This window comes from Nelumbo nucifera, chromosome 5, assembly GCF_055504915.1.
Source record: "Nelumbo nucifera cultivar China Antique chromosome 5, China Antique-T2T, whole genome shotgun sequence".
NCBI classification, from domain to species: Eukaryota; Viridiplantae; Streptophyta; class Magnoliopsida; order Proteales; family Nelumbonaceae; genus Nelumbo; species Nelumbo nucifera.
Window position 1 is genome coordinate 14210880 of NC_142653.1, and position 71401 is coordinate 14282280.

At 38.2% G+C, this 71401-nt stretch overlaps 6 protein-coding genes and 1 long non-coding RNA gene across 12 annotated transcripts in view; 2 read left to right on the forward strand and 5 right to left on the reverse strand.

Annotated features, from left to right (window-relative positions):
* The first annotated feature begins 14103 nt into the window (after window positions 1-14103).
* Window positions 14104-17653, forward strand: LOC104604780 (uncharacterized). Its single transcript, XM_010269303.3, has 2 exons — window positions 14104-16958; window positions 17103-17653. Exons 1-2 carry the CDS (start codon window positions 14372-14374, stop codon window positions 17465-17467), a joined length of 2952 nt encoding a protein of 983 aa, XP_010267605.2. The 5' UTR covers window positions 14104-14371; the 3' UTR covers window positions 17468-17653.
* Window positions 17654-17804: 151 nt separating this feature from the next.
* Window positions 17805-30111, reverse strand: LOC104604757 (14-3-3 protein 7-like). 6 transcript variants are annotated; one of them, XM_010269282.3, is made up of 7 exons: window positions 29787-30101; window positions 25621-25927; window positions 25017-25104; window positions 24817-24926; window positions 24407-24555; window positions 19980-20017; window positions 17805-18014 (listed from the first exon to the last, which is right to left on the reverse strand). In XM_010269282.3, exons 1-7 carry the CDS (start codon window positions 29851-29853, stop codon window positions 17988-17990), a joined length of 786 nt encoding a protein of 261 aa, XP_010267584.1. In that variant the 5' UTR covers window positions 29854-30101; the 3' UTR covers window positions 17805-17987. The 6 variants fall into 6 exon arrangements, with proteins under 6 accessions (XP_010267584.1, XP_010267581.2, XP_088744009.1 ...); XM_010269279.3 differs by lacking the exon at window positions 17805-18014 and adding an exon at window positions 18334-18912 and having other exon boundaries at window positions 25621-25904; window positions 29787-30111; XM_088887883.1 differs by lacking the exon at window positions 17805-18014 and adding an exon at window positions 18334-18903 and having other exon boundaries at window positions 29787-30105.
* A 2456-nt stretch (window positions 30112-32567) lies between these two features.
* Window positions 32568-38045, reverse strand: LOC104604750 (metacaspase-1-like). Its single transcript, XM_010269261.2, has 5 exons — window positions 37431-38045; window positions 35107-35437; window positions 34832-34952; window positions 34067-34267; window positions 32568-32740 (listed from the first exon to the last, which is right to left on the reverse strand). The coding sequence occupies exons 1-5, from the start codon at window positions 37870-37872 to the stop codon at window positions 32681-32683; spliced, it is 1155 nt and encodes a 384-aa protein (XP_010267563.1). The 5' UTR covers window positions 37873-38045; the 3' UTR covers window positions 32568-32680.
* Window positions 38046-40994: 2949 nt separating this feature from the next.
* On the forward strand, window positions 40995-41588 carry LOC104589346 (uncharacterized). The gene has a single exon (XM_010247629.2). It carries the CDS (start codon window positions 40995-40997, stop codon window positions 41586-41588), a length of 594 nt encoding a protein of 197 aa, XP_010245931.2.
* A 4137-nt stretch (window positions 41589-45725) lies between these two features.
* On the reverse strand, window positions 45726-46983 carry LOC104604747 (uncharacterized). The gene is made up of 2 exons (XR_016075914.1): window positions 46055-46983; window positions 45726-45952 (listed from the first exon to the last, which is right to left on the reverse strand). It is a non-coding gene; the product is annotated as an uncharacterized LOC104604747 (long non-coding RNA).
* A 4745-nt stretch (window positions 46984-51728) lies between these two features.
* On the reverse strand, window positions 51729-58446 carry LOC104604741 (5'-adenylylsulfate reductase-like 4). The gene is made up of 4 exons (XM_010269237.3): window positions 57812-58446; window positions 53292-53479; window positions 53044-53168; window positions 51729-52450 (listed from the first exon to the last, which is right to left on the reverse strand). Exons 1-4 carry the CDS (start codon window positions 58016-58018, stop codon window positions 51996-51998), a joined length of 975 nt encoding a protein of 324 aa, XP_010267539.1. The 5' UTR covers window positions 58019-58446; the 3' UTR covers window positions 51729-51995.
* A 9276-nt stretch (window positions 58447-67722) lies between these two features.
* Window positions 67723-71401, reverse strand: part of LOC104604733 (uncharacterized) — an 8403-nt gene continuing 4724 nt past the window's right edge. Inside the window, exons 3-4 of the mRNA XM_010269226.3 lie at window positions 70819-71401; window positions 67723-68321 (exon numbers count right to left, since the gene is read on the reverse strand). The exon at window positions 70819-71401 is cut by the window's right edge and continues 1829 nt beyond it. Of these exons, the coding sequence (XP_010267528.1) occupies window positions 67932-68321; window positions 70819-71401 (973 nt within the window). The 3' untranslated portion in view covers window positions 67723-67931. The remainder of the gene's footprint in view (window positions 68322-70818) is intronic.

The following is a 71401-nucleotide window of genomic DNA, read 5'->3' on the forward strand; positions in this document are numbered from 1 at the left end:
AATTCGAATCAAATTAAATATTCAATATTTTAATCGATTTTGAATTCGATTAATAATTTTGAATAACTAACACGTATTTAATCAAATTCGAATTAACTTGTAATCAAATTCAAATTCAAATATAAACTAATTCGACTAATTCCATTCGAATTCACTCCATTTCCAGGCCTATTCTCTCTCTCTCTAGATAAACTAGTTACAAGCATAAATTTAGTATTAGACTATTAGTATGCAGCTCCACTTTGACAAGTGTGAATAGGTTTACATTTTGGTATTAACATAACATGCGGTGGGCATTATTGATTAGAGATAAAAGAATCCAGGGGTGTTAGGTGTATAAACACTAAACAACATATTAGGTATGGGATATAGGTTAATAGCCCTCATTAGTGGTCATCTATGAGGGGCCCCACCACTAACACGCGGAGCTACTTTAATTATTTAAATTCAAATTTTCATGTCGAGTCTAGTGAAATTTTTCTTCTTTACGGTCCCTAAGCTTGTGTTTGGTTTGAAAAAAAAAATATAGGTTTTTTGTATTTTCCTACCTTTTCTTTCAAATCAAATACAACCTAAGTAAGAGTGCAAATTTTTTGGGTTAGGATTGGGATTTTGTCAAAATTTCAATAGGCCCAACTCGAAAACCGAATCCGAAACAGTGTAAACTGTTAATTCGAGCCAATCCGACTTGCACCCCTAAACCTAAGTGTCTCAGGTTGGATTTAGATTTGATCTAAGTTTTCATGATTTTTAAAATAAAAAAATAGAGTTAATCACATTTTAACTTATAAAAAATAAATTTATATAATATAAAATATAAATTTATTTTATATATTATATACAATTATCCATGTACATGTGTATATATAGTTCAAACAAGATTGGATGTTAAGTGTATATCTAATTTAATTATTTTTAAAAATAAAACTTGGTTCTTCATTAATCTTAACAAATAATCTCAGAGGATACAATATCTCGTAAAAAGTCAAGACATGACAACCAAGTTTTGGTCGTGTTACAATGAATAGCCATTTGGGCTACTCTGTGTGTAGCCATGTTTGCTTGTTGTCCAATGTGAGAAATTGAGAATGAATATAGGCGATTTAAGAGACCTCTACAATCAATGATCAAGGAGTGAATGCACCATCGTGGATAAAAAGATTATAGGGATGCAAATAAGTTGGATCAAATCTGAATTCGATCTGATAAGAATTGGATTCACAGATGTCTCATTAAGATTGTTTTTACTACAATTCAAATCGAATCGGATATATCCTCTACCAAATATAATTCGATCCATTTATAGCCCTAAATGATTCCACCAACAGGAGATGCATAACCTGTATTGCAAAGCCACACTATCCAACTTAATTATGCAATGAATCTTTTAATTTAATTATGCAACCGTACTTTAATAATGTGGAAGATTCCACATTATCTAATTTAATTATGCAAATGGACCACCTATGTCCAAAATAATAAATTAGACCTCCGATCAGGTATGGGACTCCGACTTAGTTGACATGATGATTGGCATAGATATTATGAGTAGAACTGTAGATGAATAGATTGGTACATGTAGTTTGTATTGAAATTTTTGGGATCCTTGTATAATGTTTGCTTAGCATGATATCTTCCCCTCTGTCACTTTGATGATAAGAGAGAACAGGGATGAAGCCAGAATCGCTGTCACTAGGGTTAGGGAGGACAATTTTATATTTTCTACATTTGCTGCGACTGTGGTGCCAGCATTTCCTTACAACCCTTTCATAAAACACGTACGGGTACGGGTAATTTAAGAAGAGGGAGTTGCTTTTGCCTTGCTCTAAGAAATAAAAAAAAGACTACCTAATTTCGTAAGACATCATAAAAAGAGTATATTTTATATATAAATGAAATTGAATAAAAAAAGACTACCTAATTATTTTGGCAATATTCATCTGCGATTTTTGATTTTTGAGCACAAACAAACAAAAGTGATATTAAATATGACAAATAATGTAGCTGATAAGTCTATGGTCGTGGTCATCACAAACCTGGAATAGAAGTCACTCCTAATCCATCTCAAACGACAACTGAAATTCAATGTATATGGGATAAAGCACCATCCGTTGTGCTTTCAGCGAAATATGTAATTGTTTTCCTTCAAAGCATTTGATGAGATCGAATATGATACCCAAAAATATGACTATGATACCGGAAAGACATGAAATCGATAAAAAAAAAAAAAATTATAACCAAATAAATTGAATATCGCTAAAAGTGATAATTAATTAGGATAGATTTTCATCAAAATTTATAGGGGGTTTTGATTGGTTAAACCCTTTTTTCAATGTTATGTCTTTTTGCATCATAGATTTTTAATTTCATGAAAGTGATAAACCGGGGGAGGGGGTGTTCTGATTGGTTCTATTATCTTATCCTTCCGACATCATAAAAAATTGTCATACATATACAGCTAAGTTCCCTAATAAACCTTATTTAGAAGTGTTATTCGAATTAAAAAAAAAAAGGAAAAAGAAAAAAACGAAAAACAAAGTGTTATTTGAATTGAAGATTTTACAGTTCATCAGTCTTTCAGGCTGGGCCTATTGACAAAAAAGAAAACAACAATTGCACCCTTGACCTTAACAGAAAACCTTATAGATTATTACAGATGATGACAAAAAAAGGAGAGAGAGAGAGAGAGAGGAGCATGAGACTTAAGTTGATGTTGATGGTGATCTATTTAGACGTCTGAAGACTGAACAACTAAGGGATCATCCATGGGGCATGATTGGGGTTTAAAAGAATCATTTTACATGTAACTCATGTTTGATGAATAGAAAGGGAATGTCTCACAACAAGGTGAACCATTTTATTACCACTTTTTGGATTAAACTTCAAACACGAGTGGGGGAATCTTGAAATGTAAGTCTTGTGATCAACAAGTATAGTGTTCGGGTGATGGTTGAGTTGGCCAATGATGCCACGTGGCAATTTTACGGTTGCTCTTCTTTTCAGGTTACATTGATGTCACATGTAATGGAAGAGTATGACTAAGAATGAGTGTCATGTACGGACAAGGAAGCAAAATTTGTCAGGGAAGAGGAAATCTCCCAAAGACATCGGTGGACACCCTCATCTCGACAACCCCGATATCCCTGTCCATCTAGGACACGTACGCTCAACTATAAATAGGTATTCTCCTCTCAAGGTAAAGGACTTTTTGAGCGTCACTCTTTGATTACCTCTTTGCACTATCTCTTCGGTCGGACAAGCGCTATTTCAACTTGCTTAGCCCGGTCACATCCTTCTCAATCCTACTAACTTGAACGTTAGAGTACCTTCCTGGGGAACAACTCCTTGGGCCTCTGACCTTTCCATACACTAAAAGAAACCATGCCTAAGAACACATCTGATCGCTTTGGAGCTCATTCCCCATTTCGGGGATCCTGCTCACTCCACAGCTCCCCACCTCAAGAGCCCCAACATCAAGTAGCAATTGACCCCGCATAGTTCCAAGCCATGCAACAGAAGGTAGACCTTATCCTAACCATGATGGAGACACTGGAGCAACTGCCACACGCCCCTAAGCCACTCACCCTACCATGCAGGCACCTACTATATCTGATCCTCGCACTGAGGACCCCTAAAGGCGCCATGCTAATAGGCATAGAGACCAATCCAACCACGAACAGTTGCAACCATCCAAAAAGTTTGACTCCCCATCCCGGCCTCGTGCGCTCGACGCCCGTAGTAGATCCCATCACTCCGCTTGGGTACTAGCAAAAGAATGGCTTGGCCCACGTTTGCAGCAGCCGTTGATCTCGATAGCCGAATCTAACTCTGTCCGAGACTGGCCTACAATCCCGAAAGGGGAAAATCTGCAAACGTGATCTCAACCGACAAAGACCCTGAAATCAGAGAACTAAGAGAGCAACTAGATGAACTAGAACACAACCAAGCGGATAGAAGCACAGCTCCTCCGACGACCCAACCATCAAAGCAACACAACAACCAGCCCGCAAAGGAACCTGTCTTCGTCCAGGAGATTGTTGACGAGCTTTCCCCAGCTGGTTGGCGACCCCACAATTTGAGAAATACAATGGAGCCTTGGACCCCAATAATCACATTGAGGTGTTCAAGGCGATAATGATGCTACACGGCTTCTCCGAAGGTCTCATGTGCAAGGCTTTTGTCGCTAGGACATGGTACACCTCCCTTCTGTCGTGGTCCATGTCCTCATGGGGAGCAGTTGGAGATAGTTCCTGGTGTAGTTTACATCCAGCCAAAAGAACTAGAAGATGTTAGCAAACCTAATTCAAGTGCTTGACAAGGTTCAACGCCAAGGCCCTTTGGGTCCGAACTCTAGACCAGTTAGTAGCTGTGACAACCATCATGAGCAGGTTGTGCTCCTCAATGTTCAGCTTCTCACTGCAAAAGAACTCGCCGTCCAACCTGACTGTGATCATGAAACATGCATAAAAGTACATGAGCACCGAGGAAGCCCAAGCGCTATGAAGGAGCGAAGAGGACCAAAATGATCGAAAGTGGAAGGACCATGATGAGGGCAGATCAGACAGAGACAGCAAGAGACAGGACCGCCGACCTGATCGTAGGCTGAGGATCCCATCACCAACGTATAGAAACTTTACTCCCTTGAACGCGCTGTGAGCCAAAATATTGATGTAGGTCCACGACCGTAGCTTCGTCAGGTGGCCCAAAAAGATGAAGTCCCAGAACAATAAAAGGAATCGAGACAAGTACTGCGATTTTCATCAAGACCACGACCACGGGACTGAAAGTTGCCACGATCTACGCCACCACTTGGAGGACCTCGTCCGGTATGGATATCTTGACAGGTTCATAGACATCAAGGAGCACAAGCCAAAGGGAGAAGAGCGCCGCATTGACGCACTACCAGCCCGAGCTCCCCCAGCCAGAGTTATCATTGTCATCTCAGGCGGGATGGCCTCTGGAAAGAGCAGCTTGGCCTGCAAGGCCTATGCTAGATTGCATCAGGTAAAAGATAGGAAACCAAAGAGACATAACAGGATGCTCCCATCATATTCACCGACGATGATCTCGGGGGAGTTCAGACACCGCAGACGATGCCCTTGTGATAACCGTTGAGATCACTAACTTTGAGGTCCGATGCATACTGGTGGACATAGAGAGCTCGGTCGACATCCTCTTTGAAGAAGCCTTTAAATACCTCGACATTGGGAAGGACTGTCTGACGCCAATCAACATCCTCTGGTGGGATTCTCCGGGGACTCACTGATACCCCAAGGAAAAATCACTCTACCACTACTAATAGGTGACAACTTCATCACCAACACTACAATGGTAGATTTCATCGTCGTTCGTGTCTTGTCCCCCTACAACGCCATCCTCGGTTGACCTACGTTGAACGCTCTACGAGCCTCAATCTCCACATACCACTTGGCCGTGAAGTTCCCAATACCATACGGAGTAGGCATAGCCCATAGAAATCAAAGAATTGCGAGGCAGTGTTACTTGACGGCCTACGGAGGGAGACCACCACCACTGAAGTGCTACCACAAAAAAACATGGACCTAAGAGATGAGATGTGAACATAGTGCGGCTAGCCCATGGAAGACCTCATCCAGGTTACCCTCTTCGACGATAACCCCGATAAGACGGTCCAAGTAGGACCTCTCTTAAAAGGCCACCTTTGAGATGCCACTGTGCAACTCCTTAGAGACAACGTCGATGTGTTTGCCTAGTTAGTAACAGACATGCTGGGGATCAACCCCAAGGTCATCACCCATCGATTAAATACCGACCCGCACTACCGACTTGTGAGGCAGAAGAAGAAGAGCTTTTCCTAAAAAAGGTGGCAAGTGATCAGTGAAGAAGTGCAGAAACTGCTCGACACCGGCTTCATCCGAGAAGTGACATACACTGATTAGCTGATGAATGTGGTGATGGTAAAAAGGCCAACAGAAAGTGGAGGATCTGCATAGATTTCACTAACCTGAACAAGGCCTGCCTAAAAGACAGTTTCCCCCTATCGAGGATCAACCAACTCGTCAACACAATGGTAGGGCACAAACTCCTAAGTTTCATAGACGCCTTCTCCGATTATAATTAGATCCAGATGCATCCAAATGACTAGGAGAAGACCACCTTCATCACTGACCGAGGATTGTACTACTACAAGGTGATGCCCTTTGGCCTAAAGAATGCCAGCGCCACTTATCAGAGGCTGGTGAATCAAATCTTCAAGGAACAACTCGGCCGAAACATGGAAGCCTATGTAGATAACATGCTGGTGAAGAGCAAGAAAACCGAGCAACACTTGGCTGATCTAAAGGAAGTCTTTGGCACCCTCAGAAAATACTAGATGAAGCTAAACCTGATGAAATGCGTCTTTGGCATTGGCTCCAGCAAGTTCCTAGGCTTTATGGTCACATAGAGGAGAATTGAGGCAAATCTAGAAAAGATCCAAGCCATCCTAGACACGCAGTCACCACGGACATACAAAGAAGTACAACACCTCATTGGATGGGTAGTTGCATTGAGCAGATTCATGTCAAAATCTGTGGACCGGTGCCTGATGTTCTTCAAAGCACTAAAAAAGGTAAAGGACTTCTAGTGGATCGAGGAGTGCGAACGGTCCTTCCAAGAATTGAAGCGCTACCTAAGCTTGCCAAACCAAGCCCAGGAGATCAACTCCTGCTCTACCTGTCCGCCAGTGACAAAGTGGTAAGCTTGGTCCTAGTAAGGAGGAAGGTTAGATCCAAAGGCCGACCTACTACACCAATAAGGTCCTCATGGGCATAGAGACACAATACTCAAGAGAAGGTTGCCCTGGCCCTCGTCACCTCGATGAGGAAGATCAGGCCATACTTTCAAGCACATAGCATCCAAGTACTCACCAACCAACCTCAAGTATGTCTTGCACAGGCCGGAAACATCTGAATGCCTAATTAAATGGAGCGTAGAATTGAGCAAGTTCGACATTGACTACGCACCTCGGTTCGCCATCAAAGCCCAAGCCCTAGCTGACTTCCTAGCCGAGTGCATATTATCAGCACAAAATCCAGCCAAGGTCCCACTAACCTAGACTCTCCATGTAGATGGGTCGTTCAACCGATAAAGTAGTGACATCGGGTTCATCCTCCTCGGCCCAAATGACACCACCTTGAAGCATGCCCTGAGGTTCGAGTTCAAGGCGTCTAACAATGAAGTAGAGTACAAAGCCCTGATAGCTAGACTTCAACTTGCCCTAGACATCGGAGTGAGGCATGTGGAAGCCTTCAATGACTCCCAATTGGTGGTCAATCAGGTCATTGGTCAGTTCAAAGCAAGAGAGCCCACCATGGAAAGTTACTTGTAGAAAGTGCAACGACTCATCAGACAACTCAAGCACTTCACCATATAGCAAATCCTTAGAGTCGAGAACATCTGGGCTGATGCACTATCAAAGCTTGCCAGCTCACCTTCTACCGAACTTAGCACCATAGTTAGAATGGGCACTTTAGCACAACCCAACATTTCAGAAGCAGCCCTGATAATTCTCCCAATCCAACAAGAGCTATTGTGGATGGATCCCATCATGTAGTACCTCTAGGACACACCCTCTCGGCAGATTGAATTGAAGAGAGAAGGCTCGCCCACAGGTCGGCCCGATATTTCCTCATTCGGGGCTAGCTCTACCGCTGGTCACACACTCTCCCCTACCTGAGGTGTCTCCCTCCAACAGAGGATGACTAAGTCCTCAGGGAGATACACGAGGGTATTTGCGGAGACCACCCCGACGCACGAACCCTGGCGTACAAGGCACTCCGGCAGGGCTACTTCTGGTCCATCATGAAACAAGATGCAACCCAGCTCGTCTGAAGATGTGATCGCTGCTAGTGGCACTCAAATCTCCACCATCAGTCAGCGACTCCCCTCACTTCCATTCCTAGTTCGTGGCATTTTGCCCAATAGGGAATGGACATCCTTGGAGCATTCCCCACCGCCCACCACAGCTGGACAGAAGAAGTATCTCCTCGTCGCAGTGGATTACTTCACAAAATGGGTAGAGGCTGAGCCCTTGATGCGCATCACTACACAGAACGCCCAAGGCTTTGTATGGAGAAATATCATCTTCCATTTCGACATTCATCGAATCCCCATCATCGATAAGGGCTCCTAGTTCATCGATAGGAAATTTGAAGCCTTCTGTGCAGAACTCAAGATAGATCACCGGACCACGGCCATTCATCAACCACAGAGCAATGGACAAATCGAGGTGACCAACCTAACCTTGCTCCATGGTCTAAAGACTAGACTCGACAAGGCCAAGGGCAGATGGGTCAAGGAACTGCCAAGCATCCTCTAGGCCTACAGAACTACACTGCGCACACCTACCAGAGAAACCTCATTCAACCAATCATTCAGAGCCAAGACGATGATCCCTGTGGAGATCGGGTCCCTACTCTTCAGGCCGATCTCTACAATGACGAAGCTAACATTGAGGATCTCCGTGTAGAGCTCGACCTAGTAGAAGAAGAAGCCCGCAATCAAGCACACATTAGGACGGTAGCACAACAACAAAGGATGGCCAAGTACTATAACTCCAAAGTTCGGACAAGGGAATTCAAGACAGGAGACCTCGTCTTCCATAAAGTCATAGTGCATGAGCAAGGAGAAGGAAAGCTCGGACCCAACTGGGAGGGACCATATAGAGTGACTAGAGTCATCGGCCCGAGCACCTATAAACTAGAAGATCTCGGCGAGAAGCCAGTGTCGAGGAGCTAGAACACTAGGAATCTAAGGATGTACTACCAATAATTAAAGACAAGCACCAACTGTACACCAAGTTCAAGAAATAAAGTCCCCCTTTTTATGTTCAGTAGACTAGTATGCATTGCACACACTTGCCCAGCCGAACTCTAATAGCTAGGGACTTCGAAACACGTCACCGCACACACTAGCTCACACATACCAGCCATGCTGAGCCAATCTAGAATGACTAACAGACCTGGTCAACCTAAAATGGCCGAGGTCCAAAGCCAAATAGGCCCCACAGGCCATGGCAAGAACGACATCCTTGTTGACTATAGAAGAGGGTGGCATCCGAACTCTGCGGAACAGCCCAACCCAAAGCCTGGACAGAGCTGGTCGAGCACCATGACCACCCCCCTAAGGAGCGTAGGCTCCATCAAACCGAATGCCACCGAGCTCCCCCAACTACGACAAGGACTCAAAAGCACTCCGACCAAGCAAGACTCGAAGTGGGTCACTCCTAACAGAGATCCCTTAAAACTTGGCCGACGACACAGTCCGCCAAACTCCAAGGTAACAAAAAAAGGGAGAGTGAATAGTGCACAACAAGAAATCTGCTCAACAAAGAGAATCTCCATTAACGAAAAAGGTAGTACAATTATAAGCTCGGCATATCGAGCTGCATACAACAACAAAAAACACCAAAAAGAGGGAACGTCACTCTAGGCCCAGATGCTTGGCAATTCCTCGACCCACCTGCCCTTGGATCAAGAGTTGTTTACTTTTTAACAGACTTTGAAATGAGAATCCCATTCCCAATGTGGGAGCCTGGAATGGCCATTCCCCCATGTAGGAGAATCCCATTCTGCCTAGAATGGGAATCAAAATCCCATTCCAACCAAACTAATAGTTTGAATTGGAATGGACCATTACAATTCCGATCACCATTATAGACTCTAATCACTCTACAGTGCCAGCATGAAGAGGACCTTCTTCTTTTTTCACCCTTTATGGGGCTACACAATATAAGGGATAGCCCACTCATATCCCCAACCATGATGTAGGCACGGTTCAATCCCAGGTCTCCGCTATAACCAGCTGAAGACATTACCAACTAGTTAGTTGGCACCTTGCGTTGCATGAGAGGCAATCGACACCATCAAAGTTATAAATTGAGAAGTCCAGCAGTGGGTCTGTTCCCATGTAAATTCCCACCAGACTCTTCAATCACCTGGGGTGTAATCCATTCATGTCTCAGTCCTTCGGAGCCAAGCAATCCATATTAGAAATGAGGGCATGAATTGCAAGGTGCCAACCGGCTGATTAATAAGGTTGGGGGATCGGCTTACAAAAAAAAATGGATCCAACGCAACAACTCGCATGAATAGATCATATATCGCGCCTTCCATAGGTTCCACAGGAGTGTAGTGCACCTGACCAGAGAAATGCTAATTACGGGTTAAGGTCGGCTAGGGCATCGGCCTGACTGGCCCAGTTCAGTCAACCCCACCTGTTGAAACTAGGATTGGACTTAGACCAAAATATAGCCTTGATATTGAGTTCAAACTGGATTCGAATCAATCTTCCAAGGCCTGAGACGAGTATACATGTATTGCACTTCTTCTAATTGAGATGAAAAATATAACTGATCTCAACCTTTGGTAAGGTGTAGATCTAGCATTTGGCTCAGAATCACTTTTCTCTAACATAATTTCGTCGTAGTTTTAACTTTCAGGTTTTGATTATGGGTGATGTGACTATTAATGTTATCGATTCTTGAAGAAAGCATTTCTCAATTGGTCGTAACATTATTATTGTATTTGTAATTTAGGCAATGCGTGAAAGGAGTATAAATACAAATATGTACAATACATTGCATTCTATATATTTGTAGTTGTACTCTTTCAAAACTCAGCCTTAGAGTATAAATACAAATTTGTAGAGTGTAAAATCTTATATTTTGCACTATTTTGTATGTGTTTGTATTTTTTTCAATAGGCTCAATTTAGGAGAAGTATAAATACAAATGTGTAGAACGTAAAACTTTGTATTCTGTATTATTTTATATGTATTTGTATTGTATATTTGTATTTGTATTCCTTCCAACCTGAGACTTTGCTCAATTTGGAAGGAGTACAAATACAAATATATAGAGTGCAAAACTATGTATTTTGTATATATTTGTACTGTACATATTTGCATTTGTACTTCTCCCAAACCGAGCTTTGAAAGTAGTACAAATACAAATATGTATGATATAAGTACATAAAAAATAATACAAAATATGAGGTTTTGCATTTTACATATTTGTATTTGTACTCTTTCCAAACTAAGCCTTAAAATAAACTGGCATAAACAATTACCATAAAGTTATTTAAACAGCCCAAAACACATTATCCCAACCCAAACGATCATCGGATAGAGCTTTTCTCATCAGTTGTTCTAAGATGACATTTTTCATACAAATAACACCCAAAGGCCAATTTTATTCAACAGTGAAAACGTGAAATCTCGGGTTGGTCTAAATTAGCATTTTGCATTGTTTGATTTGGGCTTTAGGTTGGCCCCATTCAAATTTTGATAAAATTCCAATCCAAACCTGCTCAAATTGCACCCCTGAAACTCAATTCAGTGACAATCCGATCCAGTCCAATGTGAGTCCATTATAAATGGACCAGGTCCAATCCAATCCATTGAATGTTTTGGACCAATTTGGACTGATCCAAGTCAATGTCTGGACCATCCAATTTGTTCAAATTCATTTTGATTTAGATTGGTTTCAACCCAAATCCGGCCCATTGATACATATATTCTTATCTTATATCAATGGACCAGATATTGGCTTAATCCAACCCAATCTAATATAAATTTGTTATGAACGGACCAGTACCAATCCAATCTAATAAATATTTTAGACTAAAGGTGTCAATGGACCAATCCAAAACCGGTCCATTGACACCTTTAGTCTAACCGATAACTTTCTATGCTTTAATTGATATGTATGCTAAATGGGGGCAACTTGGATTGTTTAAGAGTTCGAATTGGCTCCCCCGCAGAGGGCACCCGATATGCATCCCACAGCATATTCCAACCGTACACCGGGAACATCTCCAATACACACTAAAATTTGCTGTGGGACACGTGGGGTGCGCTGTGTGGGGAACCAATGGGAATTTATCATACAGGGCTTGGGCGATCCACACCTTCCAAAGCCCACATTCTGCATATATATCAATAATTCCTTTCCAATATGGATTGGACAAAGATTTGGTTTAATGTGCCTGACTCAAAGCACAACTGCCTAAAAATTGAGGCTTTGTGCTTTTCTACTTTAACAAAAGATGAATCTTATCCAAATGCGACTTTGATTGGCCGAGTTTTGACCATTGTGGTACATCTAGAAAAGAGCATTGGTCCAGACTCAAGCCCAAGGTCAGATAGGGTTGAGCCTGGGCTGAAAGTGGCCCTATGCTATGTTTAGTTTGAAGGAAAAAATAGGGAAAGAAAAGGAAATTTAAGTTTGTAAAGGTTTCTTTAAACTACCTTGGCCTTACCTTGGCCCAGACCAGAGGCCTAAGGTCTCGTCCACTTATAGAAATCTATATGTATGGTATATGTTTTATAAACTAGTCAAGCGTCCCCCTGCCTGCCCCCGACCCTACAAAAAAAAATAAATAAATAAAATAAAAGAAAAGAAAAAAACAAAACACGAGTAATGGCAAGTGGCAAAAATTTCTATTGAATTCTCATATGCAAACACAGAGCCTCCTTCGTCAAGCCGGCCAAGGTCGTCCTTTATTGCTTTTTTTGCAATTTCGTCCAATTAACAAACAACATTATCTTTCCTAGAACACTTGATTGGTGGAATCCGGATCTTCTGCCAACAAAACATATTCCAACATCCTACCAACATGATCTGACATTGTACATCTCACCATGAGATTGGAACCCACAATAAAAAATGTGATATTTTTAAATGTTAAATAATATATTTAAAAAATATGAAACTACAAAATAAAAAATGACAAATTTCTTAAAGTACCCCTATAGTTTAGGAAATTAGCTAAATCTACCCTTACTATTTACATATTGCCTTAAATAACCCTTAAGCTTTATGACAAATGTTTAAAACCTCCTTAATTTTTTTCATCTGTGACATCATATGACGTGTATATATTTTAAAATTTCAAAAATACCCTTTTATGGTTTTACTCCATCTCAGTCTTTATATCCGACTCCAACTCCCTCTCCATCCCCGTATCTGACTCTATCTCAGTCTCAATCTTAGTCTTTGTCTTTGTTTGTATGATGTTATTTAATTGTATCCGTTTAATCTTTGATAGGGTTGGGCAAGACATGTAATGAATCAGTATCCTTGAAAATCAGATTTGACTGAGGTCGAGGAGGATTGGTAAAGGCATGATATCGTGCCGTTCCAAGGAAACCCTTTGGAGAAATCGCCTATAGACTTGTGCAACGTGCAGCCGCTGTTGCAGTAGTAAGGCCTCCACTCAATTTCCTAGCTTCAGTCAGCCATGCAATCAAAGAGCAACCCTGGAGCAGCTCCAGTTTTCCTCTCCTCTCCTTTCCTCTAGTTGTTGTTCGTTACCTATTAATCTTGTTCTCCTTTTTTCTTTCAGATAAGTACGTGGCTTGACTGGCTTCCACCATTACAATCCTTCTTCCCTCATTGTTCTTCCATGGAAGAAAAACCCTCTCCAGAGATTACAAAAACAATAAAAAGTTGTGGAACAATGAAGGAAGGATTAAATCCGAATTATATTCTAAGTAATTCAACAAAGGACCCATTCAGAGGGATTGTGAATATCTTTAAAAACATACATGAACAAAAATGTTCCGAATGCATGATTTTTGTGAGGATGAAATCGGAGTTGGAGTCAAGCACGCGGGAAGACATGTAAATGACAAGTAAATACCAATCGTATCTAATTAAACGTGTTACGACTTATGCGTTTCGATTGTCCCCATTCATCGATCATCTACGGATCTAATTAATGTCCCAGAGCGCAGCTGGAATACTCTCCTCTCCTCTCGGTTGTCTCTATTATGTCTGCATCTTCCGGGTATTATTGTAATAATTTAGGATCACTGTGAACAGGTAAGAATAAGAATCCTTTCCTGATCACTTTTGACGGATTCAAAAAACAAGGACAACTTGAAAGAGATATATTGTTATTGAATTGAATGAAGACTGAAAAGATGACGTGCTTGACCTCCCATTGGCCATTGCGAATGCGTTACCAACTATTTTACACGTCTCCCTTCTCTCCTTCCAAGCTCCAACCTTATAGGGATTAGTGTTCAAAGATTTTCCGGAATTTGCTATTTTAGAAACTTACTGGTTCCTGGGTGGGGGGTGGCACCTTCCGTTTTACTTTCCTTCTCCTTTTGTGGGCTTTGTTTGGTTGCCCAGAAATTTGTCACAAAAAAAGAAAAAAAGACAACAATGGGAAAAGAAGGGATTGATTGTCCATATTTCCACTTTCCACCACACATAATAGAATTACAATTTCCACCAGGCACCAACCAAACACCATCCAATGTCACACGTTTAACAAATTAAATAAGGGTATACATATTATCTTCAAATGCTAATGACAATAGCAGAAGCAGCAAAAGCAAAATCATGGCCGACTTTGATAAATATGTTTCCCTTGTATTGTTAGTTTTTGCCTGGTTTCTGTTACCTTCATGCAGTGCTCAAGAACCACCAAGCTCAGAAGCCGATGCTCTCCTTAGATGGAAAGCCAGCCTTCAGAGCCAAACAGTGCTACAATCATGGACGACCACTGCAACACGACCCAATGCTACCACATCTCCAAATCCATGCAACTGGACTGGAATAGCTTGCAACAAGGCCGGAAATGTAACTGAGATAAACCTATTCAAGGCAGCTTTACAAGGTAAGCTTGACAACTTTGATTTCTCTTCCTTTCCAAATCTTCTCCGTCTTGATCTCAGTGACAACCAACTCAGCGGTACCATCCCAACCCACATTGGTAAACTTACCAGACTCACCTACCTTGATCTCTCTGTCAATCAGCTTTCTGGTGTTCTTCCTCTGTCGCTGGCCAATCTCAGTAACCTCTCCGAGCTCTACCTTTCCAATAACGCCCTAACCGGTGAGCTACACCCACATCTGTTCTCTAACTGGACAAGACTAACCAACCTTGATCTCCAATACAATAATCTCACTGGGAGAATACCCAGGGAGATTACCCTCCTCACAAGTCTCAGAGAGCTAGTCCTCATGAGTAATCAGATATCTGGTTCGATCCCATCAGAAATAGGAGATGTCAAGAACTTGGAGAAACTGCTTTTACGAGGGAACAACCTTATAGGCACTATCCCTCCGTCTTTGGGCAATTTGACCAAGCTAACCCACTTGTTCCTTGATCTGAATCATCTCTCTGGATCAATCCCTCCCACCATAGGCATTTGGAGAAGTTTAACTGATTTGCGCCTCTGCAGAAATCGATTATCTGGGGTAGTACCTCAAGAAATAGGAAACCTTTCCTTGTTGACTGTTTTCCACATGAATTACGACAACTTCTCTGGCCACTTACCACAACAACTCTGCAAAAATGGTTTGCTTGTGAATTTCACTGCAGCAGGCAACAATTTCACAGGCCCCATACCAGAGGGCTTGAGAAACTGCCCAACCTTGTATAGATTCCGGCTCGAAGGAAACCAACTCACAGGAAGTATAGACCGCGACCTAGGAGCGTATCCAAACCTTGATTATATTGATCTGAGCAACAATAAGTTGAATGGGGAGCTCTCACCGAGTTGGGGAAGGTGCCGGAACCTGACTGCAGTAAAACTTGCCGGAAACAATATTCAGGGTACTATACCGGTTGAGTTTGGCCAGTTAACTAAACTGGGAGTACTTGACCTCTCCTCAAACCAACTTGTTGGAGAGATACCGAAGCAAGTGGTACGACTCTCTTCTCTGATTAGGCTAAGCTTGAAAGATAACCATCTTTCTGGCCAGATACCATTTGAAACTGGAGAACTATCCAATCTAAATTTTTTGGACATGTCGATGAACATGTTAAGTGGACCAATCCCAGAGCAAATAGGAGACTGCTCCAGATTGCAGCATTTGAGCTTGAGCAAGAACCTTTTTAATGGAACCATCCCATATACGATAGGGAATCTTGTAGACCTGCAGGAGTTACTAGATCTCAGTGAAAATTCGCTTACTGGAGAGATACCATCACAGTTCAAAAAGCTGACCAAGTTAATGAACTTGAATCTCTCCCACAATATGCTCACAGGTGTCATTCCCTTTTCATTGAGTGAGATGGACAGCTTGACGTCGATCGACTTATCCTACAATGATTTGGAGGGTCCTCTGCCAAACAGTAGAGCCTTTCAACAATCTCCACCAGCAGCATTTGCTAACAACAGAGGTTTATGTTGTGAATCCTGTGGCTTGCAAGCATGCAACCTATCTTCTACAGAAGAAGGTGACAGAAGAACCAACTTCAAATTCGTGATTGTTATTGTTGCCTCCTGTTCCGTCGCACTGTTTTTTCTAGTTCTATTCATCGGGTTCTTCTCTGGTTTTTGCCAGAAAATTTCAAAAAGTGAGAAGACAGGAGCAAGTGTTGCAGGAAATGGACATATATTTTCTGTATGGAATTACGATGGGAGGATAATGTACGAAGACATCATTCGAGCCACAGAGGGCTTCGACAACAAGTATTGTATAGGGATTGGAAGATCAGGAAAAGTGTATAAAGCACAGCTCTCAAATGACCATGTTCTGGCCATAAAGAAACTTTCTTCTGAAGAGTCGGAGCTTGAAAATGTGAAAAGTTTCAGGAATGAAATGCAGGTGTTGACAGAAACACGACATCGAAACATTGTGAAGCTTTATGGGTTTTGTTGTCACTTAGACCACACATTTCTAGTTTATGAGTACATGGAAAATGGAAGCTTATCAAATATCCTAAGCAGTGACAATAGCGCAAAGAAGCTAGATTGGATTAAGAGGATTAAAATTGTTGCAGGTGTTGCCCAGGCTTTATCTTACATGCATCATGACTGCAAGCCACCGATAGTTCATCGAGACATTTCAAGCAAAAATGTTCTTTTGAACACACAGCTTGAGGCTTGTGTTTCTGATTTTGGCACTGCAAAGTTTTTGAAGCCCGACTCCTCCAATTGGACCACAGTTGCAGGAACATACGGATACATTGCCCCAGGTAGAGACATTAATTGTTTATTAACACCCAGCATTATATATGAATCGACACATTTTGCTTTGATCATCAGAACTTTTGGGTTCAACAACAGAGCTTCTTTTGTTGATATCTGAATGCTTATATATATCTTTTTTCTTGCCACAGAGCTTGCTTACACGATGGTCGTAACTGAGAAATGTGATGTGTATAGCTTTGGAGTTCTGGTGCTGGAAGTGATAATGGGAAAGCACCCAGGAGAACTCATTTCTTCTTTATCATCATCAAGTGATGAAGATATAGTGCTGAAGCATGTGATGGATCCACGTCTCTCACCTCCCACAATTCCACAGGTTTCAAAAGCACTTGCATCCATTATGATGTTAGCGCTGGCATGCTTGAATGCTGATCCACAATCTCGACCCACCATGCGACACACGGCTCAGGAGCTGCTTGGTCACGACCTGAGTTTTACCAAGCTCTTCGGCTCAACTGATGTTGGGTCACCTTCACATGGCTCTCGATATCTCTGATGATGTTGATTATCATTTCCACGATATGAACAAATTGCTGTGTAGAGATTATTATGTCGTAGATCTGATCAATTAATGGGCATGCTTGAAAAATATCCATTGCAAAACGAGGCTATTACAAATTTAGAATAGGGTTGATCTTACAAGAGGAGAGAAGATTCCTAACACAACCAGATATTAGAAAATAATTGTCTTGAGCTCTTAATGTTATTATAGATCTATAAATTCCATATCTTAAACACATTCCATACATTTGTTCATGGGATCGGTTGGTCGCTAAGCATCCTCCATTTGAGGAGAGTCAGGATCTGCTGGTTATTTATGAACAGAGCAGGGTCCATTGTTGGATCCCCAATGGGAGTGCACCATCCATGCAAATACAATGCGTGACCTGCGGGTTCAAAACCTGCAGAAGGGCAGGCTCTAGACTCCTACGAGGACACTCTTCAGAGGAGGAGATGAAGTTCACCCACTTTTTTCATCCACACGTACCAATTTGTCCACAATTCCTCCAACATGATTAACTTTGCCCGCAATGATGGGTGGGCTAAATGGCATGGAACAAACGAACCAATGTCAAGAAATAAAGAAAAATGAATTGGGAGGGAAGATGCGTGGGAGGAGACAGTAGAGATGGTTAAAAATGAGAAGCAATGGGTCTAATTGCTAACAAATTTGAAATGGCGTTAATGAAAAATCACCCAATGCAGCTGAATGGTGAATAGTAAAGTGTTTGAGGGTATCAATCGGAATGACATACAGAGAGATTAGACAGCCCTTCTGTCAACCTCTCCTTTTCACCCGCAGCCTCTCTTGAAAATCACCCCAACACAACGTATGTGTTTGATATAGCTTCCGTTTATTCACTGAACGTTTGTACTTGATTTATTTGCAAAACCAAAAAAAACAATAATGAAACTGTTTATTGACAATTAGGCACTACTAAGCGCCATTAGGCACCATATCAGCAAAACAGTGAATAAATGCATACTTGTTGGGAAAAGAATTAAAATGAAACTTCCCCGAATGATAGGCATGCACATAAATCAAGGCTTGCTTTTGCAAGTCTCTATGCCTATAGATCAACATGATGGGCTACATGCTAAAGTGGCACTTATGTGGAAGAATTTATTAAATAAATGCCCACGATTGCAAACACCCTCGAGATTGTGAGCTCATTCTGAATTTTGATGGCAGCTTTAGGAGGTCTACAGAGAACAGCCCAAATGCTGAAATAAGAGGTTTGATCCAAAGAGTGAATGGAGATGTGACTTGGGCCTTTAATAGCCCTGCAAAGGTGGCTGATGCATTTGAAGCAGAGGCTAGGGCCCTCCTAAAAAGCCTCAGAATTGCCAAATCTCATCAGTTCTTGTTTCCTTGCAGTCAAAGGAGATTCGAGGAATGTTATAAGCTGGGCTTCGGGACAGACTTTGGACCTGTGAAAACTGTCTCATTTGCTGTTAGAAATCAGGGAGCTGGCCTCTTACTTACAATGCAGCTTCAAATGAATTTCTAGAGAATTAAACCATGCGGCTAATAACCTAGCTAAATCTGGGCTGGGAAGGGATTTTGTATAGTGATCATACTTTGGGCTTTGCCCTTTTTTTTTTTTTTTGACAAGGCTTTGTACATCCCTCCCCCTTTTTTGATCTTAATGAAATGAATCACCCAAACACAAAAACAAAATTTAATTATAAGATTCCAACCTCCCCCTTATATAATAACCTCTTTAGATAAATCAAAATAAACTGTATATAAATATCCACAGTGTTTAACAAAAAGTAATGCACGCTAGAATCAATGCTATATCAGTAAATACAAGCCAACAACCACCACTAGTCTCGGTGCTACAATGGGTACTTCCCCGATGAAATCAGTCGGACAAGGATCACTCGCACCTATCATGCGACTATTTCTGCAAAGTTCATGCACATGTATATATAATTGAGAAAAAAATATATAAAGGGAAAATCTATAGGAAAAAAGAGTATAGAAGTATAGAAGGAAACCAGTGGCAGAAGGCCACATGGATAGACCAGCTGTACACTCAATAAATGTCGTACATGGTGTGGACTGTTACACTGACCATTCGATGGGGATGACCAAATGCATGTACCAACAATGAAAAAGTTATTTACAATAGTAAAGAATCAAATCTATGGAATTTGGCCTGACCAATTGCACAAGAATATCTTTTAACAGTCCAATCTGATCATTCTAGCCCTAGGTTGGAAATATCAAGTGGTGGGCCAATCCTCTGCATTTGCACAATGCATCAAAATCTTGGCAAGGACCATTTTTCCCCATTCCTTAATTGGCGGCTTTTACCAATACCATGTCAAATTTGTTTCTAAGGTTAGCTAACTGTTCTTCATAGTAAAAGTCTAAAAGAAGTCAAGGTGTAAGATCGCAAAATACCCAGTTAAGGTCCCAAAAGTATCGTGAAAACCCAAACATTAAAGAAAATGAAGTAGAATTATTCAACCAACCCTCATCACAGATGATTCCTTACCTCTGCTGCTTCAGGTTCAACACTTTTGGACTGCTCCCCTGCAAATTCAAATTGACAGCAGCATTTGCATAACAAAGGCATATTAGTCACTGAATGGGTGAGACATAGAAGTGGCAGAACAGTCACAAATTCATCATATGAACTTGAAAGGTAGTAACTACAGAAAGGAAATTAAATAGTTGGAAAGGAACAATTCTCACAACACCTGCTTTCTATTTGAAAGAACCAGTAGATAGAGAAACAATTTCTGGTAGCCTAATATTTGTAAGGCAGTTGTAATAAATTTGCAGAAAATATCTTAAAAATAATTCACCAGGTTCAACCGTTCAAGTGACCTTTTTCTATGCTTTTTTCTTGTTTTAAAACTTTTCCTGTCAACATGGATAGTACTAGATTCACAGGTAAGTTATCATTAAAGCATAATTTTCTCAGGCACAGCACTGTCTTACTTCCACCCAAGGATCTCCAGTGTGTACTGTAATGGTTCTATGAAACTGGAAAAGAATTTCCTCTTGTGTAACTTCTGATTACATTTATAATTTGTTCAATTCTGTTCATTATAGTGTCTGGGGAGGACCTCTGACAAAAGTTGAGAGAGGACCTCTGACAAAAGTTGGATGCAAATTAAAGCTTTATTTTTCATTTCCCCTTCAATTTCTTTTAGGTTATTTTTGTTATCCTCTCTCTCTCTCTCCATTGACTAAAGAGGGTCATTTTTTACTTCTGCTTTGTTTTATTTTTCTTTCATTTTCTCTGTACCTTTTAACTCTTTCTAATACTATACATGGGATTGGGAATCCCCATATATGAAAATGAGGAAAAGTAGGCCAAAATGGTTTGGGTATACGCAGAGAAGACTACCAGCAGTACTACGAAATGAAGGAGCTAGAATCACTGAGGGCAGACCAAAAAGGTAGGGATGGCAATTTTACCCACAAACCGAGTCCCCGATCTGACCCGCCCCGAACGGGGTGGATTTTCCCCAGTCACAAATGCATGCAGGTCGGGTTCGGGGAATTTTTTTTGCCCCGGACCGGGGACAGGGCGGGGATGGGGTCTGCCTATAAATCCCCAAACCCACCCTGACCCCGGTTGTAATTTACAACTATACCCTTATATATATAATATATATAGTGTATTAAACTATTAGGGTACGTTCAGTTTCAGTGTTTGTGTTTCACTGTTCAACTTCTTCGCTCGCAGAAGGCAGAAGCCGCAGAACCGCAGTTCGCAGTCGCACAGCCACCGACCACCGGGCGTCGCCGCCACTGTAGAACCGCCGACCGCCAACCACTGATCGCTGTAGCACAGAGTTGCGGCTCAGTCTGCAAGCGACCATTGTTTTCAGTTCAGTGACTTCAGTCTTCGATTGCAAACTGAGAAACTGAGAAGTCTCGTTCGTCTGCCGACCGCCGGGCACCGCTGCCACCGTAGAACTGCTGACCGCTGGGCGCCGACCACCCTAGCACAGAACAAACCAGTTTTTATTTTGAAAACAGCTCTCACTGGTAGTTTCCTTTCATGACTTCTGTTGCTTCTTCTGTTGAAAAATTTCCCTCTAAATGTGAATCTATTGAGAAGTGTAGAACTCCTCTTTGCAGGGATGGAGTAGTTGCTTGTTTGGTCATTGTTTCGGAAACAAGTGTTTATATGCTGAGGGTTCAATTGGGTTTCTTTTTTCTCTTTTTATGTTTGTCTTTCGTGGTCTTTCTCTTCTCTTAGGGGAGAGAATGGAAGTCTGTGTCTGTGTTGAATCTATCCATCTATTCGACCATTCAGTAATATCATCAAAGGCCGAGGAAGGATGGAGTCGACGGACAAACAGAGAAGACTGAGAGAAGTGCAGTTTAGGGTCTTCAGACTTCACAGAGGTAGAGAGAGAGAGAGGGAGAGAGAGAGAGAGTGAGTGAGAGAGTGATGAATACAGTAAAAGTGCAGTAAAACTGGTTGCAGGGTGGGTACATGTCGGGGATTCCCCATCCCCGACGGGGCCGGGGATGGGGGTTGAATCTTCACCCCGATACCAGGGATGGGGCAGGGACGGGGAGTGCGTGCCCAGCCCCATATCCACCTGTTGCCATTCCTACAATCTTCACTACATGGGTTGTAGTGAGAAATGATTTAAGGGCCTGCACAATGGATGGTAGTAAATAGGACAGAAAGGATTCATGTAGCCAAACCCATATAATTGGGACAAGGCTTTGGATGACAATGATGATGATGATGACATGGAGATTCAGAATGTTCTATCCAACCCAAGATATTCACTGATTTTTGGTGATTTCAAGCCCAAGTCGCATCTCTTATAACTTGGTCGGCAGTCAATCCAACTAGGAATCAGATGATTTCCGATCCAGATCACAAGTCTTTAAAAACTACATTTTGGGTAAATCATCAACCACCAGCATAAACATGACAGATGCATTTATTAATCCAGATGATATCAAACTCAACTTTGATGGTTGCAGTCTCAGGAACCCAGGAGCCTCAGGAATTGGGTGTGTAGTTAGGGATCATAAATGGGAACATTCTACTCAGTTCTTTGGGTCTTATTGGGGTTCGGAACTCTCTAAGGACTGAATGAAAACGTTGATCCAAGGTCTGTAATTGATGAAGTTGAAAGAAATGAAAGATGTGGAGATTGAAGGCTACTGTCAAACTATAATTCCGTGGATGAGAAAACAGGATAAGATTCCCTGTAAGTTCAGACTTGGGTATTTATCACTACATATGCTGCAGCCTGCAGGGGCATTAGTGTCTTTTTGTTCTCCTTTTTATTGTACTGTCGCCCTACTATAAATACTAATGGAGATGCCACAAGCCTATCTTTTTGGCCCTCATTCTCTCTTCTCCCTCTTCTCTTCTCTCTTCTCCCTCTTCTCTTCTCTCTTCTCTCCCTCTTCTCTTCTCTCTTCTCCATTTCTTCTTTATTGCTGTTATTGTTAATATGGTGTCAGAGCATGTTTTGACGGCTTGAGAACAGATTGATACTCTATTTCTCCCTTTTCCCTTGCTCTTTTGGACCGAAAAACAAGTGAAAGAAATTAGTTTGATCTGAGACACTTGTAGGAGTCTTTGCTCTGTTCTTCTCTTGGTTGTGTGTCAAGAAAATCCAGAAACTAGGTGATCGAATGCTATGAAGGAGATTAGAAACCCTTTTGTGGATCATATGATCCTGTTGTAATGAGAAAGGTGTCCTCAGTAGGTCTGGTATGACCTGTTTGTGTAGTGACAGTTGTGGACTGGTACTGTGAAGCAATCATGGGGCTTGATTTGGTAGAGTGTTGTGCTTGTCCAGATCAGTTATTGGAAGGTGTGTGATTGTTTCCCTTCAGAATCTAGTACTTCGACTCCTTGGGAAGGACCGGAAGGTGCTGTTTAGGGGTACAGCATTATTCCTCTGAGAAATCTACTTTGAACTGAAGTGGTGAAGTTGCTTAGGCCTTAGGGTCCTGTTACAATGGTTTCTGATGACAGTGTTACTTTGGGTGTAAATTCTGGACAAGGAAGATTGAATAGTGCTTAGATAATATGAATTTCCCCAATGACTATTACACCTCTTGTTAGTAGAAATTATTTGCATGGTCCAAGGAAATGTTGTACATCATGGCTAGGGGCAAAATTAATTACATCAATGAAACAGCAAAAAAAAACCAAAGACTGTCACTGTGTAACATGACAAATAGAATCAGGAGAATTTCTTTATGTGGGCAGATACAGCCCGTGATATTTGGGAACAGGAAAAGCCCACATACTCTGAATAGAGGCACTATGCTAGGATCTATCAGTTGCAAGTAGAGTCCTCTACATACAAGCAGGGAGAACATAGTCCATCTGCTCACCATTCTCCTCTCTCTTCCATTTGGAAGGAACTTGACCACTATCAGAGCATTGAATGGGAGAGTGATAAGGATGCTAAAGCCTATAAGCCCCTAATCTCTCAATAGAGTGTGTTTGCATTTTTTACTTGGGATGAATCCAGTGTATGAACCTATCAAAGTCCAGATCTTGCATAGTAGGCACCTTCCTTCTATCAATGAAGTGTACGTTTTGATACAATCTGAGGAAAGCATGAGTGTAATGAATACTTCTAAGGGGGAGCAAATAGCTTTCGCTGCAAGGGGTGTTATGAATACTACTACTGTCACTATTCAGTCATTTCACCTAAGTAACACTTCTAGTCGATTATGCTTACAGGAGATTCTTTTCCTCCTTGACTTCTTCTCTATGTCTCTATCCTAGAATTGTCATCTCAATGTACAATCAAAACCATTATTAAAATACTTAAGTAAAATACCCTTTGAAATATGAAAAAAGCACAGAGGTAAAAAAACTCAAAACCTTACAGTTGCTCTTGTTCCTAGAACTGTGGATATAGCTGATTCAACACAAAATGAAACAAAAGATGAGTAATTCTATTCATTCACCTCCTTCCTCTGGCAAATCTGAAGTCCATAATGTGAGGTTATCCCTAAGGAGCTGCATTATAAGGGTGCTATCCTTGTAGGATTCCTCACTGAGGTTATCAAGTTCTGCAATTGCGTCATCAAATGCTTGTTTTGCCAGATGGCATGCCCTGTATTACAATAGAAACAGGGTCAATATATATAAAAAATTGGAAACTTTAAAGCGTAAAAAAAAAATACGATGAGTTCCATGATTGGACTTTGAAGGACGATCTTGTGAACTAATGAAATATTTGTTAGCAAAGAAAATTAGAGAATGAGAATGCTGAAAAGTAAAAGAAATCAAATGCAAAGCCAAGACATTGCACAACTGAATAAGAACCAAACATCAAGAAGACAAGAACAATAAAATTAGATGGAAGGCAATGTACCTCTCAGGGGAATTCAATATCTCATAGTAAAAGACAGAGAAATTCAAGGCCAGGCCAAGCCTAATTGGATGAGTTGGTGGCAGATCTGTTGCAGCAATATTAGTGGCAGCCTGCATCATTGCAAGGAACAGAATTACCAAAGAAATTAATATGAATGTGTTGGAGATAAAGCCAGCAAAACAGTGACAAGCTGACCAGACCTGGTAAGCCTTGAGTGACTGATCTGCAGCCTCCTTACGATCAACCCCAGTTTTAAATTCAGCTAGGTACCGGTAGTAGTCTCCCTTCCTGGCAATGAAAAAGTTGATAGATCATATCAATATAGGAACAAAATGTGAAAACCAAGTAAAGCTCAAAATAAGAAAATCTCTGAAAGGAAAATTCATCCTTACAAGTTCCTATCAAAGGAATAGTATTAGACCCGCTGGGTCTGGGTGATATCCACATAAGATTATCTCACCCATGTGAAGCATCATCACAGACCATCAAAAAAGGTACAGAATAGTTTCGCTGAAAATATATCTGGACTGAAATGTTGTATTCTTTAAATTAGGGCAATCATTTTTTACCCCAAAATTCTCATTGGTAAGTAGGACCTGAACAAAAGGAAGTCTTGTCTCAATGTATTACATGCACAACACTGATGTATGATGCTTTATTCTTTTACTATTCCCCCTTCTGTCACAAAACCAACTAATCCTCATTTCAAGTTGTTTCATCAAGTATGTATAACCTATTGTATATGCCAATGATGCAATACTAAGCCAAAATCTCGAAAGAAAAATAAAAAGTAAAAAATCTTACATCTTATGGTAGAAGACAATCGATTCTCCTGCAGAGGAGGATCGGAGGAGATGGTCATCAATGATGGTCAAGATGTCATTAGAGATCCTTGAAAGCTCATCTTCAACCTTGTGCCTGTAATCCCTTATCCTCTTCACATTCTGCTCATTCCCCCTAGACTCCTCCTTCTGTTCAATGGAAGACAATATCCTCCATGATGCCCTCCTTGCCCCAATCACATTCTTATACCCAACAGAAACCAGATTCCTCTCCTCTACTGTCAGTTCCACATCCAACCTAGCAACCTGCTTCATTGATTCAACCATCTCTGCAATGAGAGGGATAAAGAGAGAGACGGCATTGGCATAAAAAATAATTACACAGAGTCCCTATTAAATACAATCAGGAAGTACACAGAACCAAATGATAGATCCCTATCAGATTTGTTATTCTAGTCATTCTATTCAAGAATAAAATTAAAAAATTGAGGAAGATCAGAAATTCCCGTTCTAGACACAAATGAGAAAAAAAAAAAAAAAAAAAGCTGACCGTCATCATTTGTTACATATAAAGTTATGAGAAAAAAATATAAGACATGGAAAACTGATAATAAAAATTTTCCAATTGCACTCTTGCAAACAGTGAAACCATAAGGACCATAACAAGATTGTAATTCTTCAAAACCACAGATGTGGCATATATCCCTGCACTTTCTTTTCATGTGTGCTAATTATATTAACAGAAAAGAAATTAAGCATTTACTATTTTTTGTTGCCATGCATGTTTACAAAACATGAATTATGTCATTTATAAATGGTGTTTTGGTGAGTAACATGATTTATATAAGAATATAAGATTGACACTTTTGCCAAATCAACAACATAGTATAATAGTGGAAGAATAATGGAATAATGGAATAGTGGAGAAATGCACACGTGCTGAGAGAGAGAAACAGTCTCTCCCTCCAGGTTAGTCTGATAGGCTTGTTCATATTGTGGAGTGTGGATGTCCTATTGGCAGGACTAGTCATCCAGGTTAGCTCCTCTTCCTTTACACCTTGTTCTCTTATTCTCTCTTGATTATCTAATAAAATTCTGATATATTAGTGATCAAATATATAATGGTATAAGCACGAAGCATGCATGCACATATGAAATTGTACAAGAATGTTGAGATCTTCAATGGATGACCCAATTTCAAAGCTCTTTTCTGACAAAATCCTCACTTGAATCAGAGTGGTCTTGATCCATGGGGTCTAGTGTTCAGTAGGCAATACTCACATAAATAGCTAATTCCATTCCCTTCATGCTTATATAGCTTAAATGGTGTTCAGATGAAATATTCCTACTTTGCGACCAGCTTCTAAAGGTCGTTTATTTTGCTCGACACTATATATAGTAGTGGAACATAGTCCACTAATGAGATTTTGGTGCTTTGTCACCAACTCTAACTTGGGAGTTGGGATTTATTCATCATCTGCCTTCTCTAGCTGATCTCTGTGATATTTGCATGTATGGTAAAATTCCTGCCTCATATAGAAGTCAACAATCTATCAGAAAATTGGTTTTAATTTTTAAAGGAATTATTCAACCTGTGTTCCTAAGCTGTTCAGTTAAACTTCAAAATCTAAAATGAGGAGTAATCACACATGATGTTCTTCTCAGATCTTTCAGATCCAGGTATTCCTTTCTCTAAAAACTGATTGCTGATCCCAGTGGATTCCCCCAAAACTGAATGTAGATCTAAACTCAAATGGGTTAGTTCTAAGAATGAAGCGAGCAGAGGAGGCCCAAGAAGAAACTAATATGGATATCCTAATCTGGCAATTGGCAGTAAGCTCATGCTGGCCCCTGTTTTCATTTTGAGCTTATAACCATCTTTCATAGGCCCTATACAATGACTGTTAATTGTTGATTCAGATTGACAACATAGACAAATTTGACAGAATGATGAAAAGGGTGCCATGATGGGCTAGAGGTTGTACCTGTAGCAATAGTGCCAGCATTTGTGGTGCTAAATCCTATGAAGTAGCATCATATTGACCAGAACTAAATCATCATTTATCCTGGTTTTCCTTGATCATTAATAAATCAAAGGAGGCTCTTTAGGTAACTATATAGAGAACTAACATTGTTTTGTTAGGTTTTGTGGGCCAAGTGATTTTGGTCCTTGTTTTGTGTCCATCTTTCATTTTGTGGGCCTCTACATGTCTCTGTGGGCTCTCATTGTGCTATATATATATATATGACTTTTAAGAGTTGTAGATTCACTAAGGCCATGTAACGGGGTGTTTTTTTAGGGCAAGGCCATGTAATGTTTGTACTTTGTACCCCAAGAATTTGTTTAGACATAAGCAAATTTCGAGAATGGAATATTCACCAAGGTGGAGGAAGTCAAACTAAGGTGCTTATTCATCAGCTAGATGATCAATTTATAAGCTGTTTATGTCTAGCTTCTTTAAGATCAAATATAGAGTTATCACAATAGAAGTTATTTATATAGTGAGTTCAACCATACTATCTGCTCGGATAACATGGAGTAAGTATACAAACATCTGTAATCGATTTATTTTATTTTTCTTATGTTTGATTTTATTTCATCTTTTCCCCAAGTGGCCAAGGTTGAAGAATTCAAAATTTCCTATAGATTAAGCAAAAAAAGCCTGGCATATTCAAACACATAAACAGATATACTTAATATTAGGAAAATTTACTGGTGTACAATTGCCCAAGCAGTGTTATGGTGTATTTGGGAAGAAAGAAACAACCGCCTCTTTGAAAACAAAACCAGATCTATTGAAGATTTACTCTCTCACATTACTTTTCAGGGCAATCTTTGGGTCTCCATTTCAGCAGAATTCAAAGGCTTATATCTGAATGATTTACAAAGAAATTTGGGGGAAATCCTCTTCTCTTCACCAAGACATTCTAACAGGACAAACACTATTCCTGCAAGACTGTTATCAGAGATAACTTTAATCTTTGATGGCAGTGCTTTGGGAAACTCCGGAGTTGCTGGAATTGGTGGAGTTTTTAGAGGGAGTGAAGAGAGCATCATGTGGGCATGTAGTGGCCCAATCAGAGTGGCTGATTCTTCGAAAGCAGAAATCATGGCTGCACTCACAGGTCTTCAAATTGCTAAAGAGAAGGGCTGGTCTGCTCTAACCATTAAAGGAGACTCAGCAAATACAATAAGATGGTTAGGGGAGAAAGAGGGAGGCCCTTGGAGACTAGATCATTACTTGGCTGAAGCCAGAGATACTCTGAACACCATGACTGTAAACTTAATCTGGATTCCCAGAGAATCAAATACTATTGCTGATGGTTTAGTTAAATCAGGTACCCTTAGGGAAGTCATGTACAGTGAAAGAAATCTGCCCCTGTAATTTACTCTTGTTGGTTCAGCTGTATCATGTATATTTCCTCATGTACCTGCCTTCTTTTCTAATATAATCAGTTAACTTTTTTTCTCAAAAAAATATACTTAATATTAATGCCTTAGACGATCATACGGGAAAATTAAAAAGAAAATGATATTAATTCAGCTCCCTGCCACTGCCAGCAAAACCAATGTTAAATTAAAATAAGAGGCACCCGTTATCGTGGTTCAACAGAGCGGAGCAAAACCAATCAAATAAAACTAAAAACTTAAAACAGAGCATACCCACGCCATACTTACAGCAACAAATATAATAGAACCAAACTCATGAGCGTTATTCTTAAATTAGTAAAAAAAAAAATGAAAACATGAGAAAGATAGAGAGGCGGAGAGCAACTTAGACATCATCACTATTATTATTATTATTAAATTATCTTCATGAAAAAGAGAATAGAAACAAAAACACATGTTAGTAATATTATTCTCAATCTGTCAAACAATAAACCCAAACTACAACTAGCCCAGTTGATAGTTTTAAACTAAATAAATAAATCGTATATCTTATTCTTTTAAACTAAAAAAAAAAATACAGTCAGCGAACAAATAGCAAGAAACTTCATATGTGTAATTCTGTATTCCATTACCTCCATATTAAAAAAAAAAAAAAAGAATAAAAAACTATACAAGTATAAACAACAAAAACTGGGGATATTTAAGAAACAATAATAAAGAAATCCAACGCCCATGCTACCATTACAGAAGATGATGATGATGAAGAAGAAGAAGAAGAAGAAGGGTTAAAGATATACCATCATATCTCTCGGCTTGTTCTGCAAGCCTCGCCATGTAGACATGCCTTTCTCTCTCCCTCTCCATTTTCGCGCCTCTCTCTCTCTCTCTCTCTCTCTCTCTCTGCAAACTGCTTCCAATCCAAGTACACTATTGACTTGTACATGCAAATGACTGAAGCAGCCGTTAAATAGTATTGAGAGAGAGAGAGAGAGAACTTTGGAATGTCTGATCCGTTTGATCGTCTTATGGAAGAATGTAAGCCGTAGATTATGGTTCAAGCAGAAATTGTCCCTTGGATTCTATTCTGGGGTCTGGGCAGATTGGGGGGTGAGGTGTGGCCGGCTCTTCTGGAATGATTGGAATTTCTGTGAATCTCTGTAAGAAACAGACTGGCCAACAACCAACCCTGGCTTTTTCGGTTTTTCCTCCTTCACTGTCCCCGTTTCTACACAGAACGACTACCGGAGTATCCGGGTCCCATGGAAGCTACATGGAAAGTTTCTATTTTTTTTTTCAACACAAATTTAAAATTCCAAAAATGTTTTTGCTCTATCCAAAATTCAAAAATTAATTAAGAATAATTTTGTATATTTAAACCGGCAGTAAAGTACAGACCGGATCGGCTATCCACAAAGCCACTACCCATACGACAAATATGAGCAGATCTTAGCACATTAAATTATAAGAGTGTTTAAAATTAATGAGTTCAATTATGATACTAGAAAAAATTGCAACCAATCAATTAATAATAAAACATGGTAACGAATCAGGTGGTATTTATTAAGTTCAAGGAGAACTTTTGATTAATCAAAACTCTTTTAATATCATATCTTATCTTTCTTTCTCGTAGTATAGATTTTTTTTTTCAAAAGTAAAAAGATGAAAAGATATTTAGGCTTTGAACTCTTTTATTTATTAGATTTAAATATTAAAATATTTGGACAAATAATGATATAAAAATACTTTGATTCAATTTTTGTTTTTAACTTAAATCTAAGGCAAGTATAGGCATTATATATATATTATAATTCGGGCAGTGTTTTGATAGAAAACCTAGGACCAAGCTTATAATCTTGCAATTCAAGATGGGCTAGAAATTTCAAGATACATATCAAGCATTTTATAAGAAGTAGCCAATTCTAAAGGTCTTTGGCTGATTAATTGCAATGGAGATTTAGATTGACTCCCGCCTTCACCGGAGGTTTGGGAGTTATGGGTATAGGACCAAGCTTACAATCTCCCGCCTTCACCGGAGATTTAGATTGACAGGTTACCCCCATACATTTTGAATCTCCTTCAATCTGTATCTTATGTTTGTTGTTTCCCTTTTGCCAATAGGACACAATCCCTACAATGCTTATCCACACTTTGTTTGCTCAATCAAATTTGATGAAAAAAAACAGTGTTTAGAAAATCGGACCAGATTGACCGGTTGACCTAAGACCCTGACCGCTATGATTACACCCTAATAATCAGATTTGCTCAAAACCCAGTGAAAACCAGTTAATTGACTGATTTAAACGGAAAACTGGTGAACTGATCTTGGTTTTATAAAATTGCCTGAGTTCATACATAAAGTGAAATTTTAAAACATAGTTAATAATTCTTATTTTCACATATTGCTTAATTACCACTAATCTATATATATATATATATATATATATATATATGCCATATCATCGCAGTTCAATCCCGGTTGAACCTCTCCCTTCTCCGTTTTTTATGTACAGTCCAATTCTCTGAAACATTGTACAAAAAGTTTAGTTTGTATTTTGATTCTATCGCTGTGAAAGATCTCAACAACTAAAAGTTTATCCAAACTACCACAATAGCCTAATATTGTTGCATTTCAATGGTAGTATTCTTTTTTCTTTTCTTTTTGAATTAAATTACATATAACCATGAGGCCCACTGACTTTACTATAGAGAGCCTGCATTTTTTTCTTGTTTTTTTAATACCTATAGAGAGTCTACATTTACAAGTGTTTCATCCATCACGCCTCCATATTCAGAAGGACTCCAAAGTGACAATCTGTCAACCTCAGCTATTGGATCATCGATTTCAATGGTAGCTCGATCTTATGTTATGTCCAAAAGGTTTTCCGCTGTTTGTTAAATCAAATGTTGGCAACTGCAACTTCAATTAATATTTAAGAACCCAAAAATGAAATCACCTCTTTGTATTCCTTTTATTCGTTTTGCATCACTTATTTTCAATCAATATACATCGCCATTAGTTGCAGTAAATGAATTTTCACTGTTGCAAAATTATGATACAACAAATTATTATTTGGATGCAAATGCTGATTTATTTTTGTTTTAAATTTTAATTTATTTTATTTGATTGCAGTATAAATAAAGTAAAATAAGACTTTGAAACAGAATGAGCTAAAACCTAAAACAAAATTAAACTAGAATTTGCATTTTTTTCAGTTGCACTCTCATGTATTTGTATTAGTACAAATAAGATTATATTGCAACCAAACACAGCCTAAGGATTAAATTATCAGAATGATATATTTCGAGCATATCGTATTGGTTCCGAAGATCACTGAGACATGAAATAATAGGAGTTTGGGGGTTTTGAATGTTTTAGATCGTAGAAGGCTTCATCAGTAGTCTGTGTTTCAATAATCAAGCCAGAAAAAAAAAAAAAAAAAAAAAACAGTATAAGCATCAAGCAATCAATATGCGCATAACAATTTTTTTGGTATCGTGCGTGTAGAACCTTGAAACAGCTAAATTTTCAGCAACAGATTAACAGCAAGTTAGAAACAACACGAGGAGAAGAAAAAGAAGAAGAGGAAGAAGAGTTTTTTTTTATGATAAAACGAGACAAAATACAGCCTTGTTTAACAAAATTAACTTAATTACTAATTAATGAGAAATATTTCCCCATCCACTTATGCAACTATAAGATAAATTGCTTCATATAAATGTCAAATTTCTCTGAAGATGACAACTGAGGTTCCTGCACAACTCATGAGAAAAAAAAAAAGAAATTCACCTGCAAGGAAATGCTAAAAAATGCCTCAAAATGCATCAAATAACACGATAATTAATTATGACCAAAACTTTGTACAACCAAATTAAAGATCCAATCTCACGGAAAGAACATATTGACAAATTCTTGGAGTTAAGGGTGTTAATGAACCGATTTTGGATTGGACCCATCCAAATCAAAATCAATTTGTACGAATTGAATGGACCAACAAAGCATATTGAATTGGACCAGTTCAGACTTAATGGTCCAAAGTATTTATTAGATTAGATTGGACCTGGTCTGCTGGTAATGAATTTATATCGGATTGGCCTGGTTGGGTTGAGCCAATATCTGATCCCTCATTGATAGAAGATAAAAACGTAGGTGTCAATGCACTAGGCTTGGGTTAGAACCAATCTAAATTAAAACAAATTTAAACAGATTGGACAATCCAAGCATTGAATTGGACCGGTCCAAAATATTCATTAGATTGGATTGGACCTGATCCATTTGTAATGGATTGGATCAAATTGGACCAAATCCAGTGCATTGACACCCCTACTTGGAGTTGTCTTTTGTCATGATGGTAGTGGAAATGATTTGGCTGCAAATTTTGATTTATTTTTTATTTCAAATTTTACCTTACTTTGTTTGATTGCATTAAAAATGAAGTAAAATATGACCTAAAGCAGAATAAAATAAAATTCAAAACAAAATTAAACCAAAATTTGTATTTTTTTCATTTGCACTCCCATGCATTTATACTAGTAAATGCAAATAAAATTGCACTGCAACCAAACACAGCATAAGGAAATGACCACTTGGTAGTTGGTACTTAATATTATATTGCAAAATAATCTTTTAAATAAATAAAGGTATCCATAGTTCTCATCCTTGGTAAAGCTTATTTACAGGTTTTCAATGGATTCTGAAAGTTTTGAAACCTGATCTGATATAACTATATGCATTCAGTCTGATTAAAATTTTTATATGTATAATACGTACATGTATATAATATAACAATGTATTTAAGTAAATATTTTACATAATTATATAAAATTTATAATTAATAAATTAAATATTTTATATTTATATAAATTTATTATATATGTATAAGCTTTTAAAAAAAATAATTTTTAAAATTTTGTTCATTATAATGACAAAAAAGCGGATTTTGTTAAATCCCAATCCAATCCAACTCCAATATAATTAGATTTGAAGTTTTAATTAAGATGATCGGATTTGAATGTGGGATGCCTGGACGGATCCAACCTAATCAATTGCAGCCTTAGTTAAGTCCAGTTTAAATCATACCTGTCGTAAACCAGCACGAAATACTTTGCGAATAAGAGATGCAATAGGGCCATTAGTTAGGGAAAACCCAGTAGTCCTAGACTCTCGAATCAAACAGCGCATCAGGTTGAGTAGGCGACCATAACTCAAACCCGGTTCACTTTCCACAGCATGGATGAAGCAATATGTCAAGGCACCCGTCATTGTGTTGCCCGCAAGTGCCTGCAGCACGAAAGATCATGAATTCATGATCAGGATAATATCGATCATTTAATAAATAATTAGTAATGTTATAACTAGGGGTGGATTCGAACCAAATAGTACAAGTTTGAGCTCAGACTATTCTATAAGGCTCGAGCTCGAGCTTAGTTCGAGTAAAAAATTCATAAGCTCGAATTTGGTTCGGCTCGAGTTTGATTTAAAAAATATATATTTTATAAAAATAAAAAAATTATATATAAAAATATTTTTTATTTATAATAACTTAGTAAATATATTATTTTTATTATATATATTATTTTCTATAATTTTATTATATATTATTATTATAATATATATTAAATATCAAATATATATATATATATATATATATATATATATATATTCAAGTCGGTTTGCGAGCCTCATGAACCGAGCTCGACTCATTTAATAATTGAGTCAATGAATTGGGCTTAAATTCGAATTCAAACTCGGTTGAAACGAAGCCAATCTCGAACAGCTCGTAAAAAACTCCCCTATATGCAATTAAGTAGAGAGAGAGATCAGAGAGATAGAATTACTACGTACTGAGGTATCAGCAGAGGTTTGATGATCATCACAAGCGCTAAAACAAAGGGCTAGCCCACCAGCTGTACCTTTGTAAGTGCCTGAAGGAGGGGTTTGATTCTCCCAAATATATTGCCCTTCCCTGTGTAATATATATAATATTACAAAACAAGAGAGAGGAGAGAATAATAATAATAATAATAAAGTTATTAGATCATCTTATTCTAATTAATCTACTTAGTGCCTAGCTTGAATGAGTGAATTGAAAAAAGGACACTAACTAGCTACTGACTGACCGGTTCATTCTGCATACGAATGGTAAATCAAGAACCGTTCCGCTATGGCAAGCATCAACTATGGCATGAAGTGTGGCCCCTTTTGGGAGAGGCCTAACGATGGTAACATTGATCTCATCGTCAAGTATCATCCCTTCTGTCTCATAATCAAGGGGGCAAAGGGTCTCATCATACCCATCGACCTCTTCTCCATTTAAATTTGGTTGTTGTGAGCCATGACCTGAGTAGTGGAACACCAAAGAGTCCTCTGACCGGCAACCTTGAATTAGCCATTGCAATGCCATTCTGATATTTTGTTTTGTTGGAATCCTTAATGGGTCATTCTCATCTTCTGCATTTTGGTTTTATTGTTACACCAAATCAGAAATCCAAGATTATATTACAGTCTCTTCAACTTAATTTCCTACCAAAACTAATTAGGATGCGTTTAATTACTTTATTTTTTTTATCTTAATTAATTTATAAATCTGATCAAATGCTGATCTTACTAGCTAGTCTAGATCAATAATTTACATATCCAAGCTTCAATAAAAACATTAATATTACATTTTCTTGTGAGTGAAACCTGTTTTTTTCCCCTAATTCCTTGTTAATAAAACTTGAGATGCATGCCTATTAGTGTGTTATAAAATGATACTTTTTTGGGTCATCTACCAAACAATTGATCATAGATATATAGCTCATTAATTATTTATATAAAATATTTATCACAGTAAGATTTTATTTAATATGCCTTATGGGAGGAAAGCAAACTTAATGAAGTTCCCATGGAAAGTGAAAGGATGATGCAGAAGTACAAGATTTTCAACTTCAAGTCTAGAAGAGCAAATTCAAGCGACAATTTCAGTTACATTGCTTTAGAATTACCTATAGCTACCTCATAGATGGCATGAGGTAGGTGATGCTAATGGCATTAGTTGACACTAGTGCCATCTCTGTTACAGTGTATATTAACTTATAGTGGTTTAAGAAGTAGTAGCTAGAATTTCCATGATATACATAGGAAATAATTTGTAGTATCTAATTTCTGGTAATTTATTTCAATTCTTATAAATAAAATAGGAATATAAACTACAAGAATGCTCTCTCTCTCTCTCTATCCATTATAAATATATATAATGGATAAGACTATGATAAGCCTAAAAAAGAAAGAAAAGTTTAGGAAATGCCATGGAAATTGCTGCTATATATTTTGTTTTCATTCTACTTGCATGCCTTTGGTCTAATAAAATAAATTTGTAATTAATATATAGTAATTTCTACCTCTGTATAGAAGAGAGAGAGAGAGTATGAGAACTTCAAGAGAAGAAGGATGAGAATTTTCCTGGTCCCACGACTTATTGCAAATTTTGGTCAGTTGCTAGTTCCTTAACCATTGAAACATGCTTAGGGACACTTGAGGCATGCATTGGATGGATTAGATGCTGGGGATTGGGAAGTAGCAATTAAAAAAAGGGCCCTCTCAGGACTTTCTTAGCATTACTTTATCTATTATTCCATCTACTTTGACTCTGATCGATGTTCACTATTTTTTCTTTTTTTTTATTCTCCTTAGAGGATTAAATTAATTATACATATCTTAATTTTTTTTTCTTGGGGTGGAGGCCAGGAATCAGTTTCAACCCTCCTCCAGTACTTGCACTCTTGTCATTTACAGCAAGATTAGCCCAATGGAATTTTAAAAATCTGCTTAAAATAATTTTGTCCACTATTTTTTGTCTGTCAAATAGTAGCTAGGGATTGTTGGATGAAGAAGAGGTGGCAAGCCAGATATGTTTGAGCACCCTTAAGCTATTAGCTAGGCAATGATTCCCCTTTTAAAATTCCTAGCTATCAGGTCAACCTCTTTGCCAGATGGTAGCAGCCATCATCCATTACAACTGTAGGATTATTTCTCTTTAATTCGTCAATAGTTTTTTTAGATGAGTCATCTATCCTGTGGCAGGTGTGAATTTCTCTTCACTTTCGACAAATTTGGGCGTTGAAGCTAAACTGTAGGTTGAATGTTACCACTGATGAGAAGCTAGTTTCAAAATATATACCAATTAGCCTGATCGATCAAACTCAGCCGAGCTAACTATAAAAACCTCGGCAAAATAGGCATGAAGAGATGTATGTAGGAAAGAAAGCAAGCTCAGTTGGCTCATCAGTTTGTTGACATCTCTATGTTCTTCGCAAGTGTGATTCATTGACCCAACTCAGAAGTGATGGCATATTAATTTATAGTAATTAATTAAAACTATTATAAGGTAGGAAACAAAACAAAACAGAAAAAAAAAAATGAACTAATTGATATATATAATAAGGGTATGAATAAGTGGTACCTGTGAGGACAAGGATGGAGTCGTTTGGGAAACCGAGTTTCTCAGTGAGAAAATACCTCATGCAGTTAACATCATTAATGGTGCCCTTGAGTTCGTATCTCCGATACCTATAGCTCACACCACAGAGAAGCGCCCTCTTCCTCCCATGCACCGGAAGGTGCGTGAGGGGTCTAGAAGGATGTGGATAGTAACTAAAACTAGGCACTGATGGCCCGCTGTAGCTATTGAATGAAGCAGCAGCAGCAGCTATGGAGTTGATATTGCTTAGGAAGCCCCTGACCCAGTTGGCCGCCTGGCGAACTGGATCCTGCGATTGAGAGAGTGAATTGCTGGGTCGAACCCGAGTCACTGTTCGGCACACTGCACAACGGATGTTTAGCACCCCCAGTGGCACGGCTAGTTCCATTCCGCACCCACTGCACCTCTCTCTTCTACATGCCATTTTCTTTTCTTCTTCTTGTATCGATCTGACTGATTTACGCTCTCTGTATGCCTGTTGTTGTCTGTGTTTAATTATATTCTTTGTGTATATATGAAACAAAAAGAGAAGATAGGATCGATGAAGTTGGATTTAGAGCTAAACTAACTAGATTTGTTTCTGCTGATTGCGGGCAACGTTCGGTAATTAAGTAGTCTATATCTCGCTGGGTTCTTCTTTATTCTTTTGTTGTATGAGGCAGCTGGACGGGAGTGGAGAACCAGATTCTTAGTTTCTTTTTACTTGTTTATTTCTTCGACGATGACCATTTGGCCTAGCTAGCCGTCTTTGGTTCTAGCTAGCTAGTTGAGCAGTCGATTAGATTTGTAGCGTTCAGATTCTCTACGGCGTTTGAAGCCTAATTTAATTGGGCTATACGTACATGGAGGAGTTGGCATCGCATCTGCGATCTGCCGCAGAATATTATATGTTTGCACCGCTAATATATAGAAGAGAGGTCCAATGATTAAGAAAGCATAACACCCGGAGTTTTGGATTTGGGGATCGATCGTATCCGTGTTTCATTGGGCTAGCTGTGGCAAGAATCAAAGCGATGGTGATCGCAGCAGATGTATATCTATGATACGTAAAACCAAGCTGTATTAAACTGGATACAGATGACCAACAGTTATGAATGATTGTGTGTTTTACTTCTTCCTATTAAATCCGGACTCGTGCCGGTGAAAATTTGCACTGGTGTAAATGTCATCTTCAGACTTCATCATCTAAGCCTTATCGCATACATGAATCCCGTTTGGCCATTTAATGGGAAATTTTATTTTTAAAGTACCCTTATCGTTTAGGAAACTCCACCCTTACTATTTATATACATATAGTTAAATTTTATGACAATACATTGATGTTCAACACTAACAAAATAAAAAATGAAATATCTAATTTACCCTCTACTGAAAAATTGAAGGAAGATGAGGAAATAGCACAAGCACACACCACTGGCCCATCCACAATGATCACAGTACAAACATTTTTCTGCCTCTGCACCCTCACCCTTCTTATCCTATAACTTCTGTACAGAGCAGGAAAGGGACTCCTCCTCCTATCCTTCTTTGCTATCTTGCTCTATTGCACAGATAGAAAGCTGAATTTAATTTTGACTATTTTGTTTTTCATTTTAAATGAACAATATGAGAGAATGGAAATTAGGATGCGCCCCTCTATAGATAATGATGAGAGAGGAAGGTGTGTATGGGTGGGCAATTGTCTCATTAACTACGAGGGGGTGCATCTTCAGCACCACCAGGAGACAAGTCTCGTCTTGGTGCACCTTTGCCTTTGGCTATGGGCTTGGGCTATGGCTGGGTGTTCTCACTTTTAACACGGATTTCCTCCAACCAATCTGTATTCTGTGTTCTATGACACACTCTCCTTATTCTAAGCGGCAGAGCTGAAGTAGAATTTTGAGCCAATCAGAGGTACTGGTGGACGTTATCAGTCTCTCTTTCTCGGACCGTAGCTGTGAGAGAGAAAATGGTTTGATCCTCTCCATTCTTCAATCTTCAACCATTGGGGATCCATTGGTGTTCATGACCCGTGTGATCCACCAACATTGGACTGAATTTCTGATATTTGACATTATAATCATAAAAGGGTATTTTAGAAATTTTGAAAAATATATCAATCATGTGATGTCACATATAAATGGAGTGTGATGGAAAGTTAAGGACAAGGAGATTTTAGACAATTGTCAAAACATAAAAATACTTTAAGATAATATGTAAATAATAAGGATAGAATTAATCAATTTCCTAACCATAAGGTACTTTAAGAAAATTTCCCTTTTGTTTAATGTCATAAATCATTTCTTACTATTTTCACACATATCCTTTGTTGTTTTGGCCCACCCTCAAATCCTTTTAGCCCCAAACTTGTAAAATATCAATTCTCCTCACTAATGTAAATTCTGGTTTACTTTTTATGCTTCCAATTTGATTTTAGGGTTCCACTATGACACGAGAAAGATATGTTACTGAAAAAACCTTATAACTAATCAACCTGCATCGAAAAAGCGGTAACCATTCAGGTGGGGGTTTGATTAATTGGTCAAAGGGTTTGAGGGCTCTTCCTTTATTATACCTCTCCAGCATAAATTTTTCCTTGATTTTATCTTATTTGTTTATTATTTATGAAAAGTAAAGAAGAAAGTAAAATGAAGTGGCTACCACTTACCACTTCATATAAAAGAGAGTGGAAGTGGGAGTCTGAGAGGAGAATTATTTATTTGGGAGTGGGGTAGGAAAAAAGATGAAGGAGGTGGAAGGTGGTGCAAATTATGTTACAGATCATAGATACACTACTAATAAACATATACAAAACTTAATCAGGTTCAAAATTTGCATCTGTTTCAAATTTAATTGCATTCAACAGCTACCATATGCACTCACAATTTTGAGCTTTTTTGAGGATCCATACAATAATTTGTTATGTTTGTGCCTTGAATTCTTTGTGACGACCCGTTTTATGAATCTGCTCTGAATTAATTTAAGAAAAATCCGAAGGCAAAATTTTATAGCGGTTTGTGGTGGAAGTATACCGAATCCATACTGAATCTTATAGGTCTGAACCGAATACAAAGGGTTATGTATTTCGGGGGGTTTCTCTCTTGTACACAAAGTCTTAGTCTTGTGAGAGAAAGAGTAAGACATTGGGTGTATTTAGGGCTTAAGTTTTTTTTCTGTGAGGACACAACTCTCAACTCTGTATTTCTTCTCCATTGCCAACTTCATAGTAGATTTCTGTTCCTCCTTCGCCCTGTCAAGGTTTAAATTTCATTATTGTTTAGATTCATTTCGTTTAATAAATCCCTATTAAGTAGGTAGTTTCCAGCTTTGACTCTTTCTCTGTTCTTTATCCGTTAGTGTAAAACATCGGTTGTTTTTTCTCTCAATTAGTTATTGTAAAGGCTATTTATTAGCCAAAGTTGTTGATCAATAAAGTTGAATCATTCCAGTTTTTTTTTAAGCTTGTTCGATTCAAGTTCTGACTCACAACATTTTGGTATCAAAGCCACCACTGGGCTTGAAGAAACAAAGCAGCGGCCTTTGTGATTTGTAGCAGCAAGAGAGATGATGACTGAAGGAAATTTTGTGCAACCTGCTATTCATCGCTTTGATGGTCATTACGATCATTGGAGCATGTTGATGGAAAACTTGTTAAGATCCAAGGAGTACTGGAGCCTTGTGGAGACTAGTTATGTTGAGCTAGAAAGTGGAACAGTATTGACAGAGGCGCAACAGAAGAAGCTTGATGAGATGAAGCTGAAAGACTTGAAGGTGAAAAATTATCTATTTCAAGCCATCGATCGAACTATCCTAGAAACCATTCTACAGAAGAACACATCCAAACAGATATGGGATTCTATGAAGAAGTATGAGGGCAATGAAAGGGTGAAACGATCCATTCTTCAAGCTCTTCGCAAAGAGTTTGAAACTCTTGAAATGAAATCTGGTGAAGGTGTCTCTGATTATTTCTCAAGAGTGATGTCTGTTGCCAATAAGATGAGAGTTCATGGTGAACAAATGAGAGATGTTACAATAGTAGAAAAGATACTTCGATCATTGAACGACAAATTCAATTATATTGTTTGCTCAATTGAAGAGTCAAAGGACACTGATCGCTTATCAATTGATGAACTGCAAAGTTCCTTAATTGTTCACGAGTAGAAGTTCCATAGGCACAAAGGAAAAGAGCAGGCATTGAAGGTAACTCATGAAGAAAGTACATGGGGAAGAGGTCGTGGTCGCGGATTCTTTCGAGGAAGAGGTAGAGGCAGAGGACGCCAATCCTTTAACAAAGCTACTGTAGAATGCTACAAGTGTCACAAACTTGGACATTTTCAATATGAATGCCCAAGTTGGGACAAAGAGGCCAATTATGCTGAGGTTGGAGAAGAAGAAGCGATGTTGTTAATGTCCTATGTTGAAACAAATGAAGCAAAAAAGGAGGATGTTTGGTTTTTAGATTTGGGCTGTAGTAACCATATGTGTGGAGACAAAGCTCTCTTCTGCGACTTTACTGAAAGCTTCAGGCAAATGGTGAAGCTGGGAAATAACTCAAAAATGACAGTAATGGGGAAGGGTAATATAAAACTGAAAATGAATGGACTCAATCATATAGTCACTAAGGTATTTTATGTGCCTGAACTGAAGAACAATTTACTGAGCATTGGGCAGCTGCAGGGGAAAGGTTTAGCAATTCTTATTCAACACGGCAAGTGTAAAGCCTATCATCCTAAGAAGGGCTTGATCATTCAAGCAGAGATGTCTGCCAATAGAATGTTTACCTTGTTGGCTGCGTCGCGACCAAAGAAACCAGCTTGCTTTCACACAGCCATACAAGACTTATCACATCTCTGGCACTACCGATATGGACACTTGAGTCATAAAGGATTGAGGACTCTTCAAAACAAGAAGATGGTGAATGGACTACCACAATTCGAGGCCTCAAAAACTATGTGCATTGATTGCATGGTTGGAAAGCAGCATAGAGATCCAATTCCAAAGAAGAGCACTTGGAGAGCATCTTCAAAACTTCAACTCATCCATGCTGACATATGTGGCCTTATCACACTAATCTCAAATAGCAAAAAGAGGTACCTAATTAGCTTCATTGATGATTTTAGTCGAAAGGTATGGATTTACTTCTTGGTCAAAAAATCTGAAGCTTTAGTTATCTTTAAACAATATAAAAGTTGTGTTGAGAAGGAAACAGGTTCATATATTATGTGTTTGCATACTGATCGAGGGGGTGAGTTCACCTCACAGGAGTTTGATGAATTTTGTAAAGAAAATGGCATCAAGAGGCAATTGACAACAGCTTACACTCTGCAACAGAATGGAGTTGCAGAGAGGAAGAACCGGACCATCATGAACATGGTTTGAAGTATGCTTTCGGAGAAGAAGATTCCAAAGACTTTTTGGCCAGAAGCTGTGAATTGGACAGTGCATATTCTAAATCGAAGTCCTACTCTAGCAGCGAAGAACATAACTCCGGAAGAAGCTCGGAGTGGAGTCAAGCCATCGGTTGAACATTTTCGAGTGTTTGGCTATATCTCACATGTTCATGTACCTGATGTCAAGAGAACCAAGTTGGAAGACAAAAGTTTCACTTGTGTGTTGTTGGGAGTTAGTGAAGAATCTAAAGCTTATAGGCTCTATGATCCAATAGCCAAGAAGATTGTAATTAGCAGGGATGTAGTTTTCGAAGAAGAAAAATCTTGGGATTGGGATAAGAGCTATGAAGAACAGGTGGTAGTTGTGTTGGAATGGGGAGACAATGAGGAAAATGCTGCTACAAATAATGAAGATGAGGCCGAGATTGAAGATGGAAGTAGTGCAGAAGAGGTTGCAGCTGATTCTCCGAATCTGGTAGAAGAAGAGAGTTCACCTAGTTCCATTGAAGGGAGAGTTAGGAGGCCACCTGTTTGGATGAGAGATTATGAAATGGGTGAGGGTCTGTCTGAAGAAGAAGATGAGACCAATTTAGCATTGTTTGCATCTGCAGATCCTCTTTATTTTGAAGAGGCTGTGAAAAGTGCAAAGTGGAGAGCTGCTATGGATTCTGAAATAAAATCCATAGAAAATAATGATACTTGGGTGCTAACCGACTCACCTGCAGGTGCAAAGAAGATTGGTGTCAAGTGGATTTACAAAACAAAGCTTAATGAACATGGAAATGTAGACAAGTACAAAGCACGCCTTGTAGCAAAAGGCTATACGCAACAACATGGAGTTGATTACATAGAGGTATTTGCACCAGTGGCAAGGATGGATACAATTCGAATAATTATTGCTCTTGTAGCTCAAAAGAGTTGGACGATTTACCAACTTGATGTGAAATCAACCTTTCTCCATGGAGAACTAAGTGAAGAGGTGTTTGTTGAGCAACCAAGAGGCTATGAGCAGAAGGACAATCCACACAAGATATACAAACTGAAGAAAGCCTTATACGGACTCAAACAAGCTCCACGAGCTTGGTTTAATCGTATAGAAGCACACCTTGTGAATGAAGGCTTTGAGAGGTGCCATAGTGAGAATACCTTGTTCGTCAAAACAAGCAAAGGAGGTAAAATTTTAATTGTGAGTTTGTATGTTGATGACCTCATTTTTACTAGAAATGATGAATCAATGTTTTATGAGTTCAAGAGCTCTATGATGCGTGAATTCGATATGACTAATTTGGGAAAGATGAGGTATTTTCTTGGAGTTGAAGTATTGCAAAAGACTGATGGCATTTATATCAGACAAAAGAAATATGCTTTAGATGTGCTGAAAAGATTTGGGATGGAGGAAAGCAATTTTGTCCATAATCCGATTGTTCCAGGTTTTAAAGTCTTCAAAGACGAAAGTGGAGTCAAAGTTGATATAACATTCTTCAAGCAAGTAGTAGGGAGTCTCATGTATCTAACATCAACTCGACCTGACCTGATGTTTGTAGTAAGTTTAATTAGTAGATACATGGGGCAGCCAACTGAGCTTCACTTACAGGCTGCAAAGAGGGTGTTAAGATATTTGAAAGGCACAACAAATCTTGGGATCTTCTACAAGAAGGGAGGGAATGATAAACTGGTTGCTTTTACTGATAGTGACTATGCCGGTGATTTGGAGGATAGGAAAAGCACATCGGGGTATGTATTCATGTTGAGTTCTAGAGTTATGTCTTAGGCCTCAAAAAAACAGCCTATTGTTTCACTCTCCACAACTGAAACTGAGTTCATAGCCGCAACATCCTGTACATGTCAAGCTGTTTGGATGAGGAGAATCTTGGAAAAACTCAGTCATACACAAGGTAATTGTACTACTGTGTTTTGTGACAATAGCTCAACAATTAAATTATCAAAGAATCCAGTAATGCATGGACGAAGCAAACACATAGATGTTCGCTTTCATTTTCTGTGTGATCTTACTAAAGAAGGAGTAGTGGAGTTAGTTCATTATGGCACACAAGATCAGATTGCAGACATGATGACTAAGCCTCTCAAGCTTGACACGTTTTTGAAGCTGAGGAAGCTCATGGGTGTTTGTGAAGTTCCAGATAGCAATTAGTTTAAGGGAGGGTGTCAAGGTTTAAATTTCATTATTGTTTAGATTCGTTCTGTTTAATAAATCACTATTAAGTAGGTAGTTTCCAACTTTGACTCTTTCTCTGTTCTTTATCCATTAGTGTAAAACATCGACTGTTTTTTCTCTCAATTAGTTATTGTAAAGGCTATTTATTAGCCAAAGTTGTTGATCAATAAAGTTGAATCATTCCAGTTTGTTTTTAAGCTTGTTCGATTCAAGTTCTGACTCACAACACGCCCATGGGTATAGACTGTAAACCAAACCATGTAAATCTATGTATTCCTTGCACTTGTTTCTCTTTTATCCCTACTTTTACTTTGTTTGGTGCTATTGGAATCTATTTTCTCGAGTTTTTCCACAACATAATTGATCACATTGGGAAAGATCTCTACTTAAATTCATTCTCAATCGAACTATATCTATAAAATGACCCATACAATTAATATCAAAATCAACTGTATTTCGAAATTCTAAGCTTTTCTCATTACATCGAGGTCATCATCATCTAAGCCTTTGTTCCAATTATACGGAGTCCATGGGCTTAGGGCTACATTCATGGTTCATACGGTCATACCCCCCTCTCTCAACTTCGATCTCCCAAACTAATTTAATCTCTATACCCGCTCGACTCGACTACCAGAAAAAGAAGAATGCATACTCAGTTGGATTCACCTAAATGCGCACTTCATTCGCCTTTTTGCTTGTTAAGTGAATTATATAGGCATCCACTCAAGAAGCTTTCTTTTAGAAATTTGTACTCTTTTCTAAAGTTGGATCTTTCTTACACTCTTACTCATCTTTCCACATCAAATAACAACTTTTTTTTTGGTTTGTTAAAATGAAAATAAAAAGAAAGAAAAAGGCAAATTAGGAAAAGAAAAAGAAGGGAACAGATGCTTTCTGTAACTTTCACGCCACTGCAAGCAAGCTCAAGGGAATTAACCAACTCATCGCCCAAATCATACCTGCAAAATTTATTTTAAAAAAAAATCTCATACGGAACTAAATGAATCAATAATATTTAGTGCAATATATTAAACGATGATAATTAAAAATGAAAAACGTACTGTTTAATTTGAGGAGTGACGCCGAGTTCCAAAGTTGCAGCTGGTTGTAGCAGTCAGTGGTGGTGTTAACGCCGTTCTTACATACACAGACGAAGTTATTACGCGGAGGGGCATACCCGCAAACCCCATCGGTGTTCTGGCAGGCCTCACAGCTGGTGACGTAGTTGTTATTATCGAAGGCCACTTGGTTACTATACGTCAACGCCACCCCGTATTCCCACCGGCTGGGGTCCGTCGGGAAGTCCCCCAGCGACACGACCGACGCATAGGTGGCGCATTTCAAGGCATGGAGGTCGAGGTCACCCTTGGTGTCAAGATTGGCGGGTGAGTAGACGCAGCAAGTGTTGGTAGGTGAGAAGAGAGACAGACCCAGAGAGAGCAAAGCGGGGCAGGTGTGCATGGAAGCACAGAGGTGAGCGTTGGTGGAGTCGCAGATGGGTATGCCTTTGACGGTGAGGGATGAAGTTGGAGGTGGACAGGACAAGAGGATGAAGACGGAGGGGCCGAGCTGGAAGGGGCTGGGCCAGTCGAGTCCCAAGTTTGGGGAGGAATGCATGGAGGAGCAGGTGGACATTCGAGGTGGGGTGATGATTATGGTGGAGGTGGCGTAGGATATGGATGTGATGGGGTAAGATCCTGTGTGGGTTGTGAAGAGGAGCTGGTCTCCGCCTGGTGAGCAGGATATGTGGGGGTAAAACCGAGGGGAGCCGCAGCCATAGCCTGTCCCAAGAGGGTAATTCACCGGAAGGGAACCACATTTGTTCTGGCAGGAAGGCTGTAAGGCTAAAACGCCCGGCCGGGAGCTGAAGAGTAGTAGTGTGATGATGATCAGCAGAAGAAGAAGATGGATTGTGTTTGTGGGAAAAACAGGATGACCTTCTTCCATGCCTCTCTCTCTCTCTCTCTCTCTCTCTCGCTCGCTCGCTGTGGATGTTGATCACTTATTCATTTGGGATTAATTGGCAAATGGTGGGACCAACCTGAATATATTCCATGCACATGCAGTGGACATAGACCATGGGTTTTCTGTAGGCCCAACTGGCCCCATATAGGACGTGCACTGACTGAAGCCGATCTCGAGTGTTACTGCACTTGTCTGATAATAACTAAGCTTGAGTCACTGGTTTTGGTTATGGTCGGCAACCAGCTAGGGTTGAGTTATAGGAAAAGAAGATGCCCTTTGGATGATCAGGTTTGGCTCGGCTTTCCTGATCTTTTCCACTGGCGCCCATCAAAAAGAAAAACAAGATCCTTTTCATTAGCGTCACAGGTGTGGCCCAACTTGAAATTAAAGTTAAAAAAAAGAACCTGTACAATGCTTTCTCAGTGATGGCAGTCTTACAATATGAACTTATGATGCATAGTTTTCCGAGGGACTAAAGTATTCCTCTCTCATGGATGTGTTTGTGTGTATGTTTCAACTACTCTACCTCTCAAAGTCTCACTCCTTTTGCTTGTTTTTTTTGGAAGGTAAACAAAATATATTAAAGCAAAGAAATATGTACCAACTGCTCGACTCTCGGATCCCTTCACGATAGTTATTAATAATGTAGTGGATGAGTTTTTGCCTGAAGGAAATCTTGTGAGTAGGAATATTAAAAGTTCCATTTACATGTTTGAACAAAACATGAGAATTTAACTGGAAATTAAAGTCTTGGTCTTTGCAAAAGCCAGTGAGGAGAGTCCTTGTGTAGAGCCTGTATAACTTGAAGATTGTTCGAATAAATGCAATTTTTTTTTGCCTCCAATCTTATAATTCTAAAAAGACCTACAAGATTGCAAAGAGTTCTGCTTGATCAATGGCAGAAGGGTGAGATGTTCTCCCTCCAATAATTTTTAAATATTGAAGATTTGTATGTAAAATCACAATACCAAAGGGAAATGAAGAATAGAAATTTAGAATGCATCAGTGAAAATGATTAATTCAGTAGTGCATTTGATAGATTTAACATATTACTGTGAGAGGGAGAATGCAACAAATTTTCCGGTATAGGATTCTGTGAGAAAATTTGAAAAATTTTGTTGACCATATATAAAGAGAGAATTTGCAAGGGAAGAATTTGTTTGTTTCAAAAATCTTTCCATTCCATATGCACTATGTCCTTTTCAAAACTGAGAGTCTGAGGAACATTTTATATTTGTTCAGTTCATGATAACCCCATTCAAAACCCATCAGAATCCCGGCCGTCTATCAAAAGGATTACTCAAATGATAACTAAACCAGAGCTCTCTCCCTTCGCTTGCTATAAGTAAGGCTAGAGAGAAGCAATGAAGGAAATTCAAGGGTCTCATCATTTTAAGGACGTTCAATATTGTTATTAATTCACCTGAATTGCTACTTAGCTCAAAGTATCATTTACTATGCATTCCTTCCATGTATTAGAAAATAAAACCTATTCAAGACCTCACTTTAACAATTTAAGTTTCTAGGTTGAATGATTCATTGATACCTTTGTAGTGTTCATTATTTTCATTACATGACTGACTGTATTAATAGCATTGTTTCAGTACCTCCTATAAAGGCGGTGCCTCTCCTCTACTTGACTTCAGCCCAGGTGCCTATTCACCTGAATTGCCTTGTTAACTGTTAAACCAAATTAAACCAATCATGTACAAAGTTAGAAAATTATATATCTTAAACCCCCCTTTGACTTCTAAGTTCTAACAACGTCTAATACTTCCCTTGTCTTACAGGGGAGGTGTTTTGGGATTATCTAAAAATCAGGGAAGTTTTATATATTGTTGGTAAAGTAAAGGAGAAGGTTTCAGATAATCTCCTTAAAAAGTTTGTGTAACCTCCCCCACATTTAACTGAGGGTGACTCATACCTGTGATCATTCCAAATAACGTCAGTAACATATGGTTAGAACTTTGAAAGTAATTCAGCAATAATCACGCTGTCAACAACACAAGCTAGCGATTGATTAGCCAATAATCGAAGACAAATGGCAATAACAAGGAACGCCGACATCTCGGTCAAGACAAAAGTCACAAATTAAGAGAAGGTAACTAGGTTACTGACCCGATAGCTAACCACTTTCGAGAAAGTAAAGAGAGATGTATAGATCAACAAGGAACTAGTCTCCGCATTAAAGTTTTCTTTGGATATTATTTAAGAAAAATTTCACTTATTATCTTAAACTTTGGGGGTAGTGTTACATCATTTAAACTTTTAAAAAGTGTTAAGTTGGTCCTTGCCATTAATTGATCGTCAATTATCTGTTGAAAATGTCAAAACTATTATTCAAAAGAATACACTGTTCATTGTCTTCTACCTTAAGACTGAATTGGTTGAGGTATTTGAGATTCTAGACTAATAAAGTCATTGTCTTCTACCTTTAGATCTGAAATACATTCTTGTCTAGTTATTTCTTTGCTTTCAGTTATTGTTTCCCTCTATCATATTTCATGTTTTTCTTTTCTTTTGTTTTTTTCTGAAAATAACTGGTTCAATCTCAAAGTAGAAGGCAATGAACAGTGTCTTTTTTTGAAGGATAGTTTTGGCATTTTCAATGGATAACCAATAATCGATTAACGGCATGGACCAACTTGACACTTTTTGAAAGTTTAAGTACTGCAGTTATACGTTTCCCTATCATTTATCTGAGGTGATTAAATGATACCCATCTCCGAAGTGGGCAAATAACTTTTTCACTCAAAAGGAAAAAGTTTACAAAACATAATGGGACAATTTTGCCTATTCTGATATTGGTTTTTTTATGGATAAAATGTCATTATAACCAACTAGTGGCTATAGATAGCCCAATTGACGCACTGGCGGTGGTGCAGTTTCAAATCCTAAGAAAATAATTATTGACTTGATGTTGTACTATTCACTTAAAAGAGTAACGATCCCTATAAAAATATCAGCAAGTGATTAATATAAAAAAACCATTATATAATTTACCTAAGAATCATATTTGTGAACTTATGTAATATTCTGAAAAGAAAGGAAACCTTAAAGTTACATGTCATTCAGTTCAGGATAATGAAGAACACTTGGGTAGATCATTTACCTGAATGTTGCCTGCTGATTTATACAGAGAACGAATTTGAGAATACGAGGCAAAGTTCTAGAACTTGTGCTTTCCATGGGATGGTCTTATCTTTATGTTAGGATAAGCTGTCAAATTCGGCATCGTTACATGTTGTTCATCGTGTCCATCCTATAAATATTCTAGCTTGAGGACTTGACCTGATTGGATATTATAACCTCAGCTCAGCCTTTACCCCAACTCTTTTGGGTCGGCCATACAAATCTTCCCGTGCCACTTTACAGTATCATAAGCCAGCTTTTCCATTAGATTGTAAATTGTCAGATCATTCCTTACAACTTCAGGCCATGCCTTCCTTGGTCTTCCACTTGTTGCTAGTGGAATATGAAAACCACTTCACTGGAAAATTTTCACCTCCTATTACCTGTTATCTCAGTTTAATTATATATTTAGAACAATCTGATAATCTGAGCAATTCCATCACTGTAACAATGCGTTTGACTAGAATATCCTGTCTGGATCACCCAACACTGAATTATCATCGCAGATATGTATGCAGTCAAAGCCTCTTTGCTGTTTTGTGGTTGTCTGGACTCTGGATTCTGGGAACTCTAAAAGCATTGAAGAAAATATGTGGCATTACTCGAGGCGCTTGGGTTATGTGAAACTGATTTTTTTCTTGATAGCAATTCGGTTCTTGGAAGTTGGAACTATCAATCAAGCACTGGAGACTCATCCAGTAAAGGTTAGAGAGTTTTCTTTCCTAAAAGTTGAAGTAATTTCAGTTTGCAAGAAATTCATTTCATGGGCTGTAATTTCTATCTCAGCCTTTCCGAGCTTTGTTAGATAATCAATTTGGATAAATTTAATGGCCCATAAGGCAATACTTGGTTCTATCTTCTATGAGATTGCAAACAGAATTAGAACTTTAGAAGACTCTGTTTCTGAGAAAGCGAGAAGACATATCACAAGTAAGCTGCAGAAAGCTAGAAACATGAATTCACAATTTGCACTTTTCACATTTGAGTTTTGTCATTTGTGTTGAGGAAAAATCTATGTTACCAGACAAACATAACACCGGAAGATCTTTGAGCAATCAAAAATCCACCGTGAAGTTTGATTACCATACCTTTTGATTGGTTGCAAGTTTTTCCGGTATCAAAGTCGAATTATGTTAAGTTTCTTCTAACGTAAGACGATGCCTCCTCGTAGGAGGCAAAAGCCAACAATGTTTCAATAAAAAATTAAAAATAGCAGAACATTAGTAGGCAAAGAAGACGAGAAATTGCATGGATCCCTGCCAATAAGGTCTTTAAAACAAAAGGAGGTTCAATCAGATAATTACAAGAACTTTGAGAGTTCTGCTGGTTTGTTATGCCATGATTGCATTTGCTTTCAAAATGAAACTCGGACATTCATGGTGATCTAATTCGACCAAAGTATATAATTTTTGCACTTATTCCGTTGGTTCAGAATAAATTTTAACTAGCTTAGCAAATTGCATATAGTAGGTCTCACAATGGATATAGCACCGAATTGAACGAAATAGCAGAACAGGATTCATGCCAACCCCATATGGTTGGGACAAGGCTCAGATATTCATATGATTTGGTAATTGGCTATCGGCTAATTGGGTAGCTAAGCTAAGAGGACGGATGATGTAAAGCATAAAAACAATCTAGACCAAGCAACAGAATATTCAATATAACCTATTCATAAGCACAATTTTCATGATATCATGATATAAACAGATGCGAGGAAAGGTCACTACAATGGTCAAATGGAAGAACCTTCATCTTCAACAAAGATGTACGGCTGAACACCCAACCCCAATTCAAGCCCCTCGATCTTCATCTTCAAACCAGATGAGCTTCACAACCACTGCAGACGAGCAGAGAAATACAATAGTAGAAATGTCAACTATGCCATGGACAAGTAAGGCACGCTCAACACCTTTCATTTCCCGAATATGTCCTGCTAGAGCTTGCATCACCAATGGAAACAGAGGCCAATGACTTGGATGCCCATGCCCTGGCACTCATTGCTCCTTCCTGCAAATTGCTCCTCTTACAAGGCACCTTCAGCACATTGAATACTTGAATTGCTTGATTGAGGTACGTCAAGGGATACTTCCATAAGCTCACCAAGCTTGCATTTTGAATGTGCCTTCTCCAAGCACACCGAACACATGCCAGCAGTGTTGGGAGAAAGAAGTGAAGTAACCTCAGAAGTACAAATGTGGTAGCCAATGCCAAATATGTCTCCTGCCTAAGCAAATTTTCCGGGGATCTTGCCCATGAGAATGGGCAGTTTTCCTTTTCAGAGTCCTCCAGATGTGCAAGATTTGATGGGTTTCCCATTTTCTCCAAGGACATTCTATCCAGTGATGCTGGCTTAATGCCTAGATCCAAGCGCATGCAAAAAGAGGAAAAAAAAGACCTTGAGAAAAAAGTTTTAGTTGTAACAATTTCTCAACAAGATCACCTACAGGTACTGATCAAATCATACATATAAGATCAAATAGAGAACAGTACATGCAATGCAAAGCAGTGAATATTCTTAAGAATCTTAACCTAAGTCATTGATAAAAGCACCTGTGGATGTCTTGGTCACTTTTCCACAAGATGAGAAGTCAACATAGTGGCCCCAGATAACCTATTAATGAAAATAAATGGAAGTGGCCCAAGACTAGTGTACAGTAAAAGTAATATCACAGACAGAGGCTCTGCTCTAAATGAATAATTATAACACTTACGTCTGATCATTAAATTTCAAAGAACTAGATGAAATAAATTACTATATCAATCTCTAGAATACAAAGCTTATTTGCAATAACTGGTTCATGTAAAGAGAGTGACTTTTAAAATAACTGCAACTTTTTTGATATTTGCTAACCTTGTTGATGAATTTAAAAATAAAAGAGCAAACTATATGCATACATAGATATCAAATCACGAAAACCAGTAAACAAAAAGAGCCAAGGGTTGGTCTAACCTGTAACATCAATGTAGAAAGCAACAAGAGAATTGATAGTCCGGGAACCATGATACCGCACCCGCATGGTGGAATTCAGGAGGAAGAGGGTCGGGAATCCATGAACTCCATACCTTGAGAGTATGCTGCAACAATATTTTTAATGATCAATATGAATATTTCTGCAAGTAAAACACTAAAATCCATAGATGAGAGAGAGAGAGAGAGAGAGAGAGAGAGAGAGAGAGAGAGAACTCTTTCTGACAAACCTAGGCCTGATTGAAGATTCTTCAACAGCAAAATGGGGAATGGAAGGATACATGGAAGACAGAATTGTGAAGGTAGGTCTGCAAGCTCTAGAAAATGGGCACCAAGATGCATAGAAGAACAAAGATACATATTCATTACTGTTCTTGTGAACCAGATTCAGTGCTCTCTGTAATGAAACCTCATCCCCCTTCACAAGAGAAAATGAACATTACAGTTAGAAAACTGCCAAGTTAATGTGGCAGATAAATTAAGACATATTCCTAAATATTCCCAAAATGAGGAGTTCTCATCACCTTTCCTTGTAGATGAACACAACCAGACATGTAAACATGCAAGAAACATAATAAGAGGAATTTCACAAAATGCAGTGCACTCTATAACTACAATTTTACAAATAACTTTTTTGATAAATTATAATTTTACGAATAATTCCACTAACCTGCTAATTTTTTTGGAAGATTTTTTGGTTGCAAGGTTTAAATTTTTAAATTTTGGCCATTATGTATGTTATAATTATAATTGAATATCTCAGCAAGTGCCTGCATAGGGAAAAGGTAGCACACTGAATTGGGACAAGTTCCCTTTATAGATAAAGGGAAAAGGTAGCACACTGGATTGTTAGAATCTTCCAAAATTACCAAAAAAAAAAAAAAAGTCAACCTATCTCCCATTTGGGGGCACGAAGTGTCGATCCAAATCATCAACTAAATGGGGGACGTTCTGGAGCCTGGATTGTGCTCACTCCCCCATTCTACATGAGTTCTAAACCCACCATGTATCAGAAATTTAACCAAGTAATAGCTAATTAGCATTCCAACATTTGATCTTGAATTTTATATATAGGGGTTCAACCATGATGACTAATGCCAGAAAGACATGATACTAAAAAACCTTATAACCAATCAACCAGAATCACGAAAGTGATAACTAATCAGGTGAGTTATCATCAGCATTCACAGGAGGTTCTGATTGGTCAAAGCCTTTCCCATATCATGTCTTTCCAGCATCATAGATTTTTCCTATATATTTTGGATAAGTAGCAAGAGATTTTGTAATGAAATTCACTAAACATATTCAGGAGGAAAACCTATGTTGTTTGTTGATGGCATTGTTTTAATTGATGAAACTAATGAAGAATTAAGTGCAAAATTAAGTTTATGGACAAAAACCTTAATATAATAGTTTTTAAGATAAATAGGACTAAAACAAAATATATGATATGTAATTTTAATTATAATAGGAATGCTAATAAGGGTATAATCTTGAATTGGTGACCAAGAGATACTCAATGTGACCTTTTCCAGTAACAAGGGAGAGATTGAGGATGATGCCACACATAGAATTAGAGTAAATTGAGCAAAAGAGAGGGGTGCATCTGGGATCTTATGTGATGGGTGAATACCATAGTTGTTAAGGTGCTTAGGCAATTCTAGGCAGTAGTCGGGCGCTTAGTCACCTAGTTGCCTTGGCAATAAAATTTTCATAAATAGAAAACTAAGTTTTCTAGTTTTATATACAATTCAGCATGCATATTAATTGGAAAAGTAGCAATTTTCTCTATTAGTAATATTAAATTTCCTCTAAAAACATGGAAAATCAACATGTTTAGGACAATATTATTTCAATAGTTTCAAAAATGATATTAACATAATAAATATTTAAGCAATTCATATCAAATTAGCAACTAAAGAAGGTCATAGTTTCATATGATAAAACTTAAGATAGAGAGTAAGTAAAAGAGAAAAAGTACAAGGGCGGAGCTGCTGTTTATTTTATATAAGAGAGAGGGAGAGAGTAGGAGAAAAAAAAGTTATTTATAATTTCTATTCTCTCTCTCTCTCTCTCTAACTTCAAAAATCAAAACAAAGTATAAATGGTACATATAGTATATAATAGAATGTAGTAACATACAGATTAATAAGATGCAACAATACCAATAGTATTTTAATAAGACACCCACCTTGTCATTCTAATTGCCTAGGCAGGTGCCCTATTGCCTAGATAGGCATCTAGCCACCTAGATAGGTGCCAAATTGCTATAAACAAGGTGTTTAGGCAATTGCCCAGCCAAGGGCACCTAGTTGCTTGGTCGACACCTAGGCAAGCACCTAGGCGATGCCTTGACAACTATGGTGAATGCCACTTAATTAAAGGAAAACTCTAAACAGTTGTAAGGCCAGATATGTTGTATGGAGCAAAGTGTTGGGCAGTCAAGAAACAACATGTCCAAAAAATCAGTAAGGCAGAAACATGTATGCTAAGATGGATGAGTGGGAAAATTAGAAAGGATAGGGATAGAAATGAAGTCATTCATTGAAACCTAGGAGTAGCTCCAATAGGTGACAATGAGAGAAAGAAGACTAAGATGGTTTGATCATGTGCATAGAAGACATTTGCTAGCACCCATAAGAAGAATTGACCAGTTGCAAGTTGAAAGGGCTAGAAGAGGTAGGGTAGACCAAAAAGGACATGGGTCAAAAAAGTAAGAAATGATTTAAGCACTAATAATTTAACAATGCATGTGGCATTAAATAGGACAGAATGGTGAAACAGGATTCATGTAGCCAACCCCATATAGTTGGGATAAGGCTTGGATGATGATGACGAATCCTCTAGAACTCTAACTAAGACATAGAAGATTCCCAGGTCATTCAGTTTCAGACTTCTGACTAAAACAATCATATAGCAGACCCTACAGATAAATATGATAAATTAGTATACCATAGCTAAATCAAGAAAGTAACACTGCCAATGTGAGCTTTGTCTTACACCACTGGTCCCAAACTTAGATAAAGGACAAGGGTTGTGTCAGGTTGGTAGTCAGTATAAAAACTTTTGCCAAACTCTTACGGTCATGGATCCTAAATTGTCTTTTCTGTGCTCATGCTAGGGCATTCCATGTACATGCTATGCCTTAACCCAAGTGCAGTGAGAAATGATCAAAAATGGATATGACATTAAACAGAATAGAATGGCAAATCCAGATTCATGTAGCCAACCCCATATGGTTAAGGCAAGGCTTAGATGATGATGATGACCTAAATCGTGAAAGTAAATGATGAAATTTTGAAACAATTCCCTTTTTTTGTGGGTCTGTAAAACAATTCCTTGAGAAAGACTATATGATCATTCTTTATGTAAATGACCAATCATTTTTTTATGGAACTTGACATTATTCAAGAAAAAAGAATAAAAGAAAATGTGGAGATAGTCTGTCCCTCCCATATAAATTGCCTCCTCATCACAATGAACTCCACCACCATCCTATACATAAACTGTTCTTGTCCTAAGCTGTTCTTATCCTAAATACTCATTTTTTTTATGGAACTCCACCATTTTTTTTATGGAACTTGACATTATTCAAGAAAAAAGAATAAAAGAAAATGTGGAGATAGTCTGTCCCTCCCATATAAATTGCCTCCTCATCACAATGAATTCCTTGGGTTTGGCTGTCATATACATAAACTGTTCTTGTCCTAAATACTCATAGTTTGCCATTTTCCTTGCCTTCAAACAATGTTAGGCCCAAGTCCCCTATCCTCTGAAGCTTTGTTTATTTCAATGCACAAGGTCCATAGAATCTTTCATTCTGAAATATTTCAGTAATATTTCTGCCCCTTTTATGGTTTACAATAGGAATAGGTGTAGCATGGTAATTGGTGAATGGAGGTTTATTACAAAGGAGAAAAATCTAACACTTTCAAGATTAATACATCATCTAGGCCTTGTCCCAACTATATGGGGTCGGCTATATAAGTCATGTTTCACCATTCTATTCTGCTCAGTGCCACATCCATCCTTAAATTAAATTATAGGCACTTAAAACATTTCTTATTAGTTCCACCCAAGTCCTTTTCCATGTGCCTCCTAGCTCTTCTAGCCCACCTTCAACTTGCAACGGATCACTTTTCCTAACAGGTGCTGCAGGTGGTCTTCTATACATGTAAAACTACAGTAAAACCATGGTTGTCAAGGCATCACCTAGGCAGGCGAAGGCAACTAGGCACCCTTCAATACATGTAACAGTATTTTTTTATGTGAATCATTCAGCTTCAGTATTTTCCAAATAGTTTGTTTATAATTAATAGTAGATGAGATTAAATCATTCCTATCGCTCTCTAAGATGAAATTGTTTGCAAAATCCAGGTATCCTGGCCGGATTCAACAATGGTCCTGATATAACCATATCTTTAGTTACCCACATATCACAGATACCATTTTCCAAATCATCGCATTCAAGAAACGTTGGTCCAGTTCTCAGCCAGAAAAGGGATTTATAAGCAAGCAAACCGAATTTTGCTTTCTGTTCCAAATCCTAACTTTCAGAACCAGAAAAATCACAACCAACGACAGCAAAAAGGGAAAAATCAGGGAATTGTAAAGTTTCAATCAACCGCAGAAGTTTTGCATTTCTTTTCAGAATGAAATATTTCCAAGACCAAAAGACCTTGTAAACCACGAGCAATTCTGGAAATGACTACTAAGAACATAAAAAAAGAAAAATAAATTTCGTAAATACCTCCGTAACACCGACTAGATCTCCATCAGAATCGCCATTCGACAGCCAATTGGAATGTGCACATAAATCTGGAGAGCGCAAGATCGAATCCGCCACGGACGGCACGGGACAGACCTCAGACGACGAAACTCTAACGGGCTCAGAGCAGGTTAGCCTCCCGAATAGCAGTAAAAGGACGAACCCTGTATGCCAAACCCTCGTCGCCATGGATTGTGGAGGCACCAACAAATTGGGGAATTGAGGGAGGAGAGCGAAAGAAACTCTAAAGGAATGTTAGAAGAAGAGGAGGATGGAGAAAAGGAAGTGAAAAGCGAAGAAGGGTAAGAGGAGAGGGGAGATAGAGAGGACAGCGCATTTTAGCGTTAAAGCCGGGGGTGTTCATTATTATGAGGGTTGATGAGGACGAGGGAGATGAGGGAGGATCATGGCTGCATGCTGCTGGCTAATTTTACTGTAGATATACATACGGCACCTGGGAGGGAAATTTTGGTGGGAGAGAATAGAGAGAGAGGCTGCACCTGCACCAGAACCAGAAGAAGAAGAAAATGGCTGAAACGGTGGATTCGGTTCCAGACTTCAGAGGCTGTGATCCTGCATCCTGCCTCCCTGTGGCTGATTAACGATAAGCTGGAACGGTGGGGCGTACGGTAGCCTTCTCTTTAATACGGTACGGGCTACCATACTTGGCTGTAGACCTGTTCATGGGCCGGGTGGTCCGACGGGCCGGCCCGGCCCCATACGGGCTTGAACACGCAAAAGAGCCCGCGGGCTTAACCCCGGGCCAAAAACCCAGCCCAAAATAAATTCGAGTCGGGCTCAGGATTTGTCAAAATAGCCCGGCCCGACCTATAGATTAGAGTTAGGAAACCCTAGTCGAACCCCTTTTCTCTTTCACCTCTTTCCAGTCGAGCCTCTCTTCTCTTTAGTCTTCACATCCTCCCCAGTCCTCAGTCCTCACACTCTGAGGCAGCCACACAACCGGCGAGGCGGCGAACATCCATCGTTCCTCTCTCTCTCTCTCTCTCATACGCAAACTGATCACTATTGAAATCGCAGCTTACAAATCTTAGACACCGCAAACTCAGTTTACAGTCACCGACGAGGTGGCGATGAGTTCTCTCTCTCTCTCTCTCTGACGCAAACTGATCACTATTGAAATCGCAGCTTACAGTCATCGCGAACTTGGGCTTGGGCTTCGGGCTTTTTATTAGGGCCGGGCTCGGGCCCAAGTTGTAGGCTCATTGGTCGGGCCGGGCTCGGGATCGGGCCTAACAAATTTTCATTCATGAAGAATAAAAGTTCAGCCTGGCCCATAAACAGGTCTACTTGGTTGTTAGACGAATGTCACCATCTATAAATTGAGGATGCTTGACGTCCTGTGCCGTTCGCTACCTAAAGCTTTTAAACACGAGGCGAATTTTTAAAGTTTGGTTGTGTTTGGTTTGAAGGAAAAGGAAGGGAAAGATAAGAAAATCTTTACAAACCTCATATAAATTTGAGAAAAGTACGGAGACACAATGCAGAATTCTGAATTCCAGCCCCCCCCCCCTACAACTAGCTCTGTCCCCCTATAAACCACATCCTGCTCGTGAATTTAGCATCAATTCACGGTCAGGATGCATTCTCCCTGTACTTTGAGCCTAGTAAATTCTGAGCTGGGCTGATTTGTATTTCTCCCTATAAATTTTCCTGTTTTTCCTTTCCTTTCTATACCTTTTCCTTCAAACCAAACATTGCCTAAAAGGTTTGAACCTCATTCTCTTGGGTACATGTTGCTTATATTCCGAAGGACGAAGGTAGGGATATGCTACCAATAGAAAAGAATGAGAGCACTACCAACCCTATCCCAATATGCTACTGCCCCTTACATTGGAAGCATCTCTTCTGAGAGATGTTCCTCATGTATGGCTGTAATGGTTGGTCGTTGGTTGGGACGTAATTGGCACCGGGTGTTGGAAATTCAGAGCACGAATAAATACATACGAATGGAAACCAACTCCATATTACCGCTATTTGGTTTCTTTAAATTCCATGAAGTTTACATAATGGGGCGCCCATAATGCCCCACAAACCACAATACATCCCAACCTTGTATTGGAAATATATCGGGGGGCTGTTCATATAATTTTATGAACCGATCAAATCGAATCAACTCGACTCAAAATAATGGTTTAGAAAAGAGCTGGTTGGTTTCGATTTCATAAATACTAAAAACCGACAAATTGGTTCAGTTGTGGATATATTTTTATGTAAACCGAGAACTACTTATTGTCACCTCAACTAACACATCTTACATCTCCCATCAAAACGAAAATCCAAAAAAAATCACAATTAAAAAAGCGATGGAGTTCCCAAATCTCAATTAAATAAATTATTTAGGCTATGTGGTTGCAATGCAAATTTATGACTAGCGGAGTGCCCCCTACGAATACAACACATTTAATAATTTTATTTATATACACAAATTTAATGTTAACTATTTGAATAAATGAAGCAAATTAATTTAGTGTTATTTAATTTAATTAATTAATTATGGTAATTCAACTAATTATTAATTCAGTTAATATAATTAAATACTTAAATTACATTTTTACTACTCAAATTTTAAAACAAATAAGAATCATATATATATATGCTTTTTATAAAAAATAATTAATATAACAAATTTACAAAAATGCAATATAAATAATACATTTCTAATTCGTGACTAGGTGGAACAGGCTTCGACCCAATAAGAATCAGGACAATATATTAGGAACTGAATCCGAATTGACCCAATAAGTTTGGGTCCATCAAGTCCAACCCAAACCATTAACAGCCCTAAAGAGAGAAAGAGATGTAATAAATAAAAAATATAGAGAGAGTAATAACAATTTTGTGACAATATTATAATTACATATTGATGGCACTCTCGTAATTATATGAAAACTTAATAACATATGCACAATGATTCAATGGCACTTTATTTTAAATTTTATTGTATTTTATTTGATTGCATATAAATGAAGTAAAATAAGACGTAAAGTAGAATAAGGTAAAACCCAAAACAATATTAAACTAAAATTTGTATTCTTTTCATTTGCATTCTCATGCATTTGTACTTGTGCAAATAAATTTGCACTACAATCAAATACCACCTTAATTTAACAAATTTGAATAACAAATACTTTTGGTCAAAAACTTTTTAACTGAAAGTAGGATCCATAGTACTGTATCATCGTCATTACAAACGGTCAAAACAATTTCTTGGGAAGAAACACACATCCATCTCCTTTATTTGGTTAACCAATTAAACCGGCCGATGTATAAAACAAAATTTCAATGGGTTCTATCTCTTTTTCAATCGGTTTTGATTGTTCATTAATCAAACCGATAATAACAATTCGATTGACATAAATAAATGAAACCGAACCAAACCAACCCATATATAATTATCCGATCTTAATCATTATAAAATATTTCTAATACAAGGTCGGAATGTAAACTCCTTTTCATGGAAAGGGTTAAAAAATGAAAATGGAATCATTCGTCTTCTTATTTGGAGTTTCACTATGTTTTTCATTTTTTTTAGAATCTTCAGTTTTCCTTCCTTGCAAGGGCAACGAATGGAATGTCAAAATAATGCAGACGACTTGGAAGAATATACTTGTTTTTTATAAATAGAAAAATAATGGCTGCACAACACGTGTAGCCCTCCCCCAACAATCACTAAAACACAAAATAAATAAATAAAGACCTATTTCAATCCAAACACTCTCTATACACTGAACCATAATCAATATTAGCTAGCCAGTCCACTGCCAATGGTTTAAACCACATAATATGTATTGAGTATTGACAAACAGCTTATATACTAACCAAGTGGCCAGCTCCTAACACCAGTCCACTTTTTTTTTTTGTCAATTGATTTTGAGAGCTTTCATTGCATAACTGCAATGATAAAAAAACAAATTGATTTCTTATTAATGCCATTAAATGTTAGGGCATACAACAAAGCATAGCTGTTGCTGTTAGGTGACCTACCAAGAAAATTGGAAAGTGAAAAACATTCTCATTGGATTCTAGCAAGTTCTGCCCCATTAATCTAACATACATAAACTAATGGCCCCCATGCGATGTATAGGAAAAGTATTATTATGTTAGGGCATATAGGACTTAAAATTTATTGTTCTATGGGGCTATATAACATGAGGGGTAGGGATGCAATTTTCCCTATCCCCACTTGAGTATTTGGCCTTCTCGACCAAGTGAGGATGGGGATGGAGATTGTTATAGTGGGGACAGGGTGGATATGAGATTAATAGTAATACTCAATCAAGGACGGGAACGGAAACGGGGACAAGGAGTGAAGTCCATAATTATATATATTATATTAAATATATAATATTATTTATATTATTTATATATATCAAAATATATTTAAAATATTATTTGTATTTTAAATTTTCTTTTATATTAAATAAATACCTTTCAAAAACTAAAGTTTTAATTAAAAAATTTGGGGATTTAGGTGCCCGATGGGGAACCTGTCTCCATTGAGGACTGAGTATCCAGACTAAACTTTTCCCCAATAGGGATTAATTTAAAACTCAAGGTCGAGGACGGGGAGTATGATCCTTGCCCCGAACCCACCCATTGCCATTCCTACCCATCGAGTCATCCCCCAAACCCATAAATATAGTTCCAATAATTATGAAAATTATTAAAACTTTCCAATTATTTATTTGAATAATTGGAAGTTTTATAATTTAACTTTCACTAAATTAAATTACCAAAATTAGTAATGATGGAGCACGAACTGGATGCTCCCTTCTGGAGGATGACTTGGAGCTTCGTTGTATGACAAGCTGGTTGTTCTACAAAACAGTGAGCTCAGAGAACTCGGGGTGGCTAACCTGGCAAGGTTGCTTCGATGATTAAGTTAGTATTCTTGCGGTAGACTGCAAGCTGAAAATGAGCTAGAGTGCTAGTGTGTAGATGATATTATGCGTACCTAGGCACCAAAGGGGTTGTTGCCTTTATATACAGAGTTGTCGTGAATCTCACGGAACAGCTCCAGCATCTTCGGCCTGGAAAGATGAGGTCTACTCCCGTTTTATCCGAAGGGTATTGTGCCAGCTTACGATCCTTATCATTACCGCCCAATCCGGATGGAGAGAGGATAAGGCATGCCGTCGTACAACGTGATCTCGCTAGGAAGCTTCTGGAATTTATTACGTGTCACTTTAGTTCTTGGGCTCCGAACTGGATTAGGTGTCGAGGTGCCTCTATGCCGAGGTGACTTTATGCCGAGGTGGCTTTGTGCCGAGGTGACCGAACACCCGAGTTTTGAAAACTGTTGAGTATGCTCCTTTTGCTAAGTTGTCATCCTTCGGGTAGATTGCGTCCACGTGACCTTTACTTACTAGGTTGTGCCAAATCACCCTTCATCAAGTAACTTTTAGTAATTAAATTTTCAAAATCACTAATCATTGCTCAAAAATTGTAGTAAATACCAAAGTTACTAAAAAATCAAAAAATAAGTTTATACTTATTGAAATTAATTTTCCACTAAAAAATTACTATTTTTTATGACTATCTAATAATATCACTAAACACTAATAAATTGACCAAAATTACTAAAAAATATCAATAACTAATTATTGCTAAAAATTATTGAAAATGTAAAAAAATAAATTTGTATTTATTTTTAATAAAAATTATCAATAGTTTTTTATCATTAAAATTGTATTTATTAATATTTTAATTAATTATTCATTTATTAGTAATTATTAGTTTAAATAATTAATTTAAAAATCTGAAATTAAATTACCAAAATCAGTAATTTTCAGCATCTAAGTTTTAGTAATTAAAATTTCCAATGTACCAAAATTACAGAAAATTATAATTTAGGTGTTGATATCTGATGAATAATATTCAATAATATCACTAATTATTGAAAATATCAATAATATTTCACAAATTAATTTAACTAATTAATTTAACCTTTTTTATTTTTAGATTGTTTATTGGGCATGTAAGATAGATTAAGATGTGTTTTAGGAAGAATTTTAGGTGGGAGAGATAGTTTAAGAGAAATTTTAGGAGGGGGGTTGGCTAAGTGATTGGGAACATGAGAGAGAGGGAGTTGGAGTGGGACTTTAGTGAAGAGGCATGTGTATTAAGGAGAAATGAGGGCTATTGATGTGTGTGTGTGTGTAAAAGTGTAAATGAGGTATAGATTCTATATTTTTTTACTAAAATATCCTTGATTTTGAACTTGGTCTCCCTATATTTATGAGGGCAAAAAATATAATTTGAACTACTACTCTTATTAAATTCATTATACTCCTCATCATTAACTCCTATATTTAACGTATCAAGTCTCATTTTCTTTCATTAAATCTTATATTTAAGGGCTTTGTGGGCTTTTTTACTAAAACACCCTATTTATGAATTTAATACTTCTTTAATAATGTAAATAGAATTAAAAACTAAACTAACTTAAAAAGAAGATTGTTTTTACATCTAAAATGGTCCATAGGGAGGACAAATTAGGTGAGCTTAACTCGAGCTCAAATCAACTTAACTTGTAATTTTAGACAAGCTAGCTTCGATTTTCAATCCTCGACTTGGGCCTTGGCCTTGGTTGAAAAGTTTGGTCTTTTTTATTTTTTGGGTTGGGCCCAAGCCTATCCTTTGGGTAACTAAAGTATTTTTATTCAATGGGCCCAAGTGGTTGTAGCATTGCAAATAGTGTTGCAAGTAGGGGTACAACTTAGACGGGCCCAATCCAAGCCCAAACCAACGTAGCCCACAATTTTACATGGTTTGGGCTTGGATTTTTGGTCTTCAAGCTAGGCCTAGGCTCAAAAAATCAAGTTTTTTCTATATAAACCAGCCTCAATAGTAATTACATGGGTAGTTTGGTCATTTTTGTGTCTTTTGTTAGTAGGTTATAAGGGGGTCTACTTGCAACTATGTTAGAAAGTTCATAAAAGGTGATTGCAATTACCAAACTTCAAAGGATGTTTCAGCAATGGTTAAAAACTTCAAGAAAGGTTTCAACAATTTACCTATTTCTTAATAAACCATACATGCATGTATATGTATATGCGTGCATATGAAATTCTAGTATAGGCTGATTGACTAACCCGTGCTTGGGCCCAGCTCGAGGGCATCAAATATTAGTGCAGGCTAGGCTCAAGAAAATATTAATGCGCCTAGCAAGGTTCAAAATATCGATACGCCCGACACGCCGGTAGGGGCACATAGGGCGTTTTGATACTCATTTTTTACCTTTATTTTTTTTTTCAAAACTAGTCTAGGGGAGCCGGTCTAGGACCCCTCCATCCCCTGAACCTGTCAAACCCCCAATACACCCACTATAGGGGCATATCGGAAGGGTCCCGGAAGGATACGTATTAGCCAATACGGGCCAATATATAACAATACTTTAAACCTTGGCACCTAGGCACCTCACCTAGGTCCTAAGTGCAACCCTTTCAAAAGGCGCACTAGCTTACTCCTCAGCCCCGGTATGCGCCATTTTAAAATTTCATGCATTTTACCTAAGTAAGTGATACCCATGTCTGAGGTGGGTAAGTATCTTTCCCACCTAGAGGGAACATTACCAATGCTTAGATGTAACAAAACTGTCTCTTTTAATAATGACTTTTTATGACTAAAATGATCATTGTATTATTTACCTAGAAAATAAAAGAACATTGATAGTATATTTACCCAGGTAAGTGTTTCCTTTACCCAGGTAAGTAGCTTCTCGAAAAACGAATAGGGCCCAATTTAATCAAGATAGGTGTGTTATGTTGCCATTGCCATACTACTGAATGAAAATCTGAACCCATGATCCACTGAAACCTCTCGAAAGTTTCTGGCCATTGTTGAAATCTCCCTTTAAGTTTGGTAATTGCAATTACTTCTGAACTTTCTGACAGTTGAAACTTTAAAGTAGAGCCCATCTATTAGAATCCTCTAATAACACGAGGATTTTACTCAAAAAAATAACATGAGGCATGAAAATGTCCAAAATACCTATACAATTACTACTGAGGCTAGTTTTTACCAAAAATATAAAACAAAACTTTTGATCATAAAAAAGGGAAAATCTATGATGAGGAAAAGACATGGTATCCAAAGAGTTCTGACCAATCAAAACCCACCCATGAATTTTGATAAAACCTGATTGGCTACCACATTCATGATTCCAATTGATTGGTCAAAAGTTTTTTGGACATTATATCCTTCTGGTATCATAGAGGAATATAAGAGAATTTACGGCTGTAACTTTACTATTTGAGCAATTAATATGAACAAATTTGAAAAATAAATCAATTTCAGAAAAAAAGATTGAAAGGATTTGGGGTAGCAATTGATATGAAGATAAAATTTAGAAAATAAATATTTTGGTAAAAATTAACTATGGGTATTTTGAACATTTCCATGCCTCTTGTTAGAGATTCTAACGGAAGGGGCCTACTTGCAACTGTGTTAAAAAGTTCAGAAGAGGTGATTACAATTATCGAACTTCAGGGGAGGTTTCAAAAATGGCCAAAAAAATCAAGGGAGGTTTTAGCAATTTACCCTTTTTAAGCTTAATGATCCAATTTTCAATTAAACTATTGTTGTTTAGTCTCAGTTTGAAGGAGTACAAATACAAATATGTATAGTGCACTTCCAAACTAAGCCTCAGCAAAAATGTGCATAAAATAATAAATTCAAATTTGTGATTATGTTTTGAAAATAAATATGTTTCCTTGAGCAGAAAAGGGGAAACCACGTGCATTTTGCCTTTTTCAATTTTTCAGATTTATATGACATCAAGTAACACAGCTTCCCCAAATGGCCAAATCCTTTTTATGAAGGGAATTATCAGCGGGGTTCAAGGTAGCGAATCCGAAGTGTTGCGAGGACCAATTCTGTGAAGACGAAATCCGATCTCCAAAGCATCAATATCACAAAAAAAAAAGTACCGGGATACAATAGTCGGATGATTTATGAATAAAAATAACACCAAATTTAAGACAAAAATGATAATAATTAAGATTAAGATGCAAACACATAGGCTATGTTTGGCTTGTATAGGTTTCCCTATCTTTCCCTTCAAACCAAATACAGCCACAATTAACACACAACTTGTGTGACACAAGGCCTAAGACAAATAGACAATGTGGCCATAATTTGACTAAAAATTAAGATAACTCCAATCTTTTGATATGTGTTGTTATGGATCTATAGATATGATAAATCATTCATAGATCCATTGTTCAGTTCCTACCAAAAGCATGACAAATTAATTCTAGCAATTTTTTCGTTTTCACATTTTGATAGCAATATGTATAGATCAATTTGTACTAGCAAAAACAAATTAGCTTGAACAAGAGATGAGCGATTCCATGCAATTCAAGCACCAAAACATGTAAATCCACGAAAATATACATTTACCTTGTTGGTGGATTCTAGCACCCAACCCCACTTAGACATAAAATTTAAAAAAAAAAAAAATCTGAAAAATGGTAGAACCTGGGAGCTCGGATCTCCTGAGAGCACAGCATCCAGCCACACAAGTTTTTGCTTTCAGGAGATCCCGTCAGATACTGGGCTGTATTGCTGTAAACAATTCCCACAACTCTCGGACAAAGTAAATGAGGTTTAGTCTGCAGTCGCATTTTTTCTGTTTGGTTGTGTATCTATCGATATGGACCGATATTCACCAATACACATTGATACACTGATATGTATTGTATCAATACTTTTTTATAGGCTTTGATACGGGATAATGGCTTCAAAACGGAAGTCATTCATCCTGCTGTACTATGTGCCAGTATTGCAAAAAAAAAAAAACATGTAATTGTAAAACGTTGATTAGTGGTTTTAGTTGTTTTCTCTCTATAAATTTTAAGCCTATAAAAAACTTGAACTCAAATAGTTCCATTAGTTTCTAAATCCTGTATTACTACAACCCTTAGTAATTGAGGTAAACTGCAAATTGATAAAAACATCAAATGGATGTCAAGATTCAATCTGCAGAACTTTCATTGAATGATAGAAATTACCATGGAGGAACAGAAATTACCTCACATCTGAGAAGACATTGAAAGAAATATTAAAAGAATGACCCTCTTCATAGCCGATCAGGATTTACAGATGACTCATTATCCAGCACATTGATCTGGCCTGCAATCTTGGCCTTGCAAGTTGGACAAATAAAACCAACTGAATCTGATTGTGTTTCAGAGGTGACTGCCCCATGGTTGAACTCTAATCTGCACCATACACACAAGGCTGTAAGCTGATTACTAGCAACATTTGGTAAGACAGCTTCCCACTCAAATTGAATGGGGACATCAATCTCTGCATCATATGTCAGGTTCATTGATTCTTCCGGCAGAGAACTTGATTCTTGCTCATTAATATAAGTGAATTTTGGGGGCTCTATTTCCTCAAATCTCAGATCCTCAAAACCTGAGACATTGTCAAGCTTCTGGTTGACACTGCAGAATCCATCCCTTCCCTGTATGAAATAAGATATTGGAGAAGCTCGTATTATGTTCAGGTAAGTTAAATTTGTAAAACACACAATTATCAAAAAATAAATTGTAAAGCACACAAACTACTTCACTTGAAGGTCTCACTTTTTTTTTTTTTGAATTTCCTCATTCAAAGAATTTGCTACAATAGAATGGAAATAAAATCCAAAAAGAAAACTCTGTTCAGAAGACACCACCAGTACACTTCATATCTTTATGTGAGGGGGGGGGGGCTAGCTACTGCTCACCCAGAATCACATGCTTAGGAAGTGTAAAAGTTACTTCCGGCTTAGCCTCCCCATGGAAAGATATGCATGGTATTATTCCAGGACTTCTTAACTCTATCATGTATGTTTTCTGCTCTGGAAACAAAAACCTATTTTGGGAAGACCTATGGGTGGGCAATTCTTAGACCTGACAATTGGGTTGGGTGGGTCGGGTTTGGGTTGGGTCGAGACACTTCATGTTGATTTTGGGTTGGGTCAGGAAATGCTAGACCCTAACCCTAACTGTTTGGGTTAGGGTTGACCCACGAGTTAATTTGGCTTATCCTTAAAAATAATTGGAAATTTAAAAATAAAGAAAAAATAGAAAAAATGCCAAAATTAAAGGAATTAATCTTAGAATTCTACAAATAAAATAAAACATTCAACAATTCAAAGAGTAAACGATAAAGTGTAAAGACTAAATAGTAAAGATTAAAGAGTGGAAACTTCTAACAATACATAAATAGTCCCAATTAGACCTGACAATTGGGTTGACGGGTTAACCCATGACCCAACCCATCCTAGTTTTTTCGGGTCGGGTCGGGTCGGGTCGGGTCGGGTCGGGTCATTCTCATATTCATGTAGATAAATATGAGACCTTAACCCTATTTTTTTGGGTTGGGTTGGGTTGGGTCGGGTTTGCAGGTTGGGTCAACTTTTTGCTAGGTCTAGTGATTCTACTCCTAGGGGCCTTTTTCCTTCTTTGTTTTCAATCTCACATCTCACATTATAAAATGGAACCTATTTTGAAATTCATTTCAAATTTTTGAGAAGGTTTGCTTAGACCCCTCTAAGCCTGATGGGTGTGTTTGGGCTCCCCAACCTATGGGTGGGTGCTTACTCACAAGTTGATGCACTCTTTCCAAAGGCAATGGTAAAATTTGCTTTTAATCTCCTATTCATTTGTTACTTGTATTTGGGAACAATTTTTCTCTTTATTTGTGTACAAGTAGACTCCACCCATGAATATGGCAAGGTTGTTTGACTTAGAACTTTTACATGGCCAAAGAAAAGAGGAAGAATCATGTGAAGGTGCACCAAGAACAACAGTTATTTGGATAGTATAGGAAGAAAGAAATGCAAGAACTTTTCATGGAGAAGGAAAGAAGCAAGGAATCTGTAAGGAAATGTATCATGGTTAAGGTGATACACTATGTAAGATCATTGGAAATTTTCTCACCTTTTTAACATAATGATATTTGGAGAAAATGGGGGGAAGAGGCTACAACCTCCTCAATAAAGAAGATAGTGCAAACTTTACAAAGGCTAGGACACCACTGGAGGATAGCTTTATTAAGTTAAATTTTGATGGGATTAGCTTTGGAAATCCAGGTCCCTCTAGAGTGGGATGAGTATTTAGGGATAAAGATAGTCATATTGTAACTATGTTTTTTGGCCCAATTGGGCTTTGGGGTTTCCACAAGGGTTGAACTCCATGCTATACACCAAGGAGTACAACGAGCAAGATACAGGAATTTGGACAAGCAAATTATTGAAGGTGACTCCAAGGTAGTGGTTTGTTGGCTAATGAATAGTGAGAAAGAAGTATTGGCATACAAAGATGAACTAAAGAAGATTAAATGGCTAGCAAGGAACATGCACATAAAAGTACAATGGGTGCAAAGATCAACAAATAGGTTGGCTGACACACATACACTAGCCAAATAGGGGGTTGAGAGGGATTGATTGAATTGGGCTCAATTGAAATTTGATGCATAGTTGGAGAGGTAATAGATATGAACGGACGAACCTCTCCAAGGAATGCCTGACTCGTATGCATACATTTTAGTCATACTTGATAGAATCTGAAGTTACTTGCGAAAAGTAAGTGCACAAATAATAAATACTTTTCTTTGGTAATTAATAATTACAAATTTGACCCGGTCCTCTGTCTATACATGTTACCAGATTTTCCTTGAAAAACTTCATAATATTTATCATGACTTTTGAGGATCCACAACAAATAGGTCAACTTCAAGCCACATTTTCAGATTTTCAGTAGCATGACAGGCAGATACATCAATCTTTACTCTTGCATTTTCTTTTGGGGCTACAGTTCCCCACCCCCATTTCTCCGACAAAAACCCAAAAATATTAAATAGTAAGTAGGAAACATAGGAGAACAAAAAGATAACAAAACAATCCAGATAAATCCCAACCACATTCTCAACTTGTATACTTATAAAAGGTGCTCATTCCATGCAATACCCCATACCTTATCTGAGATCATATCAGAGGTGGAAAAGCAATCAGATGATTGCATTAATGGCAGTGAAGGTTCCCTCATCCCACTCTGCATTGCATTATCAGATGATTGCATTAATGGCAGTGAAGATTTCTTCATACCACTCTGTATTGCATTATCAGATGATTGCATTAATGGCAGCAAAGGTTCTAACCCCCCACTTTGACTTGTATTCTCTTCGCCATTGACCACAGTAGCCTCTTTTACAACATTTTTATCTTGTCCAGCCCGAGTGCCACAAAGCTCACTTCCCATCCCCTCAAGGGTGGGAAAACAATCAGATAACTGCATTAATGGCAGCGAAAGTTGTATCATCCTGCTTTGCATTGAATTTTCTTCATCAATGCCATCAATAGTCTCTTTTGCAACATATTTACTAGATCCATCCTGACTGCCACCAAGCTCACTTCCTATCTCATGAATGACGGGGAAGCAATCAGATGACCGTATTGATAGCAGTGAAGGTTCTGTCCCCCCGCTCTGCATTGTATTTTCTTCATCAGTATTCTCAGTTGCTTCTGTTACATCTTTACCCAGTACAGTCTTATTGCCA

Excerpts from the sequence above, each read along its gene's own strand:
- LOC104604780 (XM_010269303.3), top strand. The coding sequence starts at position 14,372 with ATGGCCGACTTTGATAAATATGTTTCCCTTGTATTGTTAGTTTTTGCC. Across the intron at positions 16,959-17,102 it reads ATACGGATACATTGCCCCAG|AGCTTGCTTACACGATGGTC; the intron begins GTAGAGACATTA and ends TTCTTGCCACAG.
- LOC104604757 (XM_010269271.3), bottom strand. The coding sequence starts at position 29,853 with ATGGAGAGGGAGAGAGAAAGGCATGTCTACATGGCGAGGCTTGCAGAA. Across the intron at positions 25,928-29,786 it reads ACAAGCCGAGAGATATGATG|AGATGGTTGAATCAATGAAG; the intron begins GTATATCTTTAA and ends CTCTCATTGCAG. Across the intron at positions 24,556-24,816 it reads ATATTGAATTCCCCTGAGAG|GGCATGCCATCTGGCAAAAC; the intron begins GTACATTGCCTT and ends ATTGTAATACAG.
- LOC104604750 (XM_010269261.2), bottom strand. The coding sequence starts at position 37,872 with ATGGCATGTAGAAGAGAGAGGTGCAGTGGGTGCGGAATGGAACTAGCC. Across the intron at positions 34,953-35,106 it reads TTCGTATGCAGAATGAACCG|GGAAGGGCAATATATTTGGG; the intron begins GTCAGTCAGTAG and ends TATATTACACAG. Across the intron at positions 34,268-34,831 it reads AAACCTCTGCTGATACCTCA|GCACTTGCGGGCAACACAAT; the intron begins GTACGTAGTAAT and ends TTCGTGCTGCAG.
- LOC104589346 (XM_010247629.2), top strand. The coding sequence starts at position 40,995 with ATGACTGAAGGAAATTTTGTGCAACCTGCTATTCATCGCTTTGATGGT.
- LOC104604741 (XM_010269237.3), bottom strand. The coding sequence starts at position 58,018 with ATGGCGACGAGGGTTTGGCATACAGGGTTCGTCCTTTTACTGCTATTC. Across the intron at positions 53,169-53,291 it reads GAATCTTCAATCAGGCCTAG|CATACTCTCAAGGTATGGAG; the intron begins GTTTGTCAGAAA and ends ATATTGTTGCAG. Across the intron at positions 52,451-53,043 it reads TTTCTACATTGATGTTACAG|GCATTAAGCCAGCATCACTG; the intron begins GTTAGACCAACC and ends GCTTGGATCTAG.